Genomic DNA, 72089 nt, shown 5'->3' with positions numbered 1-72089 from the left:
TTATAGGGCTACTGTTTTTATCTAGCCTGCGACCCACGCTGACTTCATGAAAGAAGGTTCCAACCCTGAGAAAACACTAGGGAGTTTTAAATGAAAGAGACAAGACTTTTCAACCAGCTCCAGGATGGCTTCTCCTAGCTCCAGCCTCCAGCCACCTAATATGGTAGCGAGGTTTACAGAAGAGGCTATGGAGAGAGAGAGGAGAGAGGAGAGAGAGAGAGAGAGAGAGAGAGAGAGAGAGAGAGAGAGAGAGAGAGAGAGAGAGAACACTCCAGGGAGTGGGCTTTTATTGGGGAACAAGAAATTCTGGGGAAAAATCCCATCCAATGAAGATTAAGGGGGGCAGCATCCCAAGGTCAGGGGCGACGATTGGGTCTTTGGGGCAGTGGCCAGACACGCCTCTACACAGACAAGCCCTCTGACCTGGGAAGGGTGGGGAAAGCTCTGACACAGCTGTGTCTAAGTGCCTCTCACCCAGCCAGGGAGGTAACTCAAATCACGTGTGAGGATGGCCTCCCACATTTTTACTCTGTTCCCTGTTGTTAAATAGAGAAGTCTGTTGACATAGTTGAATATCGAATTGGTGGCTAATTTGTGAACTGGGAAACTCACTTTCTCTGTTTCGGGTGCTATAGTTACCTCTTCTCCCTGGTTAGCTTTTCTTGAACATTTGTAGACCATTATGAATTTTCAGTATCCTCACAGTTGCTTTGGGAACAGGGCTCCTGTCTGTCTGTGCATAGACTGGGTTCCATAAGTGGAAGAATTAATTGCTCATTAAGGCAGTAAGTGAGGTTGATTAAATGGTGATTTAGGGAATCAATTACAATATAAGTTTGTAAAGGTGCCACGTGTATTTATTGATTTTCTTTCTATTACTTTTTCTTTGGGGCAAAATTTATTGAAAAGTGACAGTAAGGAAATCCTCTTCAGGGTCATCAAATGATGGCAATGTCCTCACTCTCCTACATATTGCTGGCTACTTCAGTGTCTTTGCATGTTCACCCTCTGCACCTGACTAACTTCAGCTCTTCCTTTAAGGACCCCCACCATTAAATTATGGGTGTTGCTTCAGTGAAACTGTTTTGATGTCCTGCCTTTAGAGAAGGGGAGAGGGACCTTTGTTTTATTTCTTTTTATTTCATGAACCTAGAACAGGTTCTCAATGCATGCTTTTTGAATGAAAGAATGAATCAATATTAGAGAACATATAGCAAACTAAATATAGTCTTGATCCATGGGAGGGTAAAGGAGAGAGAGAGAGAGAGAGAGAGAGAGAGAGAGAGAGAGAGAGAGAGAGAGAGAGAGAGAGAGAGATATCGGTCAGTCATTCATGAGTCCATTCCTAAAGCATTGGAGGGCAAGAGTTGGGATGGGAAGAGAGATGGAAGAACAGACAATGTAGATGATTTTGTCTTTGACATAGGGATACTGCTAACAACTCTAAAACTTTTTCTTGTCTTCTTGCCAACCACTCCAATTATTTAATTCCCCAGAGGCCTTACTCACCCAGTATGACAGTTTCTCAAACTCTGTTTCCAATTTTTGAAATCCTACTAGAGATTCTCTCTCTCTCTTCAATTTTAATAGCTCTGGAAAGAAGCTATGATGACAGTTTTTTTTTTTTTTTTTTTTTTACCTTTTTTAATCTTCTAGGTTGGAAGGCCAAGGATCTATTCTATATTCCCTGCTTTTCTATGTCTCTTTAGATCCAAAAAAGATTATTGAGTAATTTAGACCCATAGACCTGGGTTAGGATTCACTCACATACATTGGACCTTGTAGAGCAATAGCCATTTTGTTTACCACCACTTAGGGAAATTTATTACAAGAAATCTCCTTCTTCCATATTCCTGCGGGAATCTGTGCTTAGTTTCCTTTCTCTGGCCCCGCCCGCACCAACATTGTCCATAGTTGGTTGCCATTTTTGTGTTAGCCGGCATAAGGACTCAGAGGCATCTCATGGTTCTTTTTATGTAGTGCTGGGGATTGAACCCAGTGCCTCACACGTGCTAGGTAAGTGCTCTGCCACTGAGCTATAGCCCCAGCCCCCATCTCATCGTTCTTCATGCATCTTTTCTACCTTGAATCAGTAGCCCTTCTTTGTTGCTTGGTGTTTATACTTCAGGTGATGGTCTACACTGTTATTTTTAAATTTGAGAAATTCTATGGCTTTAGGAGTAAAGTGCTTTGTGGAAATCTAACAAGTAGACTCAGGTTTCTTCTTCCTATTAGAAGAAGGAAGAAGAGCCTCCTTCCCTGCCCTGTTCCTGGAATATTTTTGTGCATAACGGAAGTGTGCAACTTATTTCTTCTCCCTGCTTTCCTCTTCCTTGTTTGGAGAAGCCAGTGGGTGATTTGAGACTGAACTAGAGCTGCCCCCCTGATGAGAAAATTAAAGTCACACTCAATCTTCTAATTTTAGAATCAAAACCAAGTGGCTTTTAAATTTCAAAGGCCATTATGCCATTTATTTCAAAAGTGATGTGTTATTTATACTTGGCCTATCCTGGGCCAAACTATTGCAGTATTTTGTGATAATCATACTACCTAGGGGTACCAGAATCACTGCTGGATCTTGTTAAAATGGCAGCCTGTTCCTCCTTGGAGGATTGTGAAAATATAAAAAGGAAAATATTGTGGTTTGGAAAATCTTTTTCTGCTTTATTATTCAGAAAGCACTGCTGTTAGCTTCTTCGGTGGGAGTGTTTCCCAGGGATAGTCTTAATTATTGATGACTGAGTTCTCATTACTTAATGGAATTTGAACTTTAAGGGGAAGCAAGAGAGAACTTTTCTTGCTAATTGGTAACACATATTGTCTCCCCATAACCATAGGAGAAGATATTGGCTTGGCAAAGAAGAGAGAAGATCAGAAAACGAGGAAGAGGTGGAGACTGGGGAAGCAGGAGAGAAGAGTGGAAATTGACTTCATGCCTGGAATTCTGCAAGAGATTGCCTGGTTTTAGCTATCATGTAACGCTGCTTATCTCTTCCATGTATTTAACAGGGAGGAAGACTCCAGAGGAAAAAAAAATCACTGTCCTTCTGTAAGGATGCTTCTACTACAGGGGAGGCCCCCCCCTTTCTTGCTGAACTCTTTGGTGAGCTTGCCTATGAACAGGTGACCTAGAGGGCAAAGGCTGAATGCTGACTTGTTCTCCATAATACATGGAGATTTTAGAGTTGGGAGGGCTGAGTAGGGATGTTGGGGGAGGCAGAGTATAAAACTGGAAGGAGTACAATACAATTCTTCTGGATGACCTAAGTTGGGTAATTTTATGGGTTGACGTGTTTAATGAATGACAAAGCCCTGCTAGTGGGATATCCAGAAGTCTTTTTTTTAAAAAAATATACCTTTATTTTATTTGTTTATTTTTATGTAGTGCCAGGGATCGAACCCAGTGCCTCCTACATGCTAGGCAAGCGCTCTACCACTGAGCCCAAAACCCTGGCCCCCAGAAGTCTTTTAAGAAGAAGAATGTTTAATATGTAACTTAAAGTTGTTTACATTATTTTAATATAGATTCCTTTTCCCAGAGAATTCTTCTTGTAAGTCAGCTCTTGCTTAAATTAATTTGCACAACAAACCACTCCCAAATCTCAGTAGTCTGCAACAGTAAACATTTGCTTTTTTTGTATGCAGGTCTGTGGGGTTGGCTGTAGCAGCTATTCTCCAGACTGTAGGTCAAATTCAAGTTCCTTCCTATGGCTTTCATCATGGGGCCCAGGCTGAAGGAGCAGTGGTTCCTTGGGCAAACTGTTCTCAGGGAGGAGAGTAGTCATGCCAGATCAGGCAAGCACATTTAAAGACTGGGTTCATAGTCCACTGGGCAGAGCAAGTCACATGGTGAAGCCGGGCATCAAGGGAGAAAGTAGAAGTCTACTTCTCCCTCCGAGGATGTTCAATGGCATGCACACATATGTGTGACTTTGGCATAGGATTTTAAACTTTGTTTATTTATTAATAAAACAAGGGATAGTGTGAGTTACAAATTAGGTTGCCAAAGTATGAATCAGGGCAGCACAACACAGAGAGAGGGTTCATCTACTGAGTTCATTAAATATGGGTAGGGACTGTTATGGTTTAGATCTAGGCTGCCCCCCACCTTTTGTTGAAAGCATGGCCCCCAATGCAGCAAGGTTCTGAAGTGGGGACTTTAGGCAATGATTTAATTGTGAGAGCTTTAACCTCATCAGTGGAATAATCCATTTGATGGATTAATAATTTGAATTGACAATTTGATCACTAAGCAGTAAATTGTAGGCAGGTGGGGAATGGACGGAGAAGGAACAGGTGGGGGCATGGCCTTGGGGACTGTATCCTGTCCCTGACCCTTTCCTCTCTCTTTCTTGCTTTCCAGATTATGAGCCTAGCAGCTTTCCTCCACCACACTCTCCAGTCGTGATGTTCTTCCTCACCTCAGAGCCAGAGCACTGATATTGGTGACAAGGAACTGAGACCTCTGAAACTGTGAGCCCAAAATAAAAGTTTCTTCCTCTAAGTTGTACTTGTCAGATATTTTGGTCACAGTGGTGAGAAGCTGATTGCCATAGAAGCCCAATATACAGGTGGTCCTGAAATGGAAGTTTCCCCACACACTAAAAATTACAGAAATCTTGTACTTGTGTGGGTGAGCAGGAGGAACTGGCCACTTAAAAAGCATGCACTGAGCATTCAAATCAATCCTTTTTCTTTTTAAAGGACTGAAAGACCCTACCTTATATCTGCAATTATGTGTGAGCTTTGAATAAATTATGCACTCTGACCCTGTTTATAGAAAACCAATCCATGTCTTGAGCCCATGTCAATTTATACAACCATTTTTCTTCTCCAAATAAAAATCACCTGATGGGCTCTAAGAGCATGGATCCTACTCATACCTGTGGCTGAGTCAGGTTCCTACCCAGGCTTTTCCGTAAAGATATCTGGCAATGAAAAGGGAGAAACTTTTTTTTTTTTTTTTTGCCAAAGTTTGTGAACCATTAATCTGAAAGTTCAGCTCTTGCTTTTGCTACCATCTTTTAAAATAGTTTCCTCTACAGGATTCAAAAACACATATAAAAGCAAAATCCCCAAACTCATTTTGTGCCTGTTTTTCACCAGATTTTTGCTGCCTCCTAAGCCCAAGGTAATTCTTTTTTAGATTTGAAGATTTGAAACTGTCAGTTTTTAATCAGTACCCATCCATAACCATTTTAAGACAATTCACTCATCATAATTATTTCTCTTCCCCAAATGTAAATTCAATTTCTGTTTGATTTATGTCAAATTATGTCTTTCTCCCTCCCTCTCTCTCTCTCTCTCTCTCTCTCTCTCTCTCTCTCTTTCTTTCTTTCTTTCTTTCTTTCTTCCCCTCCTCCCTCCATCTCTTCCCTTCATTTCCCCTCCCTCCCTTCTTTCCTTCCTTCCTTTCTTCCTCTCTTTCTCTCTTTTTTTCCCCTGGAATCCTTTGCCTGAATGCCAATACTCATTTGCTTCACAATGGGGCAGGGATGAAGAGGATTAAGGCTTTGGCTTGTTCGATGACTTCTACCCCAGAGGATCACCCTGAAGGGCTCAGCACTGCATGACTTTATCTTACAGACCCTGTGGCTTTTCTTACAGGGAGAAGAGATGGAGAAAAGTCATTATTTTAGTAGTTTCCCTCAATATTGTCTCCCTTGTCCCAATGCTGGCTCTTCTGAGGTCCACTGACTGAGCTTCTGCCAGACTGAGCTCCTCTCCTCCTTTCCACTGCTTCTCTTTCAAAAGTGAGTCATGTGCTAAAATAATGAGCCATCTTCTTGTCCAATAGAATTAACTGAGAAAAATTACTACCAGTAGCCAGTTATCTTTAAAAATGAGGGCTCCTTGTTCATAGGAGCATAGACTTTTAGAGCCACAGATGCCTAGAGATCGTGTCTTTCAACCACCCTGGTTTATACATGGAATTCCAGAGAAGTCGAAGGCTCTCCCAAGGTCAGACTGCTTTATTGGTTGTGCTGGGACTAGAGCCCAGTTGTCCCAATTCTATTCTTTCCGTCACATTTGATTGAATTCCAGAATCTAGATTACAATTAAAGGCACAGACATATTAAAGTTAATCATTAACCTCTAAAGTAGCAGATTGAGTTTTAATAGAGAGAATGCTAAAATTCTCGGTAGGGATAATAAGAGAGCAACTGGGAGAAAATAAAACTGCTCAAGAATAAAATAACTTCCCAGCTTCTCAGTTTTGGTGGAAATATATGTAACAAGAAAGTTGATTCCAAGGCATGCAAATTTAAAGAAAAGCTGTTTGGCAGGAAAGCAAAGAATGATATTCAAAGCCAACCTGGAAACATTCCTCCTACATCGTTCTAAGAGACTCCCGGAACAAAGAAACAATGTCATTAACAAAGGAAGGAAGGATTCAAAAGGGTTCACTGCTTTTACACTTAAAACGTATGCTGTCTTCCTTCTAGGTTCATAAATATGACTCTGGTTGTGAAAATTTGTTATAAAACAACACAGGCTCTTCGCTTTATTCCTGTAACAATAACACTAAATTTAAATAACTCTAATCTTCAAATAGGCCACAGTACCTTGCAGATATTTCTGAGTCGTTTGATCATTTCCTCCTTGCCAGGTCCACCTGTGTGTTCAGCTCTGCATGGGCTTTCATGTTTTCCGATAGTTGTTTCTTACAGTGAATCAAGGCTAGGGAAAGCTATTTCAGTGACTTTTCTCCTCACTCCCTTGGAAAGTAGCAGGTTGGAGGTGGGGGATGGATAAGGATGATGGGGCAGAATTGGAAAGTCATACGAGTATGGATTATTTGAGACTCAATTGTCTTCCCAGTTGGAGAAAACTTGCCACTCCCCTAAACTGAGGAAATCACTTGAAGGGGGGTGGTCAAATGGGTGAAGGGTGAGAAGCAGCATTAGTGGCTACAGGAAGGTCCGTAGATTCCCATGTGCCCTCTTTTCCATTCCCACTGTCAGGGGCTGTGGATCTCAAGCTGCCCAAGTGGAGAACTTCCCTGGGGGCTCTTCTTGCAGCCTCAACTGTTCCTGTCTTGCTTTCTTCTTTCCTTCCTTCCTACACTGAATTTTCCTTCTGTTATCTCCAAGATTGTTGGGTGTGTGTCTGTTTAATACTTATAGGCTCTTTTGATTTTATTTAAAAATTTCATAACAGGGTTAATATTAGTTCCTTTCATTGTTCACATTTCTAATGTCTTTTTATAATATATTTAATCAACATTCACAAACTACTGAGAATTATCATTTTCTCCATTTTACAGAGGAGAAAAAGGAGGTGAGAGAGATCAATAACTTACATTATTTCCATCAGAGTCAGGGATTGGAAGGGCTTAGATCTGAAAGTGTTTTTCTGACCAGAAAGCCTGTCTCCTAGATCTTAATATGCTATTGAAAATATTCCTTCTTTTTCTATCCTCTACCCTCACCTTTTAAAATTTACAGAACTCAAATCTCTGTCCTTATATTATTTTCCACATTTGGCATCCAAATTTCTTATAGAAGCATGCTATTGGCTTGTATTAACCTTTGACGGTAAAGGTGGAGCTGCTCTTGGTGTATTTCTGTGTTAAAGGTTAGCAGCACAAAGGAAGAGATGTTTTTGTGAAGTGGAGGGTAAGGTTCATTAGAGAAAAACAAGAAAGACATGAGTTCATTCACTTTTTTCCACAGATGGTTATTGTTGGTGAGTCTATAGCTTTCAGAAAAGAAAGTACTCTATTTGAAAAGAAAACCACTCAAGTTAGGGCTTTAGGGAATAGACCGAGAAGGGGAATAGCTGGGTCAAATGGTGGTTCCATTCCCAGCTTTCCAAGAAATCTCCATACTGCTTTCCAAATTGGCTGCACCAATTTGCAGTCCCACCAGCAATGAACAAGAGTGCCCTTTTCCCCCCGCATCCTCTCCAGCACTTATTGTTGTTTGACTTCCTAATGGCTGCCAGTCTTACTGGAGTGAGATGGTATCTTAGGGTAGTTTTGATTTGCATTTCTCTGACTGCTAGCGATGGTGAGCATTTTTTCATGTACTTGTTGATTGATTGTATGTCCTCCTCTGAGAAGTGTCTGTTCAGGTCCTTGGCCCATTTATTGATTGGGTTATTTGTTATCTTATTGTCTAATTTTTTGAGTTCTTTGTATATTCTGGTTATTGGAACCAGCCTAGATGCCCTTCAATAGATGAATGGATAAAAAAAAATGTGGCATTTATATACTATGGAGTATTACTCTGCATTAAAAAATGACAAAATCATAGAATTTGGAGGGAAATGGATGGCATTAGAGCAGATTATGCTAAGTGAAGCTAGTCAATCTTTAAAAAACAAATACCAAATGACTCCTTTGATATAAGGGGAGTAAACAAGGACAGGGTAGGGACGAAGAGCTTGAGAAGAAGATTTACATTAAACAGGGATGAGAGGTGGGAGGGAAAGGGAGTGAGAAGGGAAATTCCATGGAAATGGAAGGCGATCCTCAGGGTGATACAAAATGTCATATAAGAGGAAAGGAGGGGCAAGACAAGATAATACAAATGGAAGAAATGATTTACAGTAGAAGGGGTAGAGAGAGAAAAGGGGAGGGGAGGGGAGGGGAGGGGAGAGGGGATAGTAGACAATAGGACAGACAGCAGAATACATCAGACACTAGAAAGGCAATATGTCAATCAATGGAAGGGAAACTGATGTGATACAGCAATTTGTATACGGGGTAAAAGCGGGAGTTCATAATCCACGTGAATCAACCGTGTAATATGATGTATTAAGAACTATGTAATGTTATGAACGACCAATAAAAAAAAATTAAAAAAAAAATAAAATAAAAGTGAAAAAAAAAAAAAAAAGAAAACCACTCAACCAGTTCTTAGTCTTACTTTCAGGGCTTACTAAGTTTTGTTTCAAAATATTTTATATTTTAAATGGAGAAGACTCTGGGTACCAAGGGGTCCTGGATCAATAGCTGTGATGTAGGTCAGGCTTCCATCAGTTCTCAGAAAGGAAATGAAAGCACATTAGGTGAAAGAATTCAGTGTCCCTTGTTGTAGATTAGATGTGAGGTGTCCCCCCCCCCAAACTTATGTGTGAGATAATTCACGAAAGCTTAGAGGTAAAATGATTGGGTTATAAAGGCCTTAACCTAATCAGTGCATTAACCATTTGAATGGATTAACTGGGTGGTAATTGTAGGCAGGTGGGGTGTGGCTGCAGCAGCTGGGTCACTGGGAATGTGCCTTTGGGGTTTATATTTTGTCTTTGGTGAGCAGCCCGCTCTCTCTCTCTGCTCTCTTCTTGTGTCTGGAACTGCTTTCCTCTACTACACCCTTCTGCCATGATGTTCTGCCTTACCTAGGTTCCAGAGCTGTGGAGTCCACTGTCTATGAACTAAGAACTCTAAAACTGTGAGCCCTAAATAAACTTTTCCTTCTGTATATAGTTCTTGTCAGGTCTTTGGTCACAGAGGCAAAAAAGCTGACTAAAACATTCTGACACCAGCTTTCTCTTCCCACAGTCCCTTCTCCAGCTCCTGTACCCCTGCCCAGCCCCACTAGTTGAATATCTTGGTTGTAGTTGTACACAGCATGAGGGAGGCTTACAGGCAGGTTCAGTAGTGTTTTGTGTAGCAAAACTCTGCTTTTGTCTTTGTCAGTGTTCCTTTAAGTGAAAAGAGAAGCACATGAATGCAGAAACACACCTGCTCCCTCAGTGGTTGCTTTCTGTACCTTTGGCAGTTGCTATGACTGTGCCTAGGAGTCCACCTAGTACTAGAATATCATTGATGATCATAAACATTATTTTTTGGGGTACCTTACTCTGTGTTAGGTTTTACAAATATTATTTCTTTAAATCTTCACAACAAGTCTATGAAGTAGGTGATGGTTTACCCATTTTATGGGTAAGGAAACTGAGGCTCAGAGTGTTTATTATATTTCCTAAAGTCATGTAGTAAGGATCAGGACTCAGAGGTCCAATCCTCTTTCAACAAGATTTCCCGTTGTGTGTAACAATAGTACTTTCCATCCTTTAGGAGGAACTGTAGTCTCTGGAATGTGGATAATTGTTAGACATTGGCAGACATGGGAATAGCCAAGAGTTTACCTTTGCACTAGTTGGATAATGGGCCTCCGAGAATACCAAGCAGGGACTGGAGTAAATAGTGCTTTGTAAACTCAATTGAAGTCTCTGGAAAAAGTTTATTTATGGTATTCACAGGTAACGTCCCTTGGGAGTTAGATACTTAAAAGATGCAGGAGTGAGGGTCCACAATTTAAATGGTCTGGAACAAAGAAACGGGATTCACCTTTCAATCAATAGCCAAGAGAAAGCCGGCAAGAATCCATTCTAACACAGTTCAGTGGAAAACGAAGTTTCAAGAGCCCAAATTGCAACCATGATCAAACGTGAGGTCCTACAGTTTGGGACCTTGTTTATGATCCTGGTCCCAAGAACACATAACAACTAGGATTTAGGTTTTCTTTAAAATATGAAGATTTCTCTCCAACTTCTCTATGTAAAACACATAGACTTAATCATTCATTCAATGATCTAAATTATTGCTTTAGACAATTAACAAATTTGAAAACATTAATGGCAATATTGAGGAAAAAGTTTAACAGTGAAGTGAAAAATAAAAAAAATTCCTTCCCTTTCCCCATCCCTGACTTCTTAAGCATAATTTTTTTTTGGGGGGGGGTACTGGGGATTGAACTCACTTGACCACTGAGCCAGATCCCCAGCTCTATTTTGTATTTTATTTAGAGACAGGGTGTCACTGAGTTGTTTAGCGAGCGTCTTGCTTTTGCTGAGGCTGGCTTTGAACTCATGATTCTCCTGCCTCAGTCTCCTTAGCTGCTGGGATTACAGGTATGTGACATTTTGCCCAACTTTAAGCCTACTTTCAGATGTAACTATCACATAGTTTCATGCATTAGGTAGCAGGTGCATGTTTATATCTCATTTCTCTCTTGATAAATTGGGGAGATGAATCCAGAAAATTATGCAGGTGACCCAATCTAACCTTTTTATAAGCACGAGAACTAGACATTTGGACAAACAGGCTAGTAATACTATTAGCTAGTGAGTCCTTAGCTAAAGATTGCTTTGAGTAAGATGTCCTTGAATTAGGATTAGAATTACTTATAGTAAACAAATTTATGATCCATTGGTTTATGAGGCCTGCCTCTGGAGCCTGTCATATGAACTACGTGACTCTGGTGTATAAAATGGAGGAAGAGGTTTCTTAACCAAAAAGCTACTTGCTATGTAGGATGACCTATGAAATTCATTAGAGTATCATGCCCCATAAAGGAAAGCATTACACTCTGTGTAGGTAGCATAATTAATTAAAATAGTATTTTATCAAAGGAAATTTTTTTAAAAAAATATTTATTTCTTTAGTTTTTAGGTGGACACAGTATCTTTATTTCACATTTACGTGGTGCTAAGAACCAAACCCAGTGCTAGGCAAGCACGCTCCACTGATTCACATCCTCAGCCCCTATCAAAGGGAATTTAGGTCATTTGCAGTTTTCTTTGATTTGTTATTACAAACAATGCTGTGTTGAACATCTTTATAAATATATAATCATAACATTTGATTATCTGTAGGATAAAGACTATATTAAGGCCAAAGTTTATGTTCTTCTCAAATCCCAGTACTTAATTTTTTGTCATGAAAAATTTCAAACATGTACACAAGAGAAGAAATACCAGTATCCAGTCTATAACTTTAACCAATGTCCATACATGACTATTCCTGCATCATCTTTATATTCATCACTTTATCCTTCTTTCTCTTCTCTACTACAGACATTCAAGATGATTAATAAAGCCAACCCTAGGCCTTGAACCATTTAGTTTATTTTTTTAAATCATTTCAAGAATTAAAAACTTTAGCATGGATTGCTAAAAGTGAAGAAATTTCTCTTTTTCAACATGATGTCAGTTTCATTATCACATCTAATAAAATGAACAATAAAAATAAAATCAGTAGTAGCAAGTATCCAGTTGACATTTGAATATACATATTTATTTAAAAATACTTTTAAAGATTGTTTTGTTCAAATCAATAACCGAATAAAAACTACAGATTGTGCTTGGTGGATTTATGTTGTTATTCTTTTATCCTATTTATATTGCTTCCTCTTTTTTTATTATTGCAAGTCATTTGTTTTTTTGAAGAAACTATCTTTGTCCTATGAATTTCCCACGTTTTTTTTTATTTTGGTGATTGTATTCTTGCAGGGTTGCTTGAAATCCTTCTTCTCTTACATTTCTGGCAAAATGAAAGTTAGATCTGGCGACTTGACCAGATTCAGGTTCAATTGTTTTGTGAAGACCTCAGATGATTCTGTGTTCTTCCTGTCACATCACATGAGGGTGGGGCATATGAGTTGGTGACTCTGTAATGTTAGATTTGTTTTCAGCTTGATCTATCCATCATGAAGTTCTCCACTGACTTTGAACCTGATAGTTTTGGTGCAAAGAATCCCTTAGGATTCTTCCCATTGTTTCAAATTAGGATTTCCACAATGTTGATATTTATTCTTATCATTCTGTTTTATTAGACAGAATGATAAGAAAAGAGAAAAATGATAAGAGAAAAATCTTTCCCATATCCAGTGTTTGTCTGTTTGGAGGATAGTTCATACAAGAAAGTTAGGATAAATGTTAGACTACTACCTTTAATTCATCAGTTTTAGACCAACAAACTGTTTTTCCAGCTTTCTCTAAAGATGACAGATGAGTTTTTTCAAATATAATTATGAAATAATTTTTCTAAGCATTTTTTTTTTGCATATCAACCCCATTGCAGCTTTTATTCTTTTTGATGCTTAAATCAAGTTGGCTCTGAGTTCTATTGATAAAACTCAGTAATTTTTCATGACTTTTTTTTTTCTTTCTGGTACAATACGGTTTTCTGGGCTTTCATATACATTTTCTGCTCGTGCTTAGAGTCAGCTATATTTTGAAGAGTCCTATTCTTTTCCAAGAAATGGCATGTAAAAATCGCTAGTAAGGCATTAGAAGTAGTCATTGATCGTTATTTGTTAGATTTTTTTTTTTTAATGGGAGAAGCTAAAAATAACTTTTAAAGAGAAAATATAAATATATACTGGTATTTCAATTTCAAATTTAATGTTATAGGAAAGTTTATAATGAGTGAAAAAATATCTTTGCTTTCTCTGAAACTTGGTTGATCCAAATTTGTGTTTTGATATTGAATAGTTAGAAAATTTTCTTTCAACATCACAATCCCTTATGAGTAATTTCTTTATACTGCTTAGGTATATATACTTTGGGTTTATGGCACTTAGTAATGAATTTGTTGTTGGTTTTCTTGTTGTCATGGTCTCATGTTGGATCCTGAAACCTGGTGTCCTGATGCGGGATGGGTTGGTACAGTGACCAGGAGGGATACTCCTAGAAGGCATTCCGTTGATAGAACAGCTAACAGTGATTTAAGTATGGACAGAATGATAACAAACTATGTAAATATGTCACACATACTAAATTCACATCAAGTGCATATTAAATTCATTTTCACCTTAATGAAAATGTTCTTACTGATTTAACCAGAAATTTCATTTTAAAAAAGCTATTCTACATATGCAGTGGCAAAATTATTGAATAATTTTGTGCAAGATAATTACTTATAATAGAAAAAGAATAGAAGCAACTTAACTGTCATTAATAAGGGACTAGTTTAGTAAAGTACATTCTCAAATGGAATACCATGCAACTACACTAAATAATAAATAGCGATATCTCTATATACTGCTATGCAGTGGTCTCCTAAGTATGTTAAGATTAAAAAGCAAGTTGCAGTATAGTATAAATGGTATATTACATTTTATGTAAGAAAGAACATGGGAAAGAATATGAATATATTTATACATATTAGCTTATAAATTTTAAATGGAAACATAAACCCAAAGCTCAGGAGAATATAAAAGAGAAAAAACAGGGTAAGGAAATAAGGATAAAATATATTGAATATGCTTTGTTTTGGAGATTTGATTTTAAAATCATATAAATATTTATTATAGTTTTAAAACAAAATTAAACAAAATTGAAAATCCCTTAAGGGAGCACGGATGTAGCTTGATGGTAAAATGTGTGCTTAACATATGTGAGGCCCTAAGTTCAATCCCCAGTACAAAGGAAAAAAAGAACAAAAAAAGAAGAAAAAAGAAAAGATTCAAAAAGTGAAAATGAAACAAAGGAAACTAACTTTCAGGCACCACACAAAGAATAATTATTTCTAGTGACTTTAAACCATAGTAATTTAATATACATGTCCTATACAACACATCTTAAAGATTGCAAAGAAATTCTTAAATGTTTCTGTTATCGTATTGGTGACCTTAACATTCTTCACATAATTTTGATACTGTTTTATATATAAAATCCACACTTGTACAACATGCACACATAGCAGGATCATGCCGGAATTATAATAATGTAGTTAAGATACAAGACTTAGCAAAAATGAAACAAAACCTCAAAATATTTTATATATCAATTCTTTCAAGAGTTAACTGAAACCTGGGACATTTTCATGTCTACCTTTATATTTATAATTTTTTTATTCTTTTTTGTCAACTATGGGCCCCAAATTACATTTGCATCAGGCTCCATAAAACTGTGCTGGGCTTCAGTTGGAATGAGTGGGCTAGCCTGTGGCTTTCAAAAATGAATTAGGCAATTATAGGCTGAGTTCTGGTGGGACACGTACTCCTCTCTTAGGAGGCTCTGCGATTCATGGCAATGGATTAGTATGTGTCGTCCTCAAGGGAATACCCTTTCCTGCAGGGGATACACTGGGCATCAGTAGTAAATACTTGGGGAAAAAAAGATCAACCTTGGCTTTGACAGAAGGTCTAGGGTTTGGTGATCATGTCTCATCAGTTCCAGGTATGATTTTATATAGGGGAAAACAAGAAACAAAGACAAACACCAAACAAGAAACATGCTGTAAAAATTTCCCTGAGAACTGTTTTAGCTGCATCCCCCAGATTTTGACATGTGTTTTACTTCTCATTCATTTCCCAATATATTTGAATTTTCCTTGTGATTTCTTCTTTCACTCATGAGTCATTGAAGTGCTGTTTTTTTTTTTTTAATTCTACATATTTGGAGATTTTCCAGATTTCTTTTTGTTTTCATTTTAGTTCTATTTGATTGGCTCCAGATAAACTCTCATTTATGATTTCAATAATTTATTTGAGACTTATTTTATGATGCAACTAGAGTCTCCCACGGTGACTGTGCCATGTACATTTGAAACAAACGTATGTTTTTCTGTTTTGGAGTTGAGCTTCATAAATGGCTAGTAGGTTAAGTTGATTCATAGTGTTGTTTAAGTCTTCTGTATATTTACTGATTTTTTTGGGGGGGGGCTTCTTATCAATCACAGAGGGAGAAGTATTGTACAAGAAAATTATTTGTGTCTTTTTGATTCTTTTGTTCATAAAGTTTAACACTCTGTTATTTGATAATACACATTTAGGATTCTTATGTTTTCGTCTTTACAGTGTTTGTCATTGTTGATCCTTGGTATATGGCTTGTTCTGAAGTTTGCTTTGTCTCATGTTAATATGCCACGCCGATTTCTTTCATTTTTGCATTGTATATCTTTTAAAATTCTTTTGCCTTTAAGTTAGCCACGTCTTTATATTTAAAGTGGATTTCTTCAGTGTAGCAATAAAATTGAGTCTTGATTTTCTTAGATCACTTGTCAAAATGGTCTGCCTTAAATCTAGCATCTTGCTATTTGTTTTTTCTTTGTCCTATTGTCCTCTGTTTCTTTTGATCTCTTGCCCTGGTCTTTGATGGATTAACTATATTTCCGTGATACTATCTTATCCCCACTATTGGCTTATTAGTCCAACTTTTTTATTTTAATTTTTAATTATTGCTCTACGATTTATAATATAAAACTTTTTTTGAATTACTGTGATTTTATTACAAGGTTCTCTCTTGACTCAAGTCTTCCTTCAAATAATTTTATGCTGCTTCTTGTAGAGAATCTTATAGCAATGTACTTCTAGGTTTATCTTTCTATTTTTTGTGCTATTTTTACCATATATTTTATTTACATATGTTACATATACATCACAATTTATTATTTATAGATTTGCTTTAAATAACTATCTTTTAAAGACTTCTAAAATGAGGGGTATCCATGGTTTTCTTTAAAAAATTTTTTTTTGTAATTGCTTCATCAGTTTTTTAAAATTTTGTCTTTTTGTGTGTGTGTGTATGTGTGTTTGAAAAGATTAAAAAGCTTCGCCACACTACCATCTTACCCTCTTTCCCTGGGCCATTCTTTAATCTATTTATATGTGCAGCCTATTACAACCCCTTAGGGGTGATACATTTTATGACATATTTGCATTTGAAGTAATGTTTCCTTTTATTTTTTCCATATTCTAATGCTTAAAAATGTGTCTGTGTGATCTGGGACAAATGACTGCTCCAAAGTTGGATACCAAGGGAATTTGAAGACCAGTCTCAGTTGCCAATGCTATTACAGAAATACCACAAACGTTACTTAGTGAGCAGCCTTTATGATATAGTCTCACTTGGAAGTGTTGGCTCCTGTATTTATTGGCTTTTTACCAATTTCTCTTTCATCCAGAAGGATTTTTGCTGACAATCTCATGTGTTTGAAACAACAGAGGAAATAATAATTTGAAACAAATGGTTTCCAAACAGCTGACCTAGCTGCATCAAAGTCATTAAAAGTAAATTTTATGTGTTTTGCTAAAAGGAAGACCCCTGTCTCAGAACCTGCTTGTTTAATTAAAAATATGATTTTAGGGCTGAGATTGTAGCTCAGTGGAAGAGCATTTGCCTAGCATGTAGGAAGCCCTGGGTTCAATTCTCAGCACCACATATAAATAAATAAAATAAAGGTCCAACTAAAAACATTTTTAAAAATATAATTTTTAACTAGCTTGGCTATTTTTTTTGCCTTAAACAGAAAGGGTGGGGGACGAAAAGAAGTATGCATATTATATAGTATAAGATGTAATAACCATAGTGTGCATATTGTCCTTTTGGGCAATTAACAGTGCCCTGTCATCTTTGTGTCCTTTGCATAGTCCCTGAAACACTGCATTCAATCAGCAAAAAAACTGAGTAAGAGGCTGTGGAGGCATAGAAAACCTCACAAGCTGAAAGCAGAGAGCAGGAAGAGGATGCTCTGAGCATGGGCAGAGAGCTCTTTATATAGTGTACTCTACTGTGCCATGAGGACATTTCTATCTAGGGAAAACAGGAGCCAGCATGGAGCAATAGCTCATATTGATATCAGTGACATGTCATTCAGAAAAGGTCACATTTAAAAACCCATGTGAGTACTTATTGCCTTAAAAAATAATTTCCACTGAAACTATTCTCTCTCTCTTCCACCCTCCTGTATCTCTATTTCTATCTCAGGCTGTTTCGCTTTTACAAATTTAGCAAATTCCTTTATACAACTAATGGCTCATTTCCTGATGATGATGCTTCAGTGATCTGTTTTTCATATACAGAGTAGATCTGTTAGAAATAATTCTTTTCTAACCAAGTTGTGGAGAGAGAAAAAAAAAAAATCTCCATACTAACACCTTAAATCCGAAAAGTGCTCTTCAGCTTTAGTTAACATGTAGACTCTGTTGAGGAGGACGGTTTTGCTCCCATTCTGATGACTTGTTTATTCAATTTGCCCTTGATATGCTATTTTCAACAAGACATTTAAACTTGGAGGTGCTAATAATAGTAATAATAGCAGCTATCATGTCTGGCGTGCTGACACATCTGAATGTGCACATATGCACACCAGGAACTTTGCAAAGAGGTGTTGGGGGTTAATTTATTATTTAATTCTCACTGTACTTTATGAGGGAAGAACTAATGTTCTTCAATCTTACACACAGGGAATGAAGATGTGTGTTTACAAATCCAGTAAATGGCTGTGCTCGGATTCGAGTTTTAGAGGTTCGACTCCAAACCTGTGCTGTTCATGTGTGTGCTGTGTGCTTCCTGTTTCTGGGAATAGTCAACAATAGTAACAATATCTATTTTTTTTATCATGGTTAATAAAATATTTCTTTACTTTGCTGTCATTGAGTCATGATGGCAGAGACCAACTAAATCAATTAACCCTCAGTTGGAAAGAGAGGGGAAGATACATATATGTGTCGCCATTGTTCATTAATTGGCTAATGTCTCTCTCTCTCCCTTGAACTTGATTAATGAGTGTAGCTCGATTAGATCATTCTTGAAACATTATCCCCTCGTCTCATCTCACCCCCATGTTCTGTCCTGAATCATTTAGATAATTTCACTATTTCCCTGCTTCACTTTTCTTCGGGACTCTTTGATCATCCTTTTCATTTATCCCCTCAGGTTAGTTGAATTTTGTGCATATCAAAAACTGTCTTTCTATAGACACAGGTCATATCCTGGAAACACAATTTTGAGAACATTTTCCTCCAAAGAGCCCTCAGAATAAAAACCAGCAGCACTCTGACTGGCATGATGGTGTGTCAGCACCATCCACTGACAGGATACCCACTTTAATTAACTCGGCATCCAGATAGGAAACAAAACATGCCACTGATTTTTTTTTTTCCCCAAACAAAGCAAACCAATATTTATCCTTGCTGGAGGGCGAGAGACACAGGGATGCTTTGTATATGACTTTAATAAAAAACATGTTTGTCTTTTAAAATCTTCCATGAGCGAGGAGGGAATCAGGGAGTTGAGGAAGAGCGAAAGATGGCCGCACTGGGGAATATTGAAAAATGAGGAGAGCGGGAGTGAGAGGAACTGATAAGATAAAGTGCATTTAGGCTGTCTATCAGATGTCAGAAGCCATGCCCCGCTGTTCTGAAATTGCCTTTTCATGTTGCATTTCTTGAAGGTGAGCACAGAGTGCAACCTTTAGTGCTCTTTTGGGAAAGAGGAAAAACCAAGAGTAAATACAATAGTCACAGCATATGCCCGTGATTTCCTTTTATTCACAGGTTATCAAGATTATTGATGTGGAGTTTTTAGACAAAAATGTTTGTTTTTTATTATATGAGTTCTCTCTGCTCCTTACCTCTATTGCTTTTTACAGTCTGGCCCTCTCTACTCGGGGCTACACAGTTTGAGTATAATTAAGATAAGTAGGTTGATATCTGCTGTCCAGTCCTTGCCCTGACCTTAATAATTCTATCTGAGAAAACTGTATTTTTGCTTCCTTTATTTTCCTGAACTAATCTTAGTCCTTCCTGGAACTTAATAATTTTCCTCCTCGTGCACGGGAAGGACATTTTACAGGGCAATCATGACTCGGAGTGAGGGATGGAATATAAAGTTAGGGCTCCGTTCTTTGAGTGGTTCATCAGAGGGTGAGCATTCTGAAGCTGTTCCCCGACTGAGGGCTTCACATCCAATTGCTTTCCATGCTCAGTCCCATTGTCAGGTGCCTCTGGGTGCCTCAAACTGTTCAGTAATGGTGGCACCCGGTTGTGGCCTTGGTCATGGTCCTGTTTGGATGGTTTACTTTATAGTTTTTCCCAGATTCAAATAGCCTGAATACAGGTACCACTAGAGGAAGCTAAATGCTTCTACATGATGTCTAGACACATTTGGGATCTAAATACCTGTGAACTCCAGCTCTTAACTCTCTAACCTCCTATGTTTCCCTTGTGGTCTTAGCTACTCAAAGGGCCCCTCAAGTCTGAGATCCCCTTTGCTTATTGATCTGAAGAGAGGATGACCTTGATAGAAAACTACTGTTTTTTTTTGCAAGCAGTGTAGGTACTTAGAAGAAATTGCAGGTGCTCTGCTCTAATTTTATTCCGGAATCGGGTTGGCAGGCAGGTCTATTCTCCCTGCCTGTGACTTGACATCGAATCCTCCACCAGGAGGATCTCAACTCCCAGTGGAAAGTGGGGATACGTGATGAATGAACCTTTTACTGCTAGTAAGAATGTGCCGGATGCAGGATTTCTCTCTTATTTTTGAAAGCCCTCCTGCATTTTTTCAGTTCACTTCTCTCAGTGGAGCCAGGGAAAGGGAAAAGATGATTAAGTCTCAGAAGAGGCATGAAATGGCCTGAAGCTAAAGAGGGAAAAAAGTTTAGGGTGGACATTTTGAAAGATGAAGAGTAAGAGCCATTAGGCAGTGGAATAGAAGTCTCATCACTACAGAGAGCCAAGAAAAGGTTAGATAAGATATTAACATTAATGAGGTAGAGCCGAGCCCGCCCGAGAGAATAAGGGAGGTTTGGCTAAAAGGAGGAGGGTGGGAGGGGATAATAGCAGCCAGCTGACAATAAGCACTTCCCTTCCTGCTTCCCACATTATTATTTTCACCAGACAGTTTTTGGGGAGACAGCAGGGCATCCAGATTCCAATTCCATGCACTAGGATATTTCTCTGTATTACAAAGATGATGCTTCACTTAATAAATACATTTTGTAGCTCCTACTACATGCCAGGCACTGTGGCTTTGAGAATATACTATTCCATGGGGGGAAAGAGATTGAGCAATCAGGGTCATGGGCTTGTGGCCCACAGTGGAAGAGAGATAAGGAGGATTGTCTGATGAATAACCTCAGATGCTCACGGTGCTTGGAAAACAGTCCTTCCTCCCCAGTGGAAAGTACTGCACACAAATGCGACTGCTTAATGGTCTGGGGTAGCAGCTGCATTTTGCTTCTCCCAAAGTTGCCAGGTGCTACAGCTGGTGTTCTCAGACAACTCTCTGCAGAGCTGGTACTCATCCCCGCCAACTGCCTGGCACCTGCATGCTGTGAATCTCCTGAGAAGGTGGTTCTCGGACTTCACTATGAGAAGGTAGAATAGTAGGAGGGCAGTCACTTCCCTGGCCTCCACATGCTCTAAAGGGATGATGAGACCCTTGCAGGACAATATGCCTCTTCTGGATGAACCCTGGCTTGCAAATATCCCCAGTGAAGTCCATTCCTTAACTCTTGCTCCATGATTTGGTATTTGCCTTCTGTATCCCTTACCACATCTCCACGACCACTTAGTGGAATCTGGCCAGCAGGTGTGTTTATTAGTGCATGTTTTAAAAGAGAGCCAACTGAATGCCTTTACATGGGCACATGCTGCGGTGGTCTCCAACCTCAACAGGCTCGCTCATTTTGAGCGGCCTGGCTCCTCGTGCTAGAATTTCCTGTGAGTGCAGGTGTGATGTGTGGCAGAGGGGGACGCACAGGGGACCTGGGCAGCATATTTCAGAGAAAATGACACGGAAGCTGAGACAGAAAGGATGAGGAGTTAACTAGGTCAAGAGTTGGGGATGGGGTGGATATGGGGCATTTCAGAGGGGACCAGGTGAGAGACCCTAAAGGGTGAGGGCTGGTGTCTATAAGGAGGGGGGAATCTAGTGTGTCTGGCATAATGAGCCCAAAGGACCGAAGTCATTTAAAGAGCTTTTCTTGGGTTGGTGAGGAATTAATTGCTGCAAAGTCTTTTCAATTTTCTTTCCTGCATCCTCCTGTGGCCAATATTTGGGGTATCTCACATGGAGTTAGGTGAAGAATCCATGAATAGCCTGGGAATAAAATGAAATTAACAGAGACTGAACCTTTACTACTCTTGGCCTGTTTTAAGGCTAATTCTCCTTTCTACAATAGAGATCCTTTTAATAAGTACTAAATAACGTGAAAAATATCTGTGAATTGCTGTTAATTTCCTTTTTCTTTATACTTCCTTTCCACTCTATTATCCCTTCCTGCTTTCCTTCTTTCTTTCTCTTCTGAAAATGACTTAGATACAAAAATTAACAAGGTTAAATAATTTAATTTTGTCTTCCCTGGTTTGAGAATCTGGAGAAAAGTCGAGGTTTTTAGGAAACTAAGACTTGTATATAAAAATAAGCATTAAAAGCCAAGCCTGGTATGGTGGCACACGCCTGTAATCCTAGCAGCTTGGGAGGCTGAGGCAGGAGGATTGTGAGTTTGAGCCCAGCCTCAGCAACTTAGTGGAGACCTTGTCTCTAAATAAAAACAAAAAGGGCTGGGGATGTGGTTCAGTGATTAAGCACCCCTGGGTTTAATCCCTGCTACAAAACAACAACAAAACCAAAACCAAAACAAACGAGGGGCTTCATTCTCCTTGTTGAAAACAAGCTGTTTCTCTTTCCTTTTTGTCAGAACATTTACCTTAGAAAACTTGTCAATGTAGGTACTTTCTCTGTCCTTTTGAAATGTATCTTTTTAGAAATTAAGGCCTTTGTCAGCTGTATGAACCAGAACTGTCTTTCTCAATTACCTGGGAGCTGTCACTTTGATGTGTAAACATCAAGAGAGCTAACATCTCATCTTTCTGTTTCTTTGGGATGGTAGGAGCCCAACTTTGGTGTCTTGCTCCAAGTGAAACTACCTTCTGTCTTAAAGAGCCCCTACACCAATTAACTAATAGATACCCCCTCCTGCCTGCCCCAATTGCCAGGTCAAGTTAGGACACAGTGTGTTTGATTAGTACTTGAGGACTCATTATTGTTTATCTTAAAAAACATGGTAATGAGTGGTATTGGATTTCTTTCTGTCTTTGCAATCTCTTATTGGATTGCCTGCGATGGGTATCACATTCTAGTTTAAAGCTTATGCAGTAAGAAAAGTGTTTTCTTTCTCAGATACCTTTGCAGAGATGATTTTGGGGCTGGGAGAAGATTTTGCTTGTTATATTTCCCCAACAGACCTTAAAGAAAGAAAACCTTGTCCTTTTCTAAAGCCTTTTAGGAGAATGTAGCACGGTGAGAAATGGAAACTGTCACCCTCTAGTTCTCAGTGGCGGTGCCTGATATGAGTTCTATTTGGCAGATGGAATGCCAGCCCTTTCAAATTTTCCCAGGTGGACCAAACACTGTTTGCTTTTAGAAGTTCTCAGTGAGGCTTTCATTTTAAATTCATAAAAGTTATCAGCCAACTTCCAACAATTGTTTAATAAAAAGCAATTAGCCAGCCAAAAATATAATGGCTTTTATGTCAAAATATGCTGAAGACAGCTGCTAAGCGGGCCACTGGCAGCCCCCGGGCCATATGCCGTGTGTCCCAGACATATGCACAGCCAGGCACAACAGCACAGAGCATATTGGGAGTAATAAGCCCAGCCCCCCATCTTCCTTCCTCTCCCCTCACCCAATCTCCCTACTCCAGAGAAACTGACAGCAGGAAATTCTCTGGAGTAAATTGCCACAGTCAAGATTCACAAAACTCATTTATTAGGCAAGAATCTAATCTGGCAATAGATACAGAAAGCCCTAGTTCCCTAGCCTAGTTTGGATAAAATCCATGCAAATCTTATTGCATTGCAGAAAACGATTTTAAAAAGAAACAAAAAAGCTTTTACAAAACAACTAACTCAACAGCATTCATCAAGAAAATTGAACTCAGATTATAGACCTTTCTTTTATCTATGTGTTGGCTTCTTTCGATTTAATATTTGCACGGGAAAACTTTCCAGAGTCTCCTGCTCCTTGCAAAGGTAGTTTTATCCTCGGTAGAGTTCTTTGACGCTCTCCTTTATTGCTCTGCCTTGCTCCTCTGGAGATGTTCTGTTGATTGAGATATTGGGGATGGCCCCATGTGACTTTCGTGTCATTAGAAATACAAATCCAGATACATGCTTGTTTTAATCATAGGAGGTGGGGAAAAGGGAAACTCCTGAAATATTTTTGCAGCAAGAAAGGCTGCATTTTCATCAAAAGAATGTTTATTTTGAGAACGAAATGCAAGCAAATCACCTTTTGTGTAGAGAGAGCTTTTCCATCCCAAAGGATCCCCTCGTGGCTTGTAAACATTCTGAGGCTGTTTTTAGAGAATTCATGTTGCCTATCTCCTCAAGGACAGGTCCTGGAGATTGCTCTGTCGTCATGCTTTCTGACCATTTTGGAGTGCCAGCCAAACCTTCGTCTATAGAGAAGAAAATGTGCAATGTTTTGAGGATAATAGCACATTTCCCCCCTAAAATACATTAAGTAGCACAGTATGCACAACAGAGTTCCAGAACAGCCCTTGGAAGCTGAATAGCACATCAGTGGGAATCCCCAGAGGGTCTCCAAATATCAATTCTTTCTCCAATCTTCTCTTCTCCCAAACACTTTTTTCAGCAAAGCTGCAATGAGGGGCATATTGGGATCCTCCAAAAACACCCTTACTTGCAGGGAGGGCTCATAGGACCCAACCTATAGTGGCGCTCATGGCAATTTATTACCAAGAAAGCAAAGTCAGCAAAGGGATCAGCACATGGGGTAAAGTCTGGAGGAAACCAGGCATAAACCTCTCCCAGGGTACTAACCCACACTTTGTGCCTAATTCCCCCAGCAAAGAGTCATGACAACATATGTAAAATATTCACCAGGGAAACTTAATTAGAGACTCAGTGTCTGAAGTTCGTTATTGAAGACTGGTCACACAGGTAGTCCCATAATTAGGTACCATAATTCCAGACTCCAGAAGAAAACACAGGTATTTCGCATAAACCACATTATATGCACAATTAGAACCATTCTTATTAGTTCTGGAAATGATGGGGACATTCCCAAAATCTAGGTTCCCACTGGTCAGTCAAGGGCCAGCCTGGTAAGCAGGTCTTCCTGATGACAGCAGTCTCACACACATACCGTTAATTATGTTAGCTCTTTTCTGCTCAAGTGGCATTATGAACGGATCATTCAAGTCTTTTTTCTCTCCTATTTAATCTCCCTGCAGAGAGGGTTGAGGCACTTTGTTGGTGCTCCAAGGAATGTGGTGGAAGTGGTGTAGACAGATTTATGAGAGCTAAGAGGCTTGACCTGGAACCTTGATGTAGGGCCAGTAGAGTGAGGACTCTGAGAGAGGCAGTGTGGCATGGCTTATAGAGAAGGAACTTTAGATTTTGGCACACTGAGGTGCAGGTCCTGCTTCATATTTCTATAGCACATTCAAAATTGAAAACTTTTAATGTGCACATTCTTGTGAATAAGTCACCAACTAGTTAATGTGTATGGGCAAACACTAGTTAAATAAATTTGGAAATAGGATAACCTGGATTTCAGAAGAGATAGCACATGATAGAGCTATGGACATGTAAGTTAGGAGGTGAGTCAAAACTGTTCTGAATATTTCCGGATGTCCAGTCCAGTATGCTAACTTTGGTGTTGAGACTCTCATTGCAGTTTTGATGAATACTTGTGCTCACAATGCATATGTGATTGAGAAGGCTTAGGGGAATGTTAGCAGGGCAGCCTGCATTCTTGAAATACTCACAGTGATCTGCTGGAGGAACAGAGAATTTGGACCATGCAGTGAGTGGAGCCATGAAATTCCAGGTACCTAGCTCCAGAATTACAAATGGTAGAGCAAACGTCGCTGGGCTCACCAGCTTCTTCCAGCAATACCATTAATGTGTCATCTATTTATTTAACTCTTCTTGCCAGCTATGCTTTTTAAAACTTTGTTACATTTTTCCGATGGTGTCATCTCCTGAGTCAACATATTAAACAAACTAGTATGTCCAGGGAGGGAGAATCTTAATTTACTTGTTCTGATGTGTTCACCCAAATAGTTGTGAGTTTGATCTGCCAGTTCCTTCTTTTTAGATCTAAAGCGTCCTCAGTATTCTTGCTTGTCATTAATTCCTTTAGCCCTTCTTAGGCTTTGTTCAAGTCCGTCATTTTTTATGAAGCATGAAAACCAGAACAGCAGATGCGTTCTCTATGCTTTTGTGTGATGTTAAGTTCATGGTAGAGGCTCACACTTGACCTTGCTTGTAGGATGGTCCGACTTCTCTCTTAAGCTTGGTCAGTGTCCTGGTTTTCAGGTCTCTCCTATAGCCTATGTGTGTCATTTTCAAACATAACAGACATATCTGTCTATGTATTATGTGGACATTGTATAAAAGGCTTCTGATTGATCTGCTCTGTGGTTTTCAAGCATCTTAGAAGAGGGATAAGATCACAGTGGTTGAAAGAATGGATTCTTTAGCTTCAGTACATCTTTCTGATCCTAGCTTGGACACACAATAGCTGTGAGGCACTGGCAATTTTCTAAACACCTCTTTTCTCAATTTTCACATCTGTAAATGGGGTATAATATATCATTACCCATTTCAGGATTAAATAGGCATATTTTTGACATACTTTGTTTGATAGATACAGAAATTAGAAGAAGAGTCCTATGCCCCATTACAATGTTCATTAGTTTCTGGTTTTGGATTGTAAATAATTGCCTTGATTTGTGTCTTTCTTGATAAATCTTACACTTGTTGGAAGAGACTAACTATCATAGAAACTCAGTCTTCTCACTGGTTAACCTCTATTCTTCCATAGCCTAGTTTCCTACAGTAGAAATTTGGTTTAAGCTAAATTAGAGATGGAAATGTGAATTTTTGCTGCAAGAGACTGCATTATCTTATGGTTAAGCTTAGAGAGGATAGTATTGGTTACTTTAATGATTAAAATGTGATTATAGTGGGCATGGTGGTACATGTCTGTAATCCCAGCAACTTGGGTTCAATACCTGGTACCAAGAAAAAAAAGTGATTACAAATCTCTTATCCTGAGAAATTCTACAATGTCTTTTCCCTTTCACTATTCACGCTAACATTTAAAACTCATTCTTTTTGCCAAGTAAGGGAGTTGAGGCAGACATATTAATTTGAGTGGGTTCATGTATTAGCATTGTTCTAAGAAAAATAAGTGCTCAGGTGTGGTCCAGTGAAGACTATTGCATACCAACAAGCAATCAAGCTAACATCCTCTGGAAATGGGAAAGTTCTCTTTAAATGAGAAAACAAAAACAAAAGTGCCCAGCGCACAGTAAGTATTAAGAAAATGCTAATTCCTTTCCCTTATTTTGCCTGGCTGCTAGAAGCAGTTCTTCTCTCAGCTTTTCTATTGACCTTTCTTTCTCTTTAATTTGGAAAACACAAGGCTCTTTTAAAAAAGCCTCCAACTATAAACTGTATGATGTTTAGTTTCTTCAGAGGTGTGAAGAAGTCCTGCTGTTGAAAGTGGAGTACAATTTTTTTCTTTGGGTGGGAGCCCAGAAAAGTTAGACAAGCCAAGGTGAAGACTATTCCTAACAAATGACAGCGTGGATGCATGTATGTGTGTTTGTGGGTGTGAATGTGTGTGTCCAGGTTTCTGGAACCATGTTAGCAAGGAGAAATAAGGACTAACAGAGGGGAATTAATCCAAAGTGATAGATTGCAAAATGGTTTGACCCTCCCTACAAGGCCCTGTGTGTACACTTATGCTTGGCATTCTCTATATATGCTGTCGCTAGCCATTTCCAAATTACCTGTCTTAAAAATTGTATGATCAAATTAAAATAACATTTTGTAAGCTGAGCAGACCATGGAAGCTTCTCTGGCTAAACCAGCAGCCAAGACTTATGACTTGAGTCTTGTAGAATTTTAAGAACTTAGGAAAGGTAGCAGAATACAACAGTTATTAATATGGCATTATGTAAAAATGTGGATGTGTAACTGATGTGATTCTGCAATCAGTATTTGGGGTAAAAATGGGACTTCATAACCCACTTGAATCTAATGTATGAAATATGATATGTCAAGAGCTTTGTAATGTTTTGAATAACCAATAATAAAAAAAAAAGAATAGCAACACCTAACCATTGATACTGGGTGCTGTTGGAATGTCCCCTAAAGGAAAAGGTGTGGTGGGAGAGGCTTTCTATTAAAAAAAACTCCCTCCTTTTTCTGTAAGTTTTATACCCAGTTTAAAACAGGAATAAGATAAAATTTAAAAAAGCTTCAAATGCAGATGTGCAAAATAAAGATCCCTTGCTCTTGTAGGTTGTTGAAGACAGTGAGATGTGTAAAGGTAGAACTCTGAAGACAACTTAGGTAAAAAGCCGACATTTTGATTCCTTTTCAACCCTTTCTGGAAAAGCCTATTTTATAACAGAAGAGCGAAAAGCTAAACTTGGGTAGGGATGCACGTGAATGGGCTTCTCCTATCTAATGAAGAAAAATGGGGCCCTTAAAAAGCTGGTGTCAGCCGTGATTCAAGCCTGTAGACCTCATGGTGAAAACCAGGGGCCAAAGGGTGCAGTGACTCCAGCAGCAGTCTGGCCTCCGGTTGGCTTGTTACATGAACCTCACCAGCTCCCTGGGAGGAGGAAAAACAATTTTTTTCTTTCCTTTAATGGCTCCAATTGTCTTCACTACTTACCAGCAGGAATCTCTGACAACTTTGTTCTCTCCGGTTTTCGGGATTTGAAGAGAAACAAAATACTCACACATTTCTAACTGGGGCAGGAAGAAGCTAAAGTCTACCTCATTAGTGACTGGAAAACAGTGTCCCCTTTGGGCTAGATCAAGAGGTCAATGTGTATGACTGAAAGACCTTATTTATTAACCAAATACCCATTACATGGGTCAAGTCCAAGGCCAGCCTGATGGGTAGGCAACTCCCCATATGGTTTCATTTCAGGGACTGAAATACCACTCCCTTGATCCTCCAAATGCCAAATACGGCTCCTATGTGCCCACTGATGCCTAAAATGTATTTTATAGGAAAAATGTCTTTCATAGAGCAGTCAGTAATAAGGTCCACAGTGAAAGCCCCTTAGGTGTGACTTAAGAACACACTGAGGTGTGAATGACTGGATTGGACTCTCTTGAGAGTAAGCTTTAATGGCCGAGGGAAGAAAGAGACTCTGTCTTGGATGGGAGGGAAGAGATAAACAGGGAGAAGGGGCAGAAAGAGCAAGCCAAACCTGTTCATTTGTGGTTTACTTTTACAGAGAGAGAAGGCTGTTATGGAGTCAGACACATAGCAAGCTCCCAATAAGTATCTAGTATTCTTATTTGTAGTTTTGGCAGATTTGGTTCATGCCATTTTGGAGATAAATGTGCAGAATCCCTGCTCTGAAGTGGTAGTGCCTCATGTATGAAACTGAGGGTCTTAATAATTATTCTTGTTCCATTTTCTCTATCCTTTTCCATCCTGATGTCTTTTCTTTGCATTACCCCTTAGTCCTTGGCTTAAAAGTGGAATCTAAAAGAGTCCTCATAGGATTTCTACTAAGAAAAAGGGGATTGCAATCAGAAGCATAGCTAACCCAATTTTATTAAATAACATATTATATGTCTGTGTAACTTTTATATTATTTTCTCAATTATTGTTGGAAGATCCTTGAGTAATGTCTTTTTTTTTTCTTTTTTAACATGGGCAAGAGTCTTTATTGTGCAGGAAGGTAGAGTAAGCAGGCTGAGGATTGGCTATACCCCCAGTCCCGACCCTTTATTTATTTATGTATTTATTCCTGCCCTGTCCCTGCCTAGGGTGTGTTGGGGGAGCTGAACCCAGGGTCTTGCATATGCTAGGCAAACTCTCTACCACTGAGCTACATCCCCAGCTTGAGTAATGTCTTTGTAGTTATCAGTCCCCATCACCATAATCACTGGCCCATATGACCCTTCTCTAGGCATATCACCTCCGCACAGGCTTCCCTGATTAATCACAGTGAGTTCTTTATCTGAACTACTCAAGTGGCACCAATTGGCATTACCTACACTTAGTATTAATATATATTTTGCCTCATAAACAAAATTTGTTGTATTTTCACTAATAGCATATATATCCAACATTTAATATATATGGCTATTCTCATGTGTCAAGTAGCCTTCAAACTTCTTATTAAGTTCCACATGGTAGTCAACCTTTCACATACTCCCGAGTGATCCCTGCATCTTGGAAGTCATAACCTTGTGAAATTCCTTCCTCTTTGCCCTTTTCCATTTGGATGAATGGAAAAGGGCAAAGTGTCAGGATGCCACTCTCCACATTAAGCAATGAAAAAGTCTGTGATTCTTGTGTCACTGACATTCTCTACCTTCTCCTTATTTGCTTGAAATTATGAGAGCCAGTTGCCATGCTGTGAGCTGCCATATGACATGAAACTTAGGAAAGTCTCTTGTCAGTAGCCATCAAGAAATTTAATAGCTTATGAAGAACCAAACCTTGCAAAAATAACTTAAGTGAGCCTACAAAGGGATTCTCCATCAATTGAGTCTTCCAATGAGAATGTAGCCCCAGCAGGTATTTGAAGCCAACCTTGTTAAAGACCTTGAAACAGGAATAACCATGGCAGGCACATTTCATCCAGATTTTCCTTCGGCAAATTTTCTCTTCTTCACTTTTTCACAGTGTATTTCCAAGAGCAACCTCCAGTCAACCTGGAGTTGCCTACAACTGCCCATCTCAATCTCAGGCCATCTAAGATGAGAGATAGCAACTATTCACAGGAGTGGAGACCCATTGTCAGAGCTTGTTTTCAAGAGATGCTAAAGATATGACTATGCAAATGAAATATTTAAATATTTCTATATGGAAAATAATTCAAATTTAAGAGAACACCTCGATATGAAAAGCAGCAACAACAACAACAGGAATTTGGGTCAGATATAGCTAAAAGGCCACAAGATTGGCTCTCTAATCTATGCATACGACATTAAATTTTATGTTTTAGAATTTCTGTTTAATGTTGTTTCACCCTTTGAATAAGAGAAGGATTGGGAATTTTGTATGTAGGTGGGAGAGGGGAGAAATTTAATTTTTCTTGATTTTAGTACCATATTTAAGTAATTAAGCAGTATTTATTTCCTTTTCCTCCCTTCAAATGGAAACAAAAAGCAGATTCCTAGATTTTCATGAGGAATAGGGGTAGAGATTCTTCTCTCCCATCATTTTTTGAAATTATTCTTAAGTTATCACATAGTAAGGATGACCCTTGTTTATAGATGTTATTCCAGTATAAGTAGTCATCACTTCAACCTCTTTGATTTCTCAAAATACTCTAGTTGAAAAATAAATTTTGGAAAAAATAAATTTTGGAAAAAATAAATTTTGGGGGAAAACATGCATTATTCTCTTTCTAGTTATTTTCTTCTGTGAATAATTCTTTGGAATTCCAGAATAATTAAGATAATGCCTTCTAAAGAATGAGACTCATTGAAAGTAACATTTTACTCTTGCAAGTTGAAATCATCTCCAATGTCCCAGTGCAGCAATTTGACCCAATCCTACTTTTCAGGGGAATAGTTGTCACACTCACTTCACAGTTTAAACTAATTTAATTTTACTACTAATTTGCCTTATTTTAACTTGGATATGCTGAAGTGGTTCAAGCTGCTTCCAAATACTTACTGCCTCATTAGCTGATAGCTGTAGTCTAATGACTTTCAGACCAAAATGAGAGCTTCCAGGGTGTTGGACACCAGTTGAAAAGGCTCTTTGCAAGTGAAAGAACAGAAAGTCAGAATTGGATTTAATTCCATCCTTTGTTAGCTTTGGGATATTTGGCATTTATTTAAATGGAGTTATAATTATTTTCAATAGTATTGATTGATGGGAAGTCCTGGGTAAATAGACTGAAGCCATCACATGGCCACACTGTTGAGTAAGTGTGTAATCAGGGAAGCCTATTCTGTGAGAGAGTTCCATGTAATCTTCCAGGTTCAGCTGTGAAGACAGATGTTGGTATAAACCTGTGTGTGTATGTGTGTGTGTTCTCCCATAGATGTGTATACCAACATGAATACATACATACCTACATTCACACCCTTCCCCTTCCCCCCATTAAAAACTGACTCCTTTCTTATCCCTAAAGGGTACACTAAGCTTTTTGGTTAGAATAAGAGCTTGAGACTCACTCAGCAATGTCAAAGACAATTATGAGATTTAGAGAGGAAATCTTTCAGGCACAAAAGAAGTCGAGGTATATATTCAGGCCATACAAGGCTCCCAGAGGTAGTTCAAGATCCACACAGTCTCTTTAGTTGCCTACCTAACTTCAATTCCTATTCCACCCTTCTTTACTTTAAAAAATTCACCCTTTCTTCCTCAGGAACGTGAGCTACTTCGTGACCTAAGGGGCTAAATCATATTTTGTCTAAGGCAGGCAGCAGAATCTGATTCCCTTTGCCAGTGATAGTTTTAGGGTGAGCGTAACACTCTCCAGGCAATAACAATGCATGTAAGAAAATCTGTTCTGGTAATGTGGGAAGGATTTTGCTCCCTGATAGGAAAACAGATGGTGATTAAGCTGTATTATTATTATTATTATTATTAATTTGCTGTGGAGTGGTGTCCAAGGATTTTATGATTGGAGGTATGGTAGCCACCTTTAAAGGACAAGGCTAAAAACTTAAGATGTAAGAACAAATATGTTAAGGATAGTTTCCCAGGCAGATAGAAAGGACTCTAGGTCCCTGATAGTGTCCCTAAGTAGAATCTCAAACCTGGACAACCTACCTCCAAACATTATTATGTAAGAAAGTGGCATGTCTTTTGGTTGACTCACTCTTGGTTTGATGGTTTCCTTCTTGCAGCTCAAAGCATTCTTAACTGGCAATGTTCAAGAAAGCTCTAGGGACTAGTTATCTTGCTTGTTGCTCAGGACCAGGATTTATTTTTTATATTTATTTATATTTAGGATGACTTTAACTTGAATCAGGGGAGCTTTCTGAGCATGAGTGTTTCTGAATCCTAGCTTCTTACATTCAGGATAGGTTAACATACCTTCCTTGACATGCGCAGGTTTATCCATTAAATAGAGGTCCAAGTGATAACATGAAGCTATTCACTTTGATATATTTTGCCTTCACACTTCCCTTTGTTGACCTTGCAATTGAAGATTTATTGAGCCCTTGACATGTGGTAGGTTTAGCAATCTTGTGGGAAATGCAGAAATGCCCCCTAACTTCTTGGAGTTCATATTCTAGTAAGATTATGCAATTTCTGTATCCACCTGTCCTTTTGATGAGAATGCCAGGGATCCCCAAGTTGAACTGCAGGAATCCAATATGGACCCTCCAAGAATGTGTGAAAATGTTTTTGAAAACGATGACTATTGTAGCAAGTAATTCTTTTTACATAGTTTTTCTTCTTTTTGTTCTAATATTACAATGAATTGAGAAAATGGTCAAACAGTGTGCTGAAATTCTCTTTTTTATCAAAGCTATATTCAGAATATCTAGACACCAGCTTGTTGTATGCTACTAATCTGGACTTTCAGGATACCCAAATACATATACTCCCCGCCCTCCATTTCCACCATAATATTCTCAAATAATCCATGTCATGTATACCAAAGTAGGAGGTGGTAAATGTGAACAAGAGTTTCTCATATTTTATGTTGGTTTTAAACAAATTGCAAGTCTTAAGATTCTGGCCCTTCCATTTGGGATGAAACAGGAAAACGGTTGTGTCCCTAGTGGCTTCTCTTCATTCACTTGTGTATAAAAACATTAAATTTGAGAGTTGCTTTGCCAAATAACAGCTCAAGTCCAATAATCACATTTGTTGGTCTCAATTTCCCCTGGAGTTTTTATTGGATGGGGTGTCATTACTTTTTGCCCTAAAGCAGGCTCACTCACTTCATCAGGAATTGAGCTTGTGGGTGGCTGACTTTGGCTTGTTATTTTTTGATTGTTTATCTTCCTTCATGTCTTTGGCCCTGGTGGGGTTATCCAACTACCCAGCAAAGATATTTACACAGAGCCTTGGGTCAGATAAGGATGGATCTCTACTTGCTGGCTGTTTGTGGTGGCTGTGGTATTCTATGGAACCACAAATAACCTCTATGTATATTTTTATGGAAAACAGTTTGAAAGTGTTTTCTTTCATTTCTCTTTTGCTTTTCCCTATGATCTCTTTTTATTGTCCATTGGTTAGGATTCTAATGACATTATCTTTAAAAGCCCCTCCTGCAAAACTTTCACTTGGGCAGCTAACTGTATTTTAATGCCAACCCAGAATTCTCCTGATTCTTTTCAATTTATGAGTTAAAAGCCTCTCAATTTCTTCCCATCACTGCTAGATTTTCGAATCAGTAGTTCAGAGGTGGTGCCTGGAGTTGGTGACCATAACCTTGGTCCAGTAATTATTTTAAGCATCAAGTTATAGTTTGCATCTTGGTCTGACACAATGGCTTGGAGGCATGCCTAAGTGAGCCTATTCTATATATTTTTTTTTCAATTTTCCCAGAGATTTTTTTGTTATTTATTTATAGTCCTGTGTTTCAAAGAAATTTACTTCATAAAAATATTCATTTCATTAGTTAGAGGCAGTAGAGCAGCAAATAGCTCTGTTCTGTGGTGAACAGTGAGCTACATGTATGGTTATAAAAACCTTAAAAGTGAATTTCAACAAGAAATCAGGGAACAGACTGCATTCCTATGAATGAGGTATCCAGGTGATTGATGGTGAAAAAATCTTACATCATTAAACTATACTTTTTGATTTGTAAAATATGTACTTTTAGTACAAACCAAAATTGTATCTACAAATCAAGGGTGAACATTTTGCTGGACTTTTCCTGGATTTGGTCAATCAGATATGCATAGTCCATTGTGTATTAATTATATTAAGCAAAAATTTTAGCTTTTGGCTTGGTATTAATCTGGCATTTGGATTTAAAATAAGGACTGGCAAAAACTTACTTGTGGCTTTAAGAAGTTGAAGTCAACTGGAACAAAAGTACAGACTTTCTAATTTTAAAATGTGCATATATAAGTGGAAATTTATAATTCTTCAGGAAAAAATTAAGAATTGACTTTGAGATGATCTGATTACCAGTCTATTAGGTCTGTTCTCTATTCCCTGAAGCCTCTCCCCTGTCTCAATTATTCCCTCCTGCTAATAAGATGCTAAAACTGAATAGAATTGTCCCTTAGGAAGACCTTAGCCACCAGCTAAGTGCAGCACCTCTCTCTCTCTCTCTCACTTTTGTCCTTCCTACTAAAACCATCCTGGGAGGAAGAAATGCAGTATTAGATATTTTAATTATACAGAAGTTGTAACTCTTTTGCTGGCAAGGGAGTTAGATTAAATAGAAATAATATTGTCCCAAACAAACTTTTAGAAGTGAAATGCATTGATAAGAAGCTAAAAGACTTGTGGAGCACAAGATCAGATGTGCAAGGAATATTAATTCATTAGCCTTCTGTAATGTGACAATTGGTGTTTTTCCTAATTCTCTTACCCTGGTTCCCAGGTCTCAGGTCCAAGTTTAGGAGGATTTATGTGTTGCTGTGGCATTTTTTTTTTTTGTGTGTGTGTGTGTATGTGCACATGCATGCGCATGCACACCTGCTTATAGATCCCAAGGTCATACTACGGAAGAAGCTGCTCAGACAATCATTATCCAGTTTAGCCATGATCACTGGACAGTACCATCAGCTGTGGAGATACCCTTGATATGGAAGGCGGGCCCCTGCCATGCTTAGTACCTAGGACATAGCCTTTCCTCCCACCTCCACTTCTGGGCTTTTGTCATCTGACACTAGATGGAGGAGATGAGCACAGACCTGAAGGTCTACAAAAAGGCATGATCTTTTAGAAATAATGTCTTATTTCCAATTTTGCCTATTTTTTTGTGTCTTTTATTTTGAGGTAAGGACAGTGTCTAAGATTTTAATATTTTCCCTTAGAAAAATAGAATTATTTGTGGGGTTGATTCTAACAATTATTACTACTTTCATTTTCAGGTTGCATCGATGAGTTATTTTATACTTTTTAAAAACTTCACACATAATAATCACACATACTTATGGGGAATTGTATAAAAGTTTGATACTTGTATACAATGTATAATGATCAAATCAGGGTCATTAGCATTTCCATTTCCCCTATTAACTAGTCAAGGCAAGAATAGGTCTGTTTTATTATCTTCAGTCTCCTTTTCTAATTACCCACATCAAAAACCCATTTACATTTTTTACTGTATATGTTTAAGGTATATAACCTAATGTGCACTTTGACTAAGATCTCTGCATTTCCTCTCCTACCCCTTCCCTGGTAACCACCATTCTATTTTCCTTTTTCTGTGTCTGGCTTATTCCACCTGCACAATGTCCTATAGGTCCATCCATGATGCCACACTATTTTGAAAGAATAAATAATATTCCATGTGTGTGGTGTGACAATTTCTTTATTCAGTCCTCAGTTGATAGATACTTAATGTTTCCACATCCTGGCTGTTGTGAATGATGCTGTAATGAGTGTGGGAATGCAGGTATCTCTATGACGTGCTTATTTCATGTCCTATGGGTATATACCAAACTAAGGGATTCCTGGGTCATATAGTAAAGCTTGTTTACCCTTGACATCATCACTACCACATCCTAGCCCGATCATATTATTTCATGCTTTCTGTTTTTAATACTTGAGTTTTCTGGACTTAAATTGCTTATCTTCATAAATATGAAAACAGTATGTTTCTGCTGGTGGTGTCTTTTAAGATCTATAGGGTGAATATATTTTGCGCTATTAATGTAGTAATGAGATTACTAAATTCTATAGAAGATAATGAAACATATAGTTTTATTCCTCCCTATTGCTGTAACCTCAGACCTGCTAGGTTGTGTTGGTATAACATAGGCCTAGTTTCTTGGATAATTTTTCTTGTTTAGTACTTTAAAACTTAGATTTATGTTGTTATTAGCATTACTGCTTCCACTTTGGCTTAATTGCCTAAAAACACTTTCCTTATGACTTTATTTCATAAGGTATAATTTCATAGAATTTTAATATTTATGTACAGAGAAATGAGTAGATCTTAAGCATATGGCTTGATGTGTTTAGTAAGTATATATCCCTCTGACAAACTCTGGAACATATGCCTCATCATCTCGGAAAGATATTGTGTGCCCTTTTCCAGTCAATCCCCTCTCCTCCCAGAGACAACCAGTGTCCTGATTTCTGTGATATCATGGAGAAGTTTCTCCTCTAAAATGTAATTGGAATATGCACAGTACACTCTGGTGTGTAGGGTTGGTTTTTCTTAGAAAGTTCATCCATATTGTGTGCATCAGTAATGTACTGCTTTTCTTTGCTTAGTAGAATTCCATGTGTAACTATGCCATCATTTGTCAATTCTTCCATGGTTGGACATTTGGTATTTTACCAGGTTTTAGCCATTATAAATAAAGCTGTCATGAACATCCATGTCCGATCCTTTTGCTTTGGTCAATAACCAGGAATGGAGATGCTGTGTTATAAGGTTATACATTTACCTTTATGGGAAATTTCCAAAATGACTCATAAACTAGTTGTACCATTTTTTACCCCAATATATGAGCTTTGTCATTGCACAATCTCACTATTATTTGATTTTGTCTGTCTTTTAAAAAATTTCAACAATTTTAGTAGGTGGCAGTATCTCCTTGCAGATTTAATTTAGATTTTTCTGATGATTAATAATGATGGGCATATTTTCATGTGCTTATTGGCAATTTGTGTATCTTCCTTTGTGGAGTGTCTAATCTTATGTCCCTTAATAAAGCCAGGCTTTTTTTCTATTATTATTGAACTTTCAGGGTTGTTTATATCATATTCTGGATAATAGTTCTTTATCAGATATATATTTTGGAAATATTTTCTCTTGATCTATGACCTGCTCATTAATTTCTCAGCGGTGTCTTTTCATAAACAGAAGATCTAAATTTTGGCAATGTCCATTTTGCCAGTTTTTCTTTCTTGATTAGTGCTATGCCTTTATTTAAAATATTTCTTTTTTAAACTTTTATAGAAATTTTTTCCTTATAAAATATCTAAGATGTTTTATTGTTTTTGAATTTAATCTGATAGTTTTCCTTTTAACAGAAAATTTAAATGGTATAAATTTAGCTTAAGACTTAAAAGACTTAGTTTTATTTCCTTCACCTTTGTTGTTTTCTTTTTTCTTCCTTTTTCTACGTTTGATCGAGTTAATGATCACGTTTTCCTTTCTTACTTGTATTCATTTAGTAGTTTCCTGATACCTTTCCCTCCTGTCTTTTGGAATCTTTGTATTCCCACCATGCATAATTGAGTATACATTTCTCTACTATTATATGAAATAAAGATATTCACCACATCCCTCAACCAAGGCTATCTACTGCTGCCAATTAAGTACAGACTTATAGATACACGGTGATTATATAGCTTGGTTTGCTTTGCAAATCCTGGTTTATTTCTGCTTTCCTGGCATAATTGGTAACAATTCCCCTTTTAATCTGAAACTGCCCTAGTTTGTACACTAACTTTTACGTGTGCAATTAAATGTACACAGTAAATTAAACATTTTAGATCACTGTTTCCTGCCCAAACTTCTCTTACATATACATCCACAAAAATGCCTTTAGTTCTCTCCTGTTTGCAGCATAATGCCGTATTTAAAAGCAAACTCTGGAGCCATGTACTAGCTGCATAATCTTGGGGAAGCTGCTCACTTTGCCTTGGTTTCCTCCTCTGTAAAAAGGGGATAAAAGTGTCATTTGTTCATAGGGAGGCTGTGATGATATAATTGGATAAAGTGACTAGAGCAGTGGCCTTACAGTTCATATCACCTGCCACAGCATGTCTGGCCATGATTCCCTGCTCCCTTTCAAGCCACCAATGATTTATGACATTCAGTTCCACGCTGTTATTAGTTTCAGCTTTGCAATGAGACTCTTCTGGTTCAAGTGCTCTTAATATTACAAGTTCCTGATGAGTCTATCATCATGGATTCAAGGTTGTTTGCCTGCTGCTGTTTTCTCATCATTGTCCCTTGTCTTGTCACCTGTTGTGTTCACTTATTCGGTAAGAGTCCTTTTCTAAGGATTTCCTCAGTTGGGTTCTGGGGGTGATGTGCTTTCAGAATCCCTTATGTGTCTGTAAATGTACTTCTCTCTGGGTGTGAGAGTATTTTGTTATAACAGTTTCCCCTCATTAAACAAGTAATTCTCCTGTTTTCTAGCATCTAAAATTACCGTTAAGAAATTTAATGTTAGTTTTTGTATTCGTTTTCTAAGGCTGATACACTGAAGTACCATCAACTGGGGGGTTTGCTTAATAGAAATTTATTTCTCACAGTCCTGGAGACTAGAAGTCTGAGATCAAGATGTCCCAGGGATGATTTCCTCTTTTCTAGTCTTGTAGATGGTCATCTTCCTCCTGTGTCCTTATGGGTTTTCCCCTGGTGACTGTGTCCAAATCTCCTCTCACTCTTATATTGGATGAGAGCCTACCCTAATGACTCTATTTGATTTTCTATTTTAACTGTTCCATCTCCAAATACAGTGACAGTAATTGGGAGTTAGGTCTTCCACATGTGAATTTTGAGGAAACAGAATTTCATCCCTGACCATTATTCCTTTTCTTTTGTAAATATACCTCTCTTTCCCTCCTTTTCCATCCTCTTTCTCATTACTCTGGGACTCAGTTCTTTTAATGTACAGATTCAGGCAAAACACCAGCTTTTTCTTTGTTATTTTATTTTTATATATATATTTTTCCTATTCACCTCATATTCCTCTTTCTATTTCTGAAACCCTCGTTCCTTGTTCATCTTTTAAGACTTACCTTTTCTTTGTTATTTCCCTCTCCAGGTGCATTTCCTCTCTATTGTAAGAATTCTTTTCAATTAGTCTTTTAGGACATTGAGTTTCAATAATGACAATCCTCTCCTTCAATCAATATATTCAACACACAAATTTGAAATGCATGTTTTCTGGTTGCAGAATATTTTTATTATGCGAAAGCTGATTTACTTTAATGCAACCTCATTGAATTCTTTTTTTTTAAAAAATTAGCCGTCTCCTTTAGAAATGCTCTCTCTCGAAGGAACATAGTCAGGCATTTCCATACTTCTTTCTACTCTTGGATTGCTGAGCTGGTTCCCTTAGGGGTGCTGTTAATTTCCTTTACCTACGTTCTACTTATCCTTGGTGATTAGGTAACGCTAACGAGTTCTTTTGTGTTCCAATTTCCTTTTGGTGCTGTGTCTGCCTTATCAGGCAAGACTGATGGTACTCAAAAGAAGGGCCTTTAATGCTTCTCTTGGCAGTAAATTGGGCGAAGCCTGCTTCACAGCTACCCTCATGATGCTGAGCTAGAGGGACTGAAGGAATATTAAAGGAACATCCCTTGCCTTTCCCATAGTCTCCTATGTTTCCCTACAGCATTTCCACACTGTGAATGAGGTGGAGTCTGGAATCTTCCCCATCTGTTTTCCTGGGTGCCTCACTTCTCATGGAGGTCAAGTTCTCTTTGTTGTCTTTCAAATTAGTTTAATAGTTCAACTTTCTGGCATGACACCTTCTCCGTCTTCCTATGTTAATTGACTTTTCTATTATTTCTACATTAACTCAAGAATTTTAGTAAGGATTACAAAGAGGAAAATAAGACCCATCCATGTTCATTGTTTGGTCTCATATTCTTACCTCCACGGTGCCTCATATTTGAAGAGTGGCAGATTGCACTTAGCAAGGACTGACAAATCTGTAGTGAGGAAGGAAATGGGAAGGAAGTTATTATGTATGTTTTGAAATAAGTCCAAGGACAGATTTATGGATGGTTACAATAGATCAGGAAAAGAAGCATAAGAACCACCTGGTACCTTCTGACTCTAGTAATAGAATTAGGACATGACTGTGGAGCCCTGATTATCAAACCCAATCCATAAAGTAGCACTCTATTATGACTTTGTGGTTAGTTTCTGGTAACTTTTATCCACTTCAATGGATAATTCTCTAATTTTATTGAGTAGCTGTGGCTCTTTGCATGTGGCTATTCCTTCCCTATGCACGTCCTTTCAGGTGGTTGAGAACCCAAATAGTTCCAAGTGTTTTAGCTTCAGTTGTGTGCTTCTGCTGTGGAGCTGGGCTTATGGAAAACCTCTGCAAATATGTGATATCATATGTGAGGAAATGGGCATGATGAGAAAGCCTAAATGAACTTACAGGAACATTTAGAGGTATCCTGAAAAAAAGAAGAAGAAAAACACACCACTTTTTCTCTGTTTATTCAAATCAATTGTATTTATATTTGCTCAACACAAGAAGTTTAGAATTGAAATTATGACCTACTTCTTTATTTATTGCCATTGCAATTTTTGAGAACATGGGCTTCCAATTAAACAGATATTTCCAATTAAATATCTGTTAGCACGTGAGTAATTATTTAAACTCTTTAATCTCAATTTCTATGTTGGTAAAATTGGAATAACAATACATACTGAATATTGAAATAATTAAGAGGACCCTGTGTCTGGTACTTAATGGCACTCATCAGTACCAAGTATTATTGTTTCTCCTTTATCATTGTTTTCACTGTTCCATTAATTAATTATGGTTAGAATACTTATCTGGAAAAAAATGGAAAATAAAAACTCACTTGACTTAAGCACAAAAACAAAAAAGGAGAGAAGAGAAAAATGTATTAGCTTGTGTGCCTAGAAAGCTTACAAATGGATCAAATTTTAGGAATGGCTAACTTAGGATTCATATATAATGTGACATGAATGTGTTTCTTTCTTCTTTTCTTCTTGAACTATAGTAACTTCAGTTTCAGTTTCCACGTGATGGCAAGATTGTTCATGTGGTTCCAAGACTCACATCATGAGAAAGATGAATATCCTTCCCCCACCAGGCCTCTATGTGCTGAGATTCTTCCTGGCCAGCTTGGGTCACTTGCACACCCCTGAAGCAAATGACACCCCATCACTGGGTTAAATCTCAGGATGGAGTCCCATCTCGATGGCACTGGCTGAGTGTGGGGCAGAGCTGTTGACAGAAGGGACAATGAACCCTGGGGAGCAGACATCAAAGATTCAGTCAGTCAAGAAGCTGGAAGAGTAAGGAGAATTCTTCTCCAGTTGAACTTCCCAGTCCATTCTTTATTGTAAGTTTGCAAATAGACAATGGAGAGAGAACTTAATAACGACCTCTGAAAGTAAGCAATATTAAAAATTAGGGATGAGAGCCTGTCATTTCCCATCTCCACTGAGGACAGACCTGACCAATGTGGTGACAGGAGAGCACTGTGAATTAATGAAAAGCTGAGGGAGGGCGTAGGTGACATTTCACTTAACTGGGTCATTCTAGGCAATGAAATGGAATAATGCAGGCATCCCCAGAACACAGGCTGAAAGGATTAGATGAATTTTGACCAGATTTAATTGTGACCAGATTGTGGGAGTGAAAGTTTCAGTTCGAGTCAAGTTAACTGTTTTATTTCATGTCCCATTTTTTAATGTTTCCATATAGTCATCTCGCTTTTTCTAAATTACATGCCTCATTGTATTTGAGTTCCTCCTGCATTTGACAGCTCCATGGCTTCCAATTTTGCTTCTGCTGCTTTGATTATTATTCCTGATTTGGTTGTTGATGAGACATGTGGTTTTCTTCAATTAGCTCTGTCACTCTTACAAATGTGTGTGTCTCGCAAGTGTCCTAATTAAAGTCAGGAGGAGGAGGGGGGAAAATTACAGGCAATTACAACAGTGCCATCCTCCTCTCTCGCTGCTCTTTTCTCCTCATCATCGGGGTGCATTCTTCTGTATCTCCATTTTGCAAGCACATTGAGCAGCCTCTCTCTTTAAAATCCCATTAATTTTTTCAGAACACGATATGCAGCTGTGTCAGTGTGTCATACATTAGCTCTCAGGAAGCCCCATAGCTTTCATTTAGTTTTATTAAGTGCAGTCTCCTCTCCACCAGTTTCCACCATGCTTTGAATTCATCCTGAGACAGAAGGCTACCATCACTAACACATATGCTCCTGTAAAGTCTCCCCAACACTGTGGTCTGGTAGGTTCAGTCTTCCCTTGTGTGGACATACATTCAGTTCACTCCAGTTTAATACTAGATGCATGTATTGCACATCCAAATCTACTCGTGTGCCAGGCATGGTGCTGGGAGCTGGGGCAACCAAGATGCATAGGTACCATGAGGTTAAGATGATGTGGGGTAATAAAAAGAGCCAGACAAGCCATAGATTCAAATGCCTGCTTTACCACACGCTAGCTTTTTGGCCTTGGGTAAATCACTTAGTTGGTTTTTTCATCTGTAAAATTATGCTAATAATCCTTACCTTGCAGCGTTGTTGTGAAGATTGGAGATAATGTATGCAAAGTAGCTAGCTTAGTGCCTGGTATAGCTCAATAAATGGGAGCTATAATTATTATCATGAATAAGATATAGTGTACTTAAGGAGCTAACCGTCTACTTAAAGACTGAGAAGAGTAAATTAACTTTTATAACATATTGTTATATATATAATAATGGAAGAATGTAGGTGGTAATGGGGTACACTCCCTAGGGCTCTATGTGTTCTCTTTGCCACCCATTTCTCTGTCTCCCACTACTCCAGTCTACCCGCCTCCTCTCCCAGGTATCGCAGATACCCAAAACTTCTTAGCTCAGTCTCTTCATTTACTCCATTTCCTCTGCCTGGGAGCTCTTCTCTCAGGCCTTTACCTGCTGGCTCTTTTTCAGCATTTAGGTTTTAGCTTAAACATTACCCTCTAGGAGGCCTTTACAATTACCATCCAATTGAAAGGGCCCCATCTTTTAACCCTCATTTTATTGTTATTATTATTATTTTTTACCACTTAGTTTTACTTACACTGTAGATAATTGCAAGAATATACTAACTTATGGGTTTAGATTTTATTTTCTGGCTCTTCCCACCAGGAAGTCAATGTCATGAGAATAGGAGCTAAGTCTGTTTTTGTCCATAGTTGTGTTCTCAAGGATTAGAATCCTGGCTGTGACATAGAACATGCTCAATAAATATGTGGGGGCATGGATGGTAGTGGGGAGATGCCCATCAGAGATTACAGAATAAAGGAATTCTTCATTACAGACTGAAGGAATTCAAAATATCTGCAATTCATAGGAATTCATAGAAGGAATTCATAGGGGAATTCATAGAAGGAATTCATAGAGGAATTCATAGAAGGAATTCATTTTGCTGTTCCTGCTGTTATTGACAACTGCCCACTGCCCTAAACAGTTTTCATCATGGTTCTTGAACTAAAGGGAAGAGCCAAGTTGATGGGAAACTCACAGGGAGGCATCTGAATTTGTACCTCTCAACCTGACTTTGAAAAACTGGACTTGAATATGCTTTTTAGATCATCTGAAACGTCGTTTTTATGTGACTGAGTCCTTGTTACTAGATTCAGAGCAAATTACCTAGAGGGCTGTGGTCTGGGACCAAATGGTGGTCCACATTAACTTTTCATGGAAATCCATCTTTAATTGGCCCTTTTCTTATTGCTTACCAAGGGCAGAATGAAGGTATCTTCAGGAGTAAGGTAATAAGTATTTGGGACCTTGAGGCTGAGTATTTCAACTTTTAACTTTAGGTACAGACTTCTAGAAGTAAATGCTCTTACAACTGATATTTCTCCCCTAGTATCTGAATTAGAGTGACAAGGTATCAAGGAATCCTAGCCAGAGTTTTTTTAAAAAATGTGTGACATTGATCAAAAGCATAGATTTGGAAAAACATAGACTCAATGGGAATTCCTGTTGGAAAAACAATTCAGATAGTAAGAAGTGAATATCAAAATTTCCCATTTGCTGAGGAGACCAGGCACATAATTTTTTTTTTTTTTTACAAAGAGGATAAAGTTTTTGTTTTAACTTTTCCAAGGCTTCCAACTCTCTTGTACCAAAATATCTATAAGGCATTCACTTTAGCTTCAGATCAAGATGAACTGAGTGTTTGTAGTCACTTTATTGGTGTTTCTGGGGCTTCTTATGACTCACTTAGAATTTTAATATATTTATATTTTTAAAAATTCTCTTAGTCTTACTCCAGAAAGGAGCCTGAAGACTTAATTTAATTTAAGTTGTATCTTTGTATGACTACATTTAAGTCTAAGTTTAGGTTTTATTATGGTATAGGAGAAACAGATATGGCTAAAGAACTTAATTTAACTCATTGTAATTCATCTTTAGGCCTTGGCAGTGTCAGAAGCTCAAAAGTTTGTTCTAACTTCTTAGTCTTTCAGACGCTTGTGACTTTGGCTATATAAATTGTAGCTCAGAAATAGAAATTTGTTCACATGCATACACACACACAGCCTCTTAGATGAGCCACACACTGTCAAAAGTATGTTATTTTAATGAACTCAAATCAGAATTATAATATTAGCATTATTATTAGTTTCCTATCAAAATGGTCTTAAATAGAGTGTAGATACTGAGTATTTAAACACTGGACTTCATTAGTTGGGTGGTATCCATTGGCAGAAACTGGCAATGTTGGGATCTCTAACAGTGCCATGTAGGTACTTTCTGGTTCATTTTGGTTACAAATTTGTTGTTCATGATAATTTTCTAGATCATCACAATTCTCCCAAATCTTTTTTAATGCTTTTGGAAACAGACTCCAACTGTTTTGATATGTGAGCCAAAGTGAGCTGATGATAGTCCTCCACCTCTGGCCATTGGCTGGTCACCATCAGAGACTGGATCTTTTGAGTCCTTCCATGAGATTTTTCAAAACTCAAGCTAGGAAAGAGAATACTCATGTTCTCGAGTCAGGAAACTGCTAGAACATCATGAGTCCACTGATTCAAGCATCCATATTTGCTAGAATGTAGAGGAAATCTTTCACAGAAAAATGAAGAGCTAGTGTACAGACAGAAGCAGAGATAAGAGATCCAGCACCACCGGAGTGCCTTGCTTGGTCATATCAGTCTACCTGTGCAGGGACCCTGAGCCAATATTTTGTGTTTATTTTATTGAAGGTAGTTGGAGTAGGGACTTCTGACAAGCAATCAAGGAGTCCTTCACTATCATAAACCCCCATTTACACTAAAGTCTTAGTAGAGACAATGGTTATATTCTTCCTCTGAGGTCAACTGAGTGGAAAACATCCATTAGGACAGGCAAAGTGAAACACAGATTCAGTTAGACATATGGATATAAAACTATGGGCATATTACAAAAATAACAAAGGCCAGGAAATAGAAAGCAACACCTCCCTGCAGATGGAAAGCAGAAATGGGGACTACTTGCTCCAACCCATAGGCCATGTAAGGGTCCCATGAGTCCCACGAGAAAGGTTGCCGAGTGTTCACAAAACTTTCTGTGTATCAATGCTATTGTATAACTGTGGAAAGATTCTTTGTACCCAAAGGTCTATAATATGTAGCAATGCCTTTTTAGCAACTCTTTAATGCCTGTTTAATGTCTGAATTAATGATATTATGAAGTTACCAATGAATTTTAAGGAACAGATAATAAACATTCTTCTAAATATTTACGTTACTAGTCGATCATGGTAAAACTTATACATTTAATAAAAACAAATTTCTCCAAATACTCAGTCATTGACTGTGAACTTCAACTTGTTTCCTCAAACTCTTCTGATGATTTAATTAAAAGCACAAATCTCTAGAATTTTTAAAAATGCTTTAATTGTGCTGGGATCAGATAGAAGAAACACTAAATATTTCCATGATAAATCAATTATTGCACTTATAATAAAACATATTACCATAATCCAAATAGTGTAAATTGGAATGTGATTTTTTTTCTGCCTCTATTCCCATTCTCCTTTCTGTTCTTATTCCTAATCTTATTTCCATTTTTATTCTTACCTTAATTTTAGTTCCTTCCCAGTTACGTTTCTAGGCTTATAGCAAATTTTCACCATGTACGGTACTCTATTTTTATCCTAGGCTCATGAGACTCTTACCAGGTGTATTTGAAAAGGAATGCCCTCCCAGACTAGTAAAGGTAGAAGCTGTGGGTTGCTGATCGATTGGTTGCGTGGGATTATACCTGATTATTTGGGAAAGGTGAAGCTGTTGCTTTTGATTATTGATAGAGCTGGAATACATTTTTTTTGTTTAAAATTATGAGTTCAAAGTGATTCTTCCAATTAAACAAATTATATTTTTGTGTTCCACTCTTCTTCACATATGGGTTTTCATTCTTCATGAAGACTTTCTGTCATTTTGAAAATTTATCCTTAGTTTAATGTATATTGAAATCTATTTAGTTCTTATTCCAAAGGGTAATAAATCCAATTATTCTCCAAACTCTTCTGCCATCTTCTTAAAGTCCCAAGTTACATTGTAATAGAGAGATCTTTCACCCTGCTGGGTTGGACTTTCCTCACTTTTAGAGGGAAGTCTAAGTTATGTAGTCTCCCTTCGCTGTCTTAACAAGACTTATTTCTGTCCAAGTGTGCAGCACATGTTGTCCATGCCCTTGGAGCTCCATGGACTTCCTGTAGATAGATACTCTCATTGAAATGAGCAGGTTTCTGCTTATGGTTCTGAAATAAAACCATCGCCTCATTTCCTGGATGTAGCTCAATCAGCATTCCCTGTTTTTGTAAGAATTTTGGAATATCTCCATAGGAAAATTACCATGGAAATGAAAAGTGCAAATGGCTAGTTATTACTTTTTATTGCCCTGTGGAACGTCTAACTAGAATGTTTGGAGAATGAGACCAAAGAGGAGTAAGAACACTTGTCTCTTCATAAAGTTGGTGAAGAAAAATTCTTGTCCCTTTGAGAGTAACTGTAGAGTCTAAGACTCCTCAGAAAAATATTCTGCCAGGCCATGTGCACAATTCCTGCAACCAGTTGCTAACAATTTCTTACACCAGTAGACCCAGTTTTCTGTCCCGAGAGTTTTGAAATGCCACACTTTCTCTGATTTGGACAAAAAGTCCACATCTTGCCCTAAATGTTTCCATTTTATGTCTGGAAGTTAATGGGAGCATGGTTTGTTACATGCAAAACACATTTGGACTAATAAAAAATGGATAAAACCACCTGGTGGGATTTCTCTTAATCTAGACCTTGGGCTCATTTCTGCCCCATTTATTCAAGGTTGGGGATGAATTCTGCTTGCCAAATATAACAAGTGCAATCATTTCTGTTTAATTTTTTTTGGGGGGGGATCTTGCACATTTTCTGATTTTAGTCCAAGTGAATACAAATTTAAGCAAATGCAAAACCGCAGTATTTCAGAAAGCTTCAAGTTTATTCAGCTTTGCCATTAGGTGGCAGCAATACAACATGAAAAACTTTAAGGCACTAAATGGAATAAAGATGGTGATGATGATGATGAATCGTGCATAGAGCACCGGATTTATAAGCTGATTTTACTCTAATGCAATTTTATTTGTTTTCTCATTGACACTTACAATATACATGGGAGATGGGGAAAGGACTTTTTTTCAGTCTGTTTTAGTATGGAATTAACTATACACAGAGTTGTCGAGGGACTTGCCCAATTAGCCTACTTAGTTATTGTCAGAACAGTTCTGAAATTTTGGTCTTGGGATCCAGCTCCAGCATTCTCTTCCCTCCTTCCTACAAAGCATCTAATCTTCTTGTAAGAACTTACATTTACCAAAGAAATTATATATTACCCTCTAGATAAAAGAAAGAGGTAGAGGACGGCATGCTTAGGGTTAAAATACAGATCTGCTCTGCTTAAAAAAGTGGGAGAAAAAAATGTTGTCTTAGGTTAACAACATCTGTGAGCTCTCTGAGGCGAGATCACCTAGTTTAGTGAACACCAGGCATTTGTAGTTTCAGAGCCTGTTTCTTCCATGTCATTTACGACAAGCAGGAGCTCCTACATGACCCTCAGGCCACCTGAAATAATATTTGGTGGCCTACTGCAGAGGCTGAGGAGTTACAGGAGTGAACAGTGCTTACATTGGTCAATGGTTTCACACAAAGAAAGGAAAGAAATAACACATACAAGGGGGCAGTGAGACCACCCTAAGGAGAAGAACCACACTTTTAGATTTACTTTGTAGTCAGCAATCATCCAAAGCACAGCAGCTCTCTGAGCTTGGAAAGACTGTGGGTGGGATGAACTCTGAACCGCACTTGGGTATCAGGTGCCTGGGCTTAAGGGAATTGGGAACAGAAAAAAAATTATCTCCAGTTCCGTTTTCATTCTTTAGTTGCTTGGAAGCAAAACAAGAATCTTCAATCAAATCAAGATTTTTTTCCCCTTCATTTCTTTTGAGTAAATGTCCAGTTCAAGATTCTGTGTCATCAACTTACAAAGGTAACTGTAGTACAGCGGAAAGCAGAAGCTTCTTCATGTTTACTGGCAGATGTACAGAAATAGACAAATGGTAATGAAACAGTTAAACCACCAAGACTCAGGTGTCAGACTTGAGTTAGGGCATTTGGTTGGGCAAAACAGGAAAAGGGCAGAGAACACATGATTTCTCACTAGAGGGAAGATTTTCCACACATTTTTACCCTTTGTTGGATGAAACTAGTGACTTCATACAAAGTCCATATTTTGCCAGTTGTATATAGTAATTGCATTCTCTGCAGAAGGGTTACAAACTCCGAAGATTCCTTTGCAGAGGGGAGCACAGGAGTCAGAGAGTAATGGCAAACCCAGAGAGCAGAAGATGATTTGCATCAAAACCAGAACAGAGGGATTTTCTTGGATTTGGAAGCAAAGAATTATTTTTTTTTTTCCCCTAGAACATGTGGGGGAGTGAGTTAGGGTCTAAATGCAGATACTCATAGTGTAGCTTCATTTGCTGATTTTGAAAAGAATGATAAAATTCTGGGTATAAATATCACATAAGTAAATATAAATTATTATGAGGTTTTTATTGTTTTGCATCACTCACACTTTCTGTCTCTTTCCATTAGTGTGAATCATTGAGCCTGGAGGAAGGAGAGAACTATTTGGTAGGGAAATAAATGTGCTAGGCATTTTGCATATATTATTTCTTTTGCTTAATCTTATTCCATGAATATTGATTGAGACCTGCTATATGCCTGGAACTGTACTACTGGCACCAACAAAGCTCCTGATATAAATTCCATAGTCCATGCATCTTTGGATCTAATAAGAAAAATGAACATGGATTAAATAAAAATGCATGTATATATCTATGTAGTGGCAAAGGAATTAAACAGTATAGCTGTTTAATGGCACTATGTTGTGGCTTATGTAGCTCATGGAGGGCAGAAGCAGAATGAGGCTGGGTAGTGGCAGCAGCATGACTATCTTGAGCATGGCATAGGACACACTGAGCAGACATTCCTCTGATATGCCAGGTGGAGGGATAAATGGGTCTGAGCTTAGGGGCAAACCTGGACAGGAGTGGTAGCTTTCATTGGCATACACATGATTTTTGAAGTCATAAAAAGGACAAAATCATTTTGTTGCCAAGTAGAGGTAAGAGAGTATCATTTGAGAATGAACTTTTTGAAGCATTCTAAGTGTAAAGTGAGGGTTGATGACACCCACTGGACTGAATGCCAAGAAGGTAAGTATCTCTTCAGAGGCTGTTCTATCCACAGGGCAAAGTGAGTTGTAGCTTGTTTGGATACTGTTGTTGAGTATCCAGAAGAGGAAGAAGTGAAGAAAGTAAATGTAAACTTAATTTACATGAGTTTTGACTCTGAGCAGGAATAGGAGAAGAGAAGTTTCATTTATTCCTTATAAATGGTAGGGAGGATATTATTATTATTATTATTATTACTGTTTAATCAATAAAAAACTGAAAGTTATTGATTCATGATGTAGAATACTTTTTGTTGCTAGTGAAAGAACCGAACTTGAGATAGCTTGAGCTAAAGGACAGTTTATGGCCTATGCTCATTTCTTTCTTTGTACCTTTCACATTACTACTTAAAAAAAAATAAAGCTACCCAAAGTGCCTGAGTGGGGTGGTTTCATATTTATGGTCTTAGTAGACATTTATCAAGTGGATATTTGGTTGATCCAGCTCCCCTTGTCCCCACACCCATGTATGCATATATAGGCAACATTCATTTATGAATCTTACTTTCCTGGTAATTTTCAGTTTTATCTTTATTTTTTTAAAAATTGTTCATCTTATTAGATTTAGAGAAATCTCTGCCTATCATTCTCCAAGTTCATCTTTCATATTGGTATATGGGAAAATTTTAAAAAAGCAAAAGAATTAATCAATAAAAGAATGCAAGGTCTTTCAGACCCACTGCCTGGTTCTCATGTGTCTTTCCCCACCAGAAAGACCCTCTGACAGGGAGTGCTTTCAGTGTGGCTGATTTACCAGTTTCAAACTCCAACACTGCACATTTGGACTCACTGTCCCTGTGGTATATGTTCGTACCCATTAGACTATGTGTCCTGGGAGTGTCATTGTATAATATGACACCCACATGGAGAGAGTTTGTTTTCCCTTTCTTAGAGGCATGTTGATGGTCTCCATGTCCTCTACCTTTGGTGCCAGTGTTTTGAGCCACATAACTCTCACCTAATCTTTGCTCTTCTTCTCTGGTGTATGCTAAAACATTAAACATAATCTCGTCTACACTGGAGGTGCTGCGTTGGCAGGGTTTGCCCGCTCTGCAATGGAAAACAGTTGATGATACTACCCAGGACTGTGATGATTTCCATTGATTCTGGAATTTCTAAACTTCTAGAAGAATGTCTAGAACTTAGAGATTTAAAACAGGTCAGAATGCAACGTCAGTTTGTGTCATGTTCTTCATAGAAGCTATGTCACAAAAGTACTTCTGCTGTCAGCAGAGACCCAGTGGAGAACACAATGTAGAGGGCAGCTTCCTGCAGGAGGGGTGGAAGCTGAGGAAAGCTAGTATACGAGGGCCCTGAGTGGAGGGGAAAGATATGTTTGCTGAGACGTTTCCCCCAACTTTGGTAAAATGAACTACTGATAGTCAGCAACTCTTATGTGAGAGGTGCAGGAGAGAGGGATGTTCTGATGGCTGGGTGGGGTGGGATTAGGGTGGCAGGTAACTAGAATGAAGTGAATGGGAGTCATTCTGAGCTCAAGGCTCCTGATTTGGGGTTTAACCCCTCCCAACTGCTTTGCTACAAAGACCCCTAGATATGCATTCCAGGCTCTAAGAAGGATGAAGGCAGATTTGAACAAGAACCTTAAGTGGGGAGAATTAGACCCAGGGTGATGTTTATGTCAAGTTTTAGGGTTACAGGGCAGAGAATAAATGACCTCTTCTTCAGAGCAATATATATATATATTTACAGGCATTGAACTAAGCATTTTACTTGGATTATCTCATTGAATCCTCAGAACAAATATGTGGGGTAGGAATTTAGTGCACTTCTACAGGTGAGACAACTGAAGTTATGAGAGATTCACTCATTCAACAAACAAGGATAGTTATAGCAGCTGCAAACACTTATTGGGAATATGGCATGTGCCAGATATGATTCTTAAGGGTACATGGGGTTATTTTATTTAATATTCATTATAACTCCATGAAAGTTATGTGTACAAACCACTTTGTAGATGAGAAAGCCACACAGAACAAGTTTAAGTAACCCACCGCAGACTCCACAGTTAGTAAATGTCAGACCAAGGTTCAAAACCAGATTTTAACTCCAAATCTTAGACCTTCACCATGATATAACCTGAGTGTCAGCCATGTTCTCAGAACCATCCCAGACACTTGGGACAGAGAATGGGCAAGGTAGAAAGGATCCCTGCCTTCGTGGAATGTGTTTTCTTGTGAAAAAGAAGGTTAAATGAATAGTACAGGGTCACATAGCCATTCAGGGTTGGAAGTTTGCAGTGAGGACTCTCAAAAAAGCCACATTATTATAGGGCACCTACTTGCCTCCAAAATAGTCCCTGCACTCTGCCAGGATACTAAGCTGTTGGAGCACCATCATCCCTATCACAATGAGGTACATTGAAAGCTCCTAGGGAGCCATGTGGAAGGTCTCAGAGTGAGGGGAAGGAAACCTTCCATGCAGGTCCTTTTCTCTGCTGCCTGAGTACTTTGGTACTTTGGACCATAGAAACTCCCTCTCTGGGCCCAGTTCTGAAATGACAACTGTAGGTGTGAAAAAGGGGATAACTTTAGCTGGAAAGAAGCAGCCCACTCTACTCAGGATTCGTTTCTCCCAACAGTCACTTCCTAAGGAGTCAGTTCTGCTCCTCCAAAGACTCATATTCGGTCACTCAGTCACTTACTCCACTGGCATTTATTAAGTTCTTATTTCACACCAACCAGACACTGAAATGGAGTGGTGAGGAAGCCATCGATGATGCCCTTGGTGACTGAGGGAGATACTCTCATGTGTGTCTGAGTATAAATGATGCTTTCAATCACTCTCCTGTGGATCCAAGAGAAACAACTAAAATTAATGCTCCATAAGAGGGTGAGGGCAGGGGGAGTTGGGGAGGAGAGGGGAGGGAGGAGGAAGTAGAGGGGGATAGAGGGAGGAGGAGAGGGGTAGGGGGAGAGGGGGAGGATGATAAAAACATAATTATTATTTACTGAGTGGTTGTGTAGCCTTGGAAGCACACTGCTCAGATACTCAGATGCTCAGACCTCCCTTCAAAAGGGACCTAAGGAGAAGTGTACTTAGCTGACAGCCCTCACTAACATCTTTGAACTCTGCTGCATTGTTCACATTGAACGCAGATTCTCCCCAAGTTGTTCCCCACCAGTGACTGAGGACAGGTGAAAAGCAAAGATGGGATATCGCGGCCCAATGTGGGACCTCCACCATGGGAACTCTGCTTTGGAGCTCCTAGCCTAGACTTTATCAGAACTGCACTGTAGCTTGAGAGTCTTGCCACCTGATATGCCTGCCTGCCTGCCTTCCTGCCTTCTCTTCACCCAATGTACCTACCAGTCTGAAGGCTCTGCCTGCTTACTCCTGCTCTTCATCTATTGTAAGGATTTCCTCCAGCAAGTCTCTTGTGCATCTCATTGTGCCTTGCTTTTTTTTTTTTTTTTTTTTTGAGAACTGGCTCATGGGAGCATTTGAAGGACAGACAGGCTTAATTATGCTCATATGAAAGTTAATCTCAAAATCACAATAACTTGGGCTGGGGTTGTGGCTCAGTGGTAGAGCGCTGGCCTACCATGTGTGAGGCACTGGGTTTGATTGTCAGCACTGCACATAAATAAAAAATAAAGGTTCATTGACAACTAAAAAAATATGTAAAAAAAAATCACAATAACTTAATACAAAGCAGTTGACTTCTTCTATGTTCCATATTCAATGCGGGTTAATGGGAGAGGCGCTCTGCTCTTTGTAGGTCCCTAAGCTGCAGCTGCCTGACTTCAAGCCTTGCTATGATAATATGAGAAAGAGAGAGTTTTTATAGCCATGTGACCTCTGCCAATGTCACATTGTCCAGAACTCAGTTATATCATCTCAAGGTAGCATGTGAAATACCATCTTCCTGTGTACTGAGGATAGGGGCAACGCATTGGGAGACTAAGCTTCATTTTTGCCTTCAGTGGTCACCATTTGCTACAGAGTCAAATTATCCCTATTTTATGAATAGGAAATTGAGGCTGAGAGATGCTAGTCATTTTCCCCAAGGTCAAGAGGTAGAATCAGAATTTGAACTTACGTGTGTCTCACTACAAATCATACTTTTAACCACTCTACAATGGTTACAAGATGCCAGGGCAAGGTTATTGGTGGCCGGCCTGTCTCTAAATCTTTTTTTTGGGGGGGATGGTGGTGGTGCTGGGGATTAGAACCCAGGGCCTTTTGCATGCAAGGCAAGCATTCTACCAACTGAGCTATATATCCCCAGCCTCTGTCTCTAAATCTTGACTGTACACACCCCAACCTCTCCATGAGCTTCTCTGAAAAGTCTGAGACACTGGAAACAGAACTGAGATCTATGCCAACTCCATTATACCAATATTCTTCCTTTACCGCCATGTTTTCATTTCTGAATAGGAAAAAACATGAGATTGGCCCTTCTTCCCCAGTCTCCCACCATGCTGGGTCCAGGAGGAGAATATTTGTTTGGCTTTCACTGCTTTAAGTAGAACAGACCCAGTACAGAAAATAATGAGTTGAACAAGTTTGGGTTTTTCTTTTTTCTTTTTTTCCTCCTTTGATTGTATTTAAGTTTTGAAGAGTGCTACAAAATAATGTAGCTGTTGAAACGCTTTTTGCCCAGTTTCTTTCTGGCCAAGGATTTGAGAAAAGAAAACTATAAATAGCTGACGATAAAAGAAAATTGCTGCTGTGATCTTTGAAGAAAGAAAGGGAAATACAAAAGGACCGCCCTGAGAGGTTTTCAAATAAAAATTATGGTTCCCCTCCCAGGGCCCCAGATTGCTACTTCTTGGAAGACAGAAAGGGTGAGGATGTGAGGATGGATGTTTCTCCTCTCTTGTTTGTTTTCAAAGATATTTTGACTCAGTTGCTTTTATTCTAGAGAACTCAGAGCTCTTCGCATCTATTAAACATTTTAAATGAACTGAATTTTCTCAAAAGGTAGGTAATTTACAAATGGAAGTTTATTATTCATAAGGCAATCATGTAGTTCCTTTAGTTCTCTGTCTGAATTTGCATCTCTCTTCTGTCTTCTCCTGTCCTCACTTGCCCTTGGGAACAGACACGTTGGGTGGGGGAGAGGTAGAAAAATCAAAGTGCAAAGAAAAATTGGCACCAGTTTTTAAACACATATGCCCTTCTGTTTATTTCTTACCAATAAACCATTTCCAGTTTTCCTGCCAAATGTTTCTTTGTCATTGATTAAACTTCATGTTTTCGTTACCCAGAATTAACTCTAATGTTTATGAAAATGGAAGGTGGAAAGGGACAATTTCTCTGTGAGTTATTCTATTTCACTATTACCGAAAGCATCTCCCCTGTTTGAAATGCAGTTCTTATCCATGGGAAGAGAGTAATTGGGCCACAGTTCAGATATGCAACCACCATTTTGAATATCACAGGGAGCTCTATTTACTGTATGTTTTCAGTTTTGCATAAAAATTAGCTTCCGGAGGCTGGCTTCATATAAAAAGTCCGGAAAAATGTGGTCTCCACCTTCAATGAAGACAAACTGCTTTAGGTTTTTATGGACTTGTACTTTTCTTTCGAGTTACATCTGTCTTCTGTGCTGAGGACCCTCGCTGCTCCCGTGGACAGAAAAGAACTGCTCTTGCACTTGAAAGAATTAATGGGCTTCTACAGAATGATTTCACCGTGACAGGTGGGAGTCAGGCCAGGAGAGGAAGCATGGCTCTGGGATCAAAGTCATCCTGACAACTTGACATGGATAAAGGGGTGAAAGGAAGTTGAAAATGAGAGAGAAGAAAGTCAGGGAGAAAACTTGCCCAGGGGCATTTTAGACATAGATCTTGTGATATTAACATTTATTTTTAAAAAAGAGAAACAAATTGCTTCCAAGTGACCCTGAAGGTCATTGGTACCAGCTGCAGCATCATGCTGCTGCTAGAGAATGACAGCCTGGGGAAATAAGAGAGAGAGGTGAGGACTTAAGAGTTTGGTCAGATAAACACAGCTTAGTGGGCCTGGGCATTTGCAATGAGTTCAGACTGAGTCAACCTGAGCCTTCCCTAGAATTTAGTTTAGCTATCACCTCTGGGTCCAATTAGAAGGGACACCAGATTAGGAGGCAGAAGGCAGGGATGTAAATTTAACTCTATACCCAGTTTTATCACCTGCCATATGACTTTGTTTGTTTGTGCCTCCAAGTCTTTATCCATACAACCAAAGATTTGAGCTAGATGATGTGTAATTTGAGGTTCTAGCTAAATTGTAAGGTGAATATACCTATGATTAAACTTCCTATTATTTGTTTTGGTCAAGAAGCCAATCAATGAACATAAATATATTATGCACTTTCGGTGTGCTAGGCACTGTTGAGGGAAATATAAGTGTTCTAGAACTTCTGAGGAGCTGGCTCTGTTGGGCAGAAATGGTGTGAACATTTCCCACAGAGAAGTGGAGATTTACCATATAGTGCTAAATACTGGGTCAATTTCTTTTTGGATTCCTCTGGTAGAAATCAGTTTCCAAGCTGAAATAAAAAGATAGCACAAATCTTTTCTTGTTTGACTGATCTCTTACCACCACCACCACACACACACACACACAAAATCCTAATTTAGGACTTTGCAGACTTTATTTGTTATACAGAATGGGTCACATAATCTATTTGAAGATGTAAGTTTCAGGGCTGTTGAGGAAAAACAGCAAATGTTTTCTATACAGGAGTAATGATAAGTTCACAGATAGTTCTGGACTTATGATGGTTTGACTTATGGTTTTTCAATATTACAATAGTATGAAAGCCATACACAAATCAATAGAAACTGTAGTTTGAATTTTGATTTTTTTCCCTGGGCTCATTATATTCAATATGATAGTCTTGCTATGTGGGACAGCCACAGTTCCCAGAGGTATGATCACAAGGGGAAATACCCATATTCTGCAGCATACCCCATACTCTAAGCTATGATGTTTTGTAAGCTGGGTGTATTAAATGTATTTTTGACATCATATTTTCAGGACATATCCCCATTGTAAGCTGAGGATAGTTTGTATTCTTTTTTTTTTTTTTTTTTTTGGTACGGGGGATTGACTCAGGGGCACTGGACCACTGAGCCACATCCCTAGCCCTATTTTGTATTTTATTTAGAGACAGGGTCTCACTGAGTTCCTTAGCACCTCACTATTGACGAGGCTGGCTTTGAACTCGAAATTCTCCTGTTTCAGCCTCCCAAGCCATTGGAATTACAGGTGTGTGCCAGCGCCCTGTGATAATTTGTATTCTTTAGGTAGATTATGTGAGAAGGATTCATATACTTAGCTCTAGGAGTTTATCCTTTAGGTATGTATTATGTTTAGGTCATCTTCTCCTGCTCATTTTCTCTCTCCTTCCGCCTCATTTCTCTGGCCGTGGATACGGCTACAGGACAAGCACTGTAACTAGGTGCTGAAGAGACTGAAATGGGAAAAAAGATCTCTTCTAGAGGAGACTAGGGCAGTGGAAGAGGAGACGTGAAATCAGAAACATCCCGTCTGGTTGCTACAATAGGTGTGAATAGATAAGTGCTGTAAAAACTTGGAGCTCTAAGTAACTAAGGGCCTCAGCAAATTGGCAAGAATGTCTGGGTGCCAAGCTCGTGCAGAGGAACAGTGCAGAGATGCAGTTGACCTGAGGCAGGCTTGGTGCCTCCCCATCTAGAATCTGAGGTACATTCAGTTGAGATGCCTCTTTTAGGGACTGAAGAGAAAACAAATCTGTGTGTTATTTGAATAGAAAAGAGGGTCCATGCATTTTCTTTGTAAAGGTACCCATATACGTTTTCTGTTTTGCTGTTGCAAAAAATATTCTATAAATTTTGTAGCTAAAAACTTTCACATATGTATTGTCTGGCCAGAAGTCCCCCAATCAAAGTATCAGAAAGGGCGAGCCCACTCCTTTTGGAGATTGGAGGAGGAATTAATTTCTTTGAGTTTTCTGGCCTCAAGAGTCTCCTGGCTTCTCTTTAGTTGTTGCTCCATTCCTCTGTCTTCGAGCGCTGTAATCTTCCAATCTCCCTTTCTCCCTCACTCTTCTGCATCCCTCAATCATTATTCAAGAGGAATAATAATGAGAACCCTTGTGAACACTCTGATAAAGCAGGATATGTCCCATCTCAATATGCTTAATTTAATCACATTTGCAAAATGTCTTTTGCCACATGAGGACTATTTTGCAGATTTGGGGTCTTACAGGATGGATATCTCGGGGTGGGGGGCATTTTATCCAACCTATCAAGGTACTCATGTGTTCTCTTGAGAGCTGGTCCCTCTGCATCCTCTTTCCTCCTCTAGATCTTTCTATGACACAGTCTGGTCTGAATCCTTTCACAGTGAATGTAATGGAGGCAGAATTGGTGGCTATAGCTTAATGGGTTCTGCATTCAATTGCCAGGGTAACAATGGATAAGTTACTTAACCTTTCAAAGCCTCAGTTTCTTCATGTGTAAAGTGGAAGTCATAAAGGTGCCTATCCACAGGGCTGTGGTAGAAGAAAATGAGGTACCACACATTATTTTCTTAGTACAGGGGGCTCTTGCACATAGAATATGTGTAATTAGTTTGGCTATTTTTTGTTGCTAATGAAAAGCAGGAAACTGGGAAAAGTGGGAGCTATCCAAAAATCTGAGTGTACTCAGAACTCAGTTTTGTCTTGGAGGGTTCTTGGTTTCATGAAAGCCACTTCCCACTGGCTAACTCCTTCCCTCACCCTCCTAGCTTTAGAGGGTCAACTTGTTCAACTTGTCACCACCCCATCATTGTACCCCAAGTACAGCTTTGGGAATCTAGGAAAGAAAGTTCACTTTATGGTTTTTTAACGCTGTGGGAACATTAATGTTAGAAACTCTTTGGGCATGCCATGCTCCATCATTTCCTAAATTCCTCTTCTGATTTTATGAGGAACATAATCTTGCTGAATTGATTCACCCCAATGTGTGCCTATCAAATAGCTCAGCAATTCTCCATCTCTTTATAAATGTTGCTGTTGAAGCTAATAAAGTCTCTGTGTGGTGAAATTTCAAGAGGAATAACAAAAGGGAATGAATATGACTGAAAATGTAGGGAAAATATATTTGGGCAATATGTTTTCTGGGTTATTAGGTAATTTTTTGCCTAAGGGCTCAGCCCCAGCAGTAGGTTGCTCTAAATGATTCTTGCTTTTAGCTTCTTCTATTCCTTCAGTTTTTGAGCACACATTTTTTTTTCTACTTCATTATCATCAAAGTGGCTCCGAAGATATGAGGAAACTGGAAAGGATGGGGTATTTAACACCTAGGCCTGGAGTGGTGGCTGGTGTCTGTTTTCAAAGGATATTGTAAGTTCTGAGTTTTAAAGCTAAGAACCTGTGTGTGCTGCAGTTTGTTTCCTGTTTATTTTTTTTTCTGCTTAACAGGAGGCATTTTAAATTCTGCTCAGTTATTAAATATCCAATATCTCAGGATCACACGAGCAGATATAACCTCAATTTTTTTTATTAACGTTTATTTCAGAGCTATCTTTCTGCAAATGAAATGTAACAGTAATCTTCAAGTAACAGGTTTGATCAACCAATAAGGACGTGGAATTTGCACTTTGTTGTAGCAAATGATCAGGCAGCATATGGGTCATTAAAATCCAAATAGGAGGGAGGGCATGGTGCATTTATTGATGCTGCAAGGTGATAGTTGGGAAGATCTTAGAGACCCAATTCCCATTCATCACAAGAGACTTGCCAGCTCCCCAAAGGTGCAACTTTATTTGGAGTTGTAGGGGTTGTTCTTAAAAAATTCATGTAGGAAGTTTTGTTTCCACACAGTTTGATTTGGAGCATTGAAGTTTTCTTTCTTTCCTTCCACCACCTTTTTTTTTTTCATTAAAGGCTATTTATTTCACTCAAGTAAAAAAAAAATCATTGACAAATTCATTATTTCAGGCCTATAGCAAGCCAATAACGTATTCTGTGGTCTTTGAAATTACTTTTTGGATTGTATAGTTCATGTAGCATTGAATTTTGATGCCCTCTTTTACATGGACACCTGAGATGCCTTAAAAATATTAATGGATGGTCTTCCCAGTGGTCTAAGAAGGTAGCAAATGTTACCATTGGTTGAGTAGCTATTGCCAGGTGCTTTGTAATGTAATTCTCCAATCTTTATTCCCAATCCTACAAAATGTAGATTAGGACTCTTGTTTTACGTTAAAGGAAAGGGACACTTAGGATGGAAAAGTAACTCGTCCAAAGTCTCATAACTACTCAGCAGCAGAACTGGGATTTCTAGAAAACTCAACTGCAAAGTTGTTGGTGGAGGAATACATTAATGCTCTCTGCTTGTCAAAGATAGAGCAGAGGTCGGGGGTGGGTATGGGGGTAGATTAACTTCCAGAAGAAGAATTTAAAAAAAAAATCCATTTAGTTAAAAACAAATGAAGATGTACATGAATTCCACTTGATTACATCAAAATCTTTTGGATACATTATATGGTATGGTACTTTTAAAAATATAATTTGCAACTAAATGGTGGGTCATGAAATTTATTTAGTACATCCCAAATACTTTAATCTGAGCATAATGAAATAACATAAGCTAGAAGGAAAAAAATGCCAAAGGGTAATCCATGGCATGAGGATGAGTGGCTTCTGAAAAGGTGTGTACCTGTCTATGTTTGTATGTACTGGGCCAAAAGGGAAAATCATTATTTCTCTGTTTTGTGATGAAAAGAATATGACAAACACATAAGGGTTTTCCTTAATAACTGGCCCTCACCTATGCTTCTTCAGAAAAATTACTTTATTTTCTATCCAGTACTGGGAATTGAACGAAGGGCCTTGTACATGATTGGCAAGTGCTTTACATTGAGCTATACCCACAGCCCCTTGCTCTTCTACCACCTTAAAAGAAGCAACCATTTCCACGTGTGCTGTGGTACAGGAGCCTGAAGTGTAGTCTCTGTTCATGAGGATCCTGTAGGTCTGAGAATTTGGGGGGAAGCACTAAATGATGGTGAGCAGCGACAACTGGGTGCTTCAGACCTTAGTAAAAACAAATGTCTCCTAAGATGAGGGAACAAGTCCCTTGGATTTTAATTCTCTTTGTATTGATTATTTGGTTTAATTTTGGTTGCATTCTGCTTATGTGAATATGCTTATGTTATACTATATGTTATGTCATATCAAAGAGTTTATTTGAAGAAGATATAATTAAACAAAATACATAAATATCAAAGTCCCCATAATTAACTTAACAAATATGTATAGAGCACCTATCTTTGCCAGTAGCTATACTAAATGCTGGATTTAGAAACAAACAAACAAACAAACAAAAAACCCCAAGACTCCCCCAAACCCAGGGTATCCTGTAATTTGTTTTTGACAAATTTATATGGCTATGGGCAAGGCAGACACACAAAGAAATACACAAAAATGCAGTGCCCACTGGTGTATGTAAATCCAGGACACCAAACCCACTATTTGTGTGGGTGTGAGAATGTGCCGGATTTGAGGGAGGGAACAAAGGTTTAGCCACAGATGACTTCTGGGAGGAGGTGATGTCTGGAATCATATTATGTAGTGGATCTCAAATCTTAGCAAGCGGGGAAATGTCTGCAGGGCTTAATAAAACACAAATGGCTAGGCCTTACCTAGAGTTGTGTTTCTGCAGACCTGAAACGGGGCTTGAACATGTTATTTTCTAACAAGTTCCCAGGTGATGTGGTGCTGTGGGTCCTGGGATAATACTTTGAGGAGCAGTGGTTTTAGCTGAAGACCTCCCTTTTCTTATGTGGAATCTTTTATGGAGTGTTCACCTGGGAAATGGTGGAAAGTGGAGATGACTCCAAGGAATACCTGGTGTCTCCCTGCTCTACGCTCTTCCCCAGTGGTGGCTCCTGAGACACCTTTATGGAATCATACCTTAATGCAAATCACAAATCTAGAACAAAACCTACTTCCACAATTTTGTAATTTTCTCTTTTGCCCTCCCCCATGTCTCTCTCTCTCTGAATTAAATCAAACTGTTTGATGAAAAAGCTTGGTACATGATTTTAGAGGACCCTCAGTAGATCAGTAGGCAAGTTTTGGCAAAGAATATGTGGGCTTGAGTTTTAATTTTTGCTTTTCAAAAAATTTCTGTTTTTGGACATCCTCTTCTAGATCTTTGCTTTTCTATTCTTTATTTGGTCAAATTGTGGCATTTCTATATAAGACCTGTAAGTGTTAGTCCCCCTCATGGAGATTCCTTTAACTCTGCAAGTAAATATCAGAGAGCAAAATTCTTTGGGTCTAAAACAGATATAAAAGTCTTTCCTTGAGTGTTATCTGAAGTTAGTTCACAGCACTTACTTTCTATTTGATACTTATTATCATGATGAAATGGAAAAATATACAGAAATGATGGGACCAAGTTCTTACCCATATCTAATTTGCATCTGTTTTTCATTTTTCTAAAACTAACTGGTGACATTGGTGGGAGGTGTTTCATGTGTTTTTATGGTTATAGAATCCACTGCTCAATTTGATTTCTTTAGAAAGAGGGTGCTTTTGCCAGAGACGTGGGAGAGATCCATCACTGGTCATTGATTCAGATAGGCGTTCATGTACTCTCTTGGAGTTGACAGAGGTGTGAGAAATTGGTCAATTATCCACATATCCAGCATGTTATTAAGGTTTAATAATTAATTGAGGTACCCTTAGTCCATCCAGATGTTTTGCCTCACAGAGTAAATGTAGTTTCTTTGTTAAAGTGGAAAACTGGTTGGAGTATAATTCCTTGAGTCTATATTAACGATCTGTAACTGTAATCACCAAATAAATTTCCAGGGCCTTCATTTTCAACATGGTTGAAAGATTCTGTAACAGAGGGGGAAAAAAAGACAAATGTCTTCCTATAATGTAAAAACAGAAACTCATGATAACTTGCTTTGGGATAATTTCCAAAATTATCATTATTCTTATTAGATTATTTGTGTTGTCACGGCGGGTACATTATCATATTTATAAAAAATGGAGGATTTGCAAAAGCCCAGAGTTCTAACTAAGTTTTAATGAATATGCAGAAGCTTGGGTGCCTGGCTGAAACTTGTCCAAACTTTTTGCCTATTTTGGAACTTTGAAAGCCTCATCTATTAAGGCATATCAATTGGTATTTTTGCCCACAATCAAGAAATTCAAAGGCAAATGGAAATTAAAAATTGATCATTGAACAAACTGTGATCAACATTTTATGAACTGTCCAGGTCCAAGCTAATTCCACACAGTTTTTTTCTCCTCCTCAAGATCTCAAGCCATCCTCCTGCTTCAGCTTCCAGACTAGCTGGGACCACAGGCACGAGCTACCTTGCCTAGCTTCACCTTTTTGAGAAGCTTCTTTTACTCAATTCACTATGCCTATCTTTGATGGCCAAATTAATTCAATTGGATTTAATTCTGGGTCACGATAATTCATTAGTTTATAATATCACAAAGTTATTGTTTACACAGGATACGGAAATGGTAGGACCAAGTTGTTACTCGCACCTGATTTGCACCTGTTTTTCATTTTTTCTAAAACAACTGGGACATTGGTGGGGGGTGTTTCATGTGTTTTTATGTTTATAGAATCCACTGCTCAATTTGATTTATTCAGAAAGGGGGTGCTTTTGCCAAAGAGACATGTGGGAGAGATCCATAAGTGGTCATTGATTCAGATAGGAGTTCATGTAACTCTCTTGGAGTTGACAGAGGTGTGAGAAATCCTGACACATCTGGAAGACCATCAATCCTTACAGTTAGTCAACATCTGGGAATGTAAGCACCTCTAGGTTGACAAAACTGGTGATTAAACATGATGGAAGTTCACTATCTATAGACAAGTACAGAGAAACTGACTGTGAATTATGAGAACATGCATGCATCTTGCATGCTATAATGAGCCATTAGCACCCGGCTTGCGTGAGCTGGAAAGCTGTCAGAACACTGAGGTATGTATGGAGATGTTTTCAGATGTTTTTCCAATTTGTTTTTGCTTTCAGAGAAATGCAAAGCTACACTATAAATTCAGACAAAGCAAAACAAAACAAAACAAAAATTCAGCCTCTGTGCTTCCTCATTTCTTATCCTTCTTGTTACAACTTGCCTGTCTTCATTTCCTGGCTTCATTCTCATTCTCAAGCCATTTTCTTTTGAGTCTGGGTGTCAGATGCCAACAGTGCTGCTACTTCTCCTGGGTCTTTGCTCAGATGCATTTTATCACCCTCAGGGCAATTTCAGATTCCCCAGAACATTAGCCAGTATCAACATTTCACTTTGTTTTAAACATAGAAAATTATTCACTTTGTTTAGACAACCATTTAATTTGACTCTTTAGAAGACCCCAGGTAAGAACAATAAAAGTGATTAGCAGCTTTTCTCCTGTGATTTTTGTACCCCATTCTCTTCTTCATCCCCCCCCACCCCAACTCCAATTTTTTCCTTTCTAAGTTTCTTCTCAGGATTTTTGTAGCTAAGCAGATTTAGTACCAAGAGACATGCATTGCATCTGATCTTTCTTTCTCTAGAACAAGAAAACCAGTGGTTTGTGGCTAAATGAGAAAGACTTTGTTACTGAAATTGACTTTGTTCAAACAGAAGCAGCCGCTTGCTTATATGTAGTCAGTGGATACAGATAGTCAAGTTCACAGAAGGTACTCCCTCCACTTTTTGTTCAACAAGGTCGTCATCAAATACTGCAAATATTTTAAAATAAAGAAAATGAAATTATAGAAAAAATCTGAACTCTTGATAAGGAGATTCTATAGTGGATCTTTGTGGAAAGTTCCATGAAGCACATGCTCATGTTCATTGACATATTAGGATTAGTGGTCCTAACAGTTTTGTCTTTAAAAATTAGGTCTCCCATCCCATCAGCTAGCAGAAAAAGAGAACCACCCTGCTGAGGCTGAGAAATCCCACAAAATTTCAGAAGTAAGGGCAGGCACCACAAACCAGGAGTTCTTGGCAGTATTCAAACCTGGTGTCTGCAAAATTTTCTTTCAGGTCCAGAAAGTAAATATTTTTCAACTTTGTGGCCACAACATTTCTGTTGTAACTCTACCCTTGTGGCTCCACAGAAGCCACAGAAAGTACTAAGCAAATGGATCTGGCTGTATTCCAAAACAGTTTCCTTTACAAAACAGATGTTAACTTGAGGGATATAGTTTGCTGACCCCTGAATTAAACATGAATATGAAGCATTTAGGGAGAAGAGAGAGAAAAACATCTTTGATCTACTGTGAACTATTAAGACTTCAGAAAAAAGTGATTGACATTCAAAAACTATATTTTATGTATTTATTTTTATGTGGTGCTCAGGATGGAACTCACATGTGCCAGCCAAGCGCTCCATCACTGAGCCACAACCCCAGCCCAACATTTTAATTAACAGAATCTGTAACCGATTCTTTACCTGAGAAGTATTTTTTGGAATAAGAGGAATGTAATGTGTTGAACCATAATTATGATGAATGTAGCTAGCCTTAATTCTCTACTCCTTTCTTCTGCTATTTCTTCCTTTATGCCATTCTTTTTTTTTTCTTGTCATTTCAATTTTCTTCTTTATTGTTTTAACCATTTTTTTGGATTTGTTTATATCTCACATTTATGTATGCATCCATGAGCATGCTTGGGCTATTTTGATAGGGAGTCACCATTTGGTTCAGGTTTGATTTCATTTAGAAAGGGGAATACGTGAGCGTTAAAAAACCAAGTTTTTGTTGGCCAGTTTAAGCAGTTTGCATGTCTAGCTGCAACAAAGACAGATTCTTGTGTCAATACTCTTTCCTATTCCCCCTTCTATGACTAAAGAGCCTGCCATTCATTATGTGATGTAACATTTTCTAATTAATGGGCTATGTGTGTATACAAGTCTACCATAATAGGGAGCTCCTAAAAAGATAAAATAATCACATGGAATTTCACCTGCCAAAGAGAGGCTTCTGCCAATCCACCTGCTCAATGTTATAGCACGTGCAGGCTTTTACATGCAGAAAAGTGGCTGTAGAAAAACAGCAGTTTTACACTCAAGTCTCTTTGCCCTTTCTGTCCCTTGTTTGGAGTCACATCTGCTGATTTCATGGTTTGACACATTTTTTTTTTTTATTCTTTCTTGTTAGTTGAGCCTATTGGAGCCCATCTGGCCTCCTGACCTTGCATGCTAAAACAGAAAAATTCAGATCAGGCTCTTTTTTTAATCAGGAAGGAAGAAATGAACAGAAAAGGGCATAGAAGCATTGTAGTGAGCTCTGGTAGCCTTGAAGAAGGGTTGCACTAAATTGACCCTTGGTACCTTGAACCTAATGACCTCGTGTGGTTTTCATAGTCATATGATAGAAAGGGCAGTATTGAACTGGAGTTGTTTCTACCCCTAAGTTACTTATAAGATCCGTAGCAAGATTTTTACAGAACAAGAAAAGTGGATTGGGAAATTTTTGAGGACACATTTCAATTTTATATTTCAAAAATCTCAGATGACATCATTTGAAAATCCCTTTCAACTCTAAACTTAGTAATAGTGAGCTTATTTTCCTTAGATTTAGCATTCTATTTTTTGATTATTGATTGTCTAACAAATCCCCCCACTCAATTTCGTGGCTTAAAACAATGATGGCATTTATTTTGCTTACAAATCTGCACTTTGGGTGAGAACTTGTGAGGACAGTCATCTTTATTCTAGATTTAGCTAAGGCAGCTCAGAGTCTGGGGGCTGGAATTATCTATGCCCTTTTCTGTTCATTATTCCCTTCCTGATTAAATCATTTTATTTGTTCATGCACTTGGTGCTTGATTTTTGTTGCTTTCTGGAACATTTGCTGGGACTGATGGTAGGAATATCTAAATGTGAAAGTACTGTTTCCTTACCACATGGCATCTACATACAACCAGCAAAAAACTATTGCTTTTTGTGAGCTAGTCTTGGAAGTCATTTGGAGTCCCCCCTACCATGTGCTATTTGCAAGAAGTCATGGAGACCTAGAGGATCAGATGGAAAAAAACAGATTTCTCCTCTTGATGATAGTGGTCATGTGCTAGAAAAGCAAGTGGTACTGAAATTATTGCTGTGGCCATTTTTTTTAAATACAGCCTGTCATAATCAGGATATAAGAAGTGCTTATTTTTGAATAGAACTTATACTACTGCTTAGAACTCCAGTTTTCTTATAAAAAATAAAAAAGAAACCTAATAGAGTGATTCTATATCCTGAAGTGTCTTCTTAATGTCCTACCTCATTTACTCTTCATTTTTTAAAGAGGAGGGAACTGAAGCAGGAGGAGTTCAGGTGACTTGAAAAAGCCCTCATATCAGGGGAGTGCACAATGAGAGTTCCTCCCAAGGCTTCTCTTCCCATCTCTTGCAGAAACAGGGACACATTCAGATGAGTTTTTAGGTGGAACTGAAAAAGGAGAGTTTGCAAACATTTCTACACCTGAAGTAACTCCGTATCTAAAATTGGTCTTTGCACAAGAGTTGACTGTTTACATCTATTCTCTTTTCTTGAACTGGAGAGGGCAAAGCAGGATGATGGCCACCTTAGATCCTTATTTAAGGATTGGGGAAAATGTAGAGGTGCATAAGCTGATGGTCATATAGGAACATAATGTGTGTACAAAATTATATTTGAGAGAGTTTACCAAGGGTTAATGGCAAATAAGCAGATAAAGTCCTCAGAGTTACATATGAGGACATGAACCAAAAGCTGGCCTGTGGATGGGACCAAAAAAGACTTGTCTGAGGTGGGCTTCTGTGTAGATGGACCAGGCCAGTTAAGGAGGTCAGGCAGGCAGGTATGTCTTCATTTGTTCCTGGATCAGGTTCTTCTATTGAACTCATGTGTCATGCCTGTCCTCAGGATTGCCAGGAATTGTAAAAAGAGGCCTTTGCGAAACCTCTGTCTACACAGGGTAACCCATCTGGTGATTATTTATCTTATTCATTCAGGAAAAGCAGCAAATAAGCAAGCAAACAAAGAAAACACCACAAAAAAAAAAAAAACAAACAAAAAAAAAACACAAAAAACAGCTCACAACCAACAAAACAAAATCTAGCTGACTGGATCCAATAACTTTTAAAATGTATTTGTCATTGAACTGGTTCAATCAACCGTGCTATGTCATTGTGTGAAGTGTTAGGAAAATAATCCACCTATATCCCCTCACTTTCCCCATTCATATTATTTGTAAAGAATCTAAGGTCTATAGGGCATTTATTATATAGCAAAATAAGATTTTTGTAACAATTTGGAGTCTAGTTGACAAAAGATTTTGCCTTTCTGTTTGTATCAACATATTCCTCCCAAGGATAATTCATGAGTCTTAACTGTGGGATTTCATTTTTATTATTATTTTTTTAAATGTGCTTGCAGCAAACTCAATTGCTTCCTAGCTCAACATCTGGAAGCACATTTGGCTTCATTGTTGGAAAGTCAATTAGTATCCCCATTCATGAATGAGGGGCTGACCTTGCACTGGGTGACAGTGACTGCGCCTTCAACTAACAGACCAGTCTTGCTTGACTATGGGAAGGAATCTGTCATACTCTCTTTTCTGGCATTAAGGCCCATCTCTCAGAACACCCTGGTCTATTCTCTATAAACAGGACTTTTGCCCTAGGACATGGAGCAAAAGATGACACTAATTGGAAGTTGGCATCCTGGAAAACAATGTTGGAGTCATTTACTGCAGGAAGATAACCCTTATCTTGTGCCAGCACTGAACCGTGGGCTCCCTGGACCTGCTTGTGTCTGCTCACACCTGTTCCAAAACGGATGCCAAGAAATAGGGGGTCAGGAGGAAATTAGACACACAGAGCCTTTGGGAAGCCACAGGGTCTTTTGAAAGTTCTTTGGAATTGTAATAGATTGGAGAAGGAGGAGATGCCCTATGTAGATGCATTTGGCTGGGTCAGGAGTGTTGAGTATCCCACATTAAGCACCAATCTGAACAAAATGAACATTGAAGAAAAAAAAAAGATTTATGGAGCCAGAAATAGATGCTGTCAAAAGGATGGATGATCTAAGTAATCAGTATAATATATTTTACAGCTTTATCTTTTACTGTTAGTTGTGTTATTCAAAGATGGAGGTAGAAATGTATATATTTGTTTGTTTTAAATAAATAGACTTATGCACACTAATATCTTCTGCTATTTCATGGGTTTGGGCAGATTGTAAGTCAAATCATGTCCTAAGAAATATAAATTTTGCACACATATAAAACCTAAGACACCACAATTAGCATAAGTGGGTGTTAATCCTGTTAAACACCAGTAATATAAAGTGATTACACTTTGTAATCACATTTTTCTTATTTTATCTTCCTACCTACCTCTCATAAATGACTCCAAACCTTTTTATTTTATAGGACAGCATGAAATGCAGAAATGAGGAATGGATAGAGATGACTCTTGTGTAGACAGCAGAGATGCTCAGTCTCTAAGGTGTGTTCATATTTTCCCTCCTGTTCAGTTAGTTCAACAAATGTCTATTGGGCATCCATTTGGCCAGCTCAAGAAAATCTCAGATGTCCTGCCAAGGAACTAGCACCAAATCCTGAGAGCAACTAATGGCCACTAAAGGTCAGTATTCATTGAATATTTGGTGAGAATTTGGGATACTAAATATTTAGTTTCTTATGGGCTGTTTCTTAGATCACATCATTAATGTTTTAGCCAAGGGTTTTGCTTCTGATCTCACCACTTCAGCATTCCACCTTCTCTCAATTTGCTCTTTGCATTACAGTTTGAGGTTATCCTTCTACAGTGCAAATTCTATTGTACCACTTCAATGAATACTGACCTTTAGTGGCCATTAGTTGCTCTCAGGATTTGGTGCTAGTTCCTTGGCAGGACATCTGAGATTTTCATGAGCTGGCTATTGTTTGCAATCTAGCTTCATATTCAGACAACTTCAGTGTTACTCTGATTTGATGCCACAGTTAATCAGAACCTTTTGTTTTTACCTAAATCACCATGTGTTTTCTTATCTCCTAGGGAAGAATACTTTGCACGAAGTATTCCCCCAACCTGGATTACCTTCTCCTCCTCTTTGAGTAGTTAAATTGACTCATCTTTTCTGTCTTAATTGAAATGTCACTTCCTCCAGGAAGTCTCCTGAAATTTTCCTTCTTTATTGCTGCAGCCCATACTGGTGTAATGAGGTAACCATCTCTTGTTACATAAACCCATGTGCTCTTCTCTTTGTTTTATTAGAATTTGTGCACATGTCACCAATATTTTATTGTAGCTTTGGGCATATCCTTATATTAGCACTCAATGTGGCCAGAAAATAGTTTTTCACCTATCATCATTTCATACTTAAAACAATTCTTAGAAGCAGATGTTATCACTATTGTTGCATTTTCAACTACATTTAATTAATTTTCTCAGGGTGTTTTAGGAACAGCAGAACTAAGATTTAAAACCTGACCTGTAAGACATCAGAGCTTGTTTATTGCCTCTTATTATACAGTATTATAGGTTTCTTCTTCTCTCTTGTTCACTTAATTCACCATTCAACTTTTTCAGGTAAGGAATAATTTAGAAATTATAGTATATTTTTAGAGCATTGTGACTTTCATGCATTTTGAGAAAATACACAACGAATCATTTGTGAGGATTTTGCATCTGACTTTAAGTTATTCATAGAACTGGAGAGCAGACACCAGAAAGGAAAAAAAAAATTTTTCAGATGGAGTCTTGCTATATTGTCCAGGCTGGCCTTCCTGGTACTTGCTCTTGAGTAGCCTGAATAGTAGGAACTACAAGCAGGCACCACTGTTTAACTTTACAGGATAGTTTGATACATTGTAATTGATGCATTGTTATAGAAAGGAAGGGGAGTGAAGAGGGACACAGAGTCAGATTTAAAGTGCCTGACTTCCTGAAAAAGTGAGACCCAAATTAAATATGGATGCACTAAGTTGCTAGATGGCTTTCTACTAAATTTGTATCTAGAAGCACTTCAGGAAATATACTCCTCATGACAAAAGATTTAGGATAGATTTCCATTATATTTTTGAAAACTTAGCACATGACTGATGGAGATATTGGTTATGTTTTTGTAAAAATAAGGTAACGTAAGTCAAATTGCTATTAATAAATGGTAATATGTTAGAGTCAAGGGCTTGGTTTTCTTATCTTGGTTTTGGAATTTTTCAAATTAGAAATTAAAATTGGTGCATGGGAGATATAGAGTAATATTAAGCAGGAAAAAAACCCCTCAGATTTAAAATTAATTCTAAGGATATAAAATCACTATTATTTTCATAATATTCAGACTCAGTTTCCAATAAACCCATATTTCTTGACCTCTTATACTTATTCTTCTCCTCTTTACAAAGAGGAGGTTGTGTTGAAAATAGAATCTTTACAGTTCTAGTAATCTCTGGTACTCAGTTTTGTTAATGATTTAGTTTGTGAACTTAGTGAATGATTGTTTTAATTACTTTTTAATTTTAAAAATAAATAGATATGAATAATCATATTCTGAATTAGAAAATCGTAGGTCAGGCACTTAGAATATGTCCAGTTTCTATTGGTTACCAGCAGAGATGTGAAATTGAGAGCTGCTGTCCTTGGTACTGATTGAGAATTTTAGAGAGGGATAGGGAGAAGGGATAGGGGAAGGTAGGAGGGGTGGGGTGGGGAGGGTGGGGAGAGAAGGTAGGAAGAATCTGAGCATTATCCGAGATGCCAAAAAATCCTCTCTCTCTTAATCAGTAAGCATTGATTTTACTCTGCTAAGCCCATATAAATAGCTTTGAAGATTATTACGAGATTCTTCATTTATTAATCAAATTTACAACTTTTAATAGTGACTAAGTGTTTAGATAAGCGTTCAAAGTAGTTTCCCCTTTAATTTGGTATTTTTTTATATTGCCTTCTTAGCATTGCCCATGCCACAAATGTATCATGTCTGGAAATTTATTCTTTATAATTCCAAAAAAATTTAATTACCCATCTCACATTATTCCTTTTTTTCATAAACAAGGAGCACATCAGTTTAGCTTCTCTACATTTAAAAGTAAATCAAG

The sequence above is a fragment of the Urocitellus parryii genome, chromosome 6, assembly GCF_045843805.1.
Source record: "Urocitellus parryii isolate mUroPar1 chromosome 6, mUroPar1.hap1, whole genome shotgun sequence".
In the NCBI taxonomy this organism is placed as follows: Eukaryota; Metazoa; Chordata; class Mammalia; order Rodentia; family Sciuridae; genus Urocitellus; species Urocitellus parryii.
The sequence above is the reverse complement of the archived record's forward strand: the minus strand, read 5'-3'. Positions refer to the sequence as shown.